Source organism: Ranitomeya variabilis, chromosome 8 (genome assembly GCF_051348905.1).
Source record: "Ranitomeya variabilis isolate aRanVar5 chromosome 8, aRanVar5.hap1, whole genome shotgun sequence".
Lineage (NCBI taxonomy): Eukaryota > Metazoa > Chordata > Amphibia > Anura > Dendrobatidae > Ranitomeya > Ranitomeya variabilis.
The window spans coordinates 191,650,242-191,722,330 of NC_135239.1; positions in this window are offsets into that span (position 1 = coordinate 191,650,242).

Genomic DNA, 72,089 nt, shown 5'->3' on the forward strand with positions numbered 1-72,089 from the left:
AGATAAATGTGAATATAAAAACAAGTTAAAATTGTACACACAGAATGGACAATGCTCCATATAAAACAGAGCGATGCTCAGAGAAACGGGGTGAAGCTAAGGTTCTCATTAAGTCCAGATGGATGGACTGTGCCCAATGTCCATATCCACCTGGACTCTACCTGAGCTAACTTCCTAAACATCCCACCACCACGAATATTAGTGTTGAGCATATCAATGCCCCTTACCCGAAATTGACTACTGTCACAATTATGGAACCTACGGAAGTGTCGGGGGATCGTTTTTAATAATGTCTCATCCTCTGCAGCAGCCGCTGCCTCGATCCCTAACACGTGCTCCCGAATTCTGATCTTTAGTTGTCGGGTAGTCATACCCACGTAGATCATATCACATGGGCAGACACCATAATAAATTACGTTTTTGCTGGTACACGTAATATTTGTTTTAATAATGAATTCCTTAGAGCCTTCCTGATTTTTAAATTTGTCCGTTCGATCCATATTAGGACAGGCCACGCAATGGCCACATGGGGTACTACCACAACGTCTCTTGAACTGATCCAAGAAAGTAGTTGTTGGCTCACCCGTATAGTGGCTATGGACCAATCTATCCCTCAGATTTCTAGATCTTCTAGCTGTAATCACAGCCCTATCTGGGATAAATCTAGAAATCACTGGGTCCGCCTTCAATACATGCCATGACCTATCAAGAATTTTCCTCATTTTCGGGAAGTGTGAGTGGAAATTGGTGATGAATCTCACATCACCATTTCTTTTGGGTTGTCGAATACCATACAATAACTCATTTCTGGAGGAACCCTTAGCACGGTTATATGCTTTCTTAATCATGCGGTTGCTGAAGCCCCGCTCCTTCAGGCGTTGTTTAAGATCTTCAGCCTGTTTATAAAAATCACCATCTGTGGAGCATAGCCTCCGCAACCGCAGAAATTGTCCGGTGGGGACCGACTGGATCATGTGTCCAGGATGGGAGGATGTTGCATGTAGCAACATATTAGTAGAGGTGGGCTTCCGGTAAATATCCGTCTGTATCTCACCCCTCCCATCTTTCTTAAGTGTAACATCAAGAAACTCCAGAGTTAAGGAGTCACACTTATAGGTAATAAAGATATTCTGGTCATTGTCATTTAGTGATCTCATAAAAGTATGTAGATCATCACATGACCCCTGCCAGATCAGGAAAATGTCGTCGATGTACCGGGTCCAAGATAGGACCCGGCACATCGGCGACGACCGATCCGGCAGGGAGAGGTCTCTCTCCCACAGCCCCAGGAACAGGTTGGCATATGCCGGGGCAAAGGAAGCCCCCATAGCTGTTCCCTGGAGCTGCAGGAAGAAAGACCCCTTAAACACAAAGAAATTATGTGTTAGTGTGAACTGTAATAACTCAATGACCAAATCTCTAATATCACCTGGTAAGTTAGACATTGAGAGGAAAAACTTCACTGCACGGACCCCATCAACATGTCTGATACTGGTGTAGAGGGACTATTTAAAGATCAATGTGAGGTATTACAGCCAGGCCCCTTGAAAAAGGATTAGGTCCGAAACGCGCGTTGGGGCAGACGCCACTGCCCGGATTACAGTCTCACCGTGATACCCCCGCTACAGAGGTAATGATTTTAGCTGATTTTTTCGGCATGTTTATGCCCTTTTGGTGGTAACTCTCTGGGGGGGCATGTGTTATATGGTAGTGCTAGCAGCTTGAATTTAGGTTAACCGGTGATCGGTATCAATATTATTGAAGTAAGAACGCTGGCTAAAGTCCACATTGTTGGACCATATACACAGCTGTATGTATCTAGTGGTGGGTTCTGAGTCCGGACATGGACGTCCGTCACCTATGTAACACACAGTATGTATAAGGTGCTCCAAATTCACCCTTTGTCCCAATTTGGTTTGATGTGATGTTGTGTTTTTAAATTATTATTAATAAAGATTATATTGAGTTTTTCTATACAAAAGTGACCAGTTGCATCATTGCTTTGTTTATAGTGGATGGTGAGAGACATAATGTACCAGATGTGTTCAATTGGATTCACGTCTGGGGAATGGATGGGCCAGTCCATAGCTTCAATGCCTTCAACTTGCAGGAATTGCTGAGACGCTCGAGCCATATGCGGTCTGGAATTGTCCTGCATTAGGAGGAACCCAGGGCCAACCGCACTAGCATATGGTCTCACAAGGGGTCTGAGGATCTTATCTTGGTACCTAATGGCAGTCAGGCTACCTCTGGCAAGCACATGGAGGGTTGTGCGGCCCTCCAGAGAAATGCCACCCCACACCATTACTGACCCAGTGCCAAACTGGTCATTCTGAAGGATGTTGCAGGCAACAGATCACACTCCATGGCATCTCCAAACTCTGTCACGTCTGTCACATGTGCTCAGTGTGAATCTGCTTTCATCTATGAAGAGCACAGGGCGCCAGTGGTGAATTTGCCAATCCTGGTGTTCTGTGGCAAATGCCAGCATCCTGCATGGTGTTGGGCTGTGAGCACAACCCCATCTGTGGATGTTGGGCACTCAGACCATCCTCATGGAGTCAGTTTCTAACCGTTTGTGCAGACACATGCACATTTGTGGCCTGCTGGAGGTCATTTTGCAGGGCTCTGGCAGTGCTTCCCTGTTCCTCCTTGCACAAAGGCTGAGGTAGCAGTCCTGCTGCTGGGTTGCTGCCCTCCTACGTCCCCTCCACCTCTCCTGGTGTACTGGCCGGTCTCCTCATAGTGCCTCCATCCTCTGGACACTACGCTGACTGACACAGCAAACCTTCCTGCCACAGCTCTTGATGTGCGCATTGATGTGCCATCCTGGATGAGCTGCACTACCTGAGCCACTTGTGTGGGTTGTAGAGTCTGTCTCATGCTACCACGAGTGTGAAAGCACAACCAACATTCAAAAGTGACCAAAACATCAGCCAGAAAGCATTGGTACTGAGATGTGGTCTGTGGTCCCCATCTGCAGAACCACTCCTTTATTGAGTGTGTCTTGATAATTGCCAATAATTTCCATCTGTTGTCTATTCCATTTGCACAGCAGCATGTGAAATTGATTGTCGTAAGTGGACAGTTTGATTTCACAGAAGTTTGATTTACTTGGAGTTATGTTCTGTTGTTTAAGTGTTCCCTTTATTTTTTTGAGTAGTGTACTTTAAAATTATGGTTGAAGCACATTTGTTAAATTAACGAAAAAGTGTCTAATCCCTTTCAGTAGGAGTTTCCTAGTATCTGGTATCCAAATTAAAACATTGAGCTAAATATTCCCTGTACCTTCAGACAAATGTATTTTGTTTAATTGATTATGTGCTAAATATGTTCAAAATAAAATTATGTTGCCCAAACATCAGGAGTTTTCCTTCTATTAAACTTTCTGTCCACTGCCTGTTGTCAAGTTCAATCCATCTCCAGCAGCAGAGATACTAAGGTGAATTTCAGGAAGTGCGGGCAGGTCTTTATCTCTCTGCACTTGCTCTTCTGTCAACTGCATGAAGACATAACAAAAATCAAGCTTCCAGGTCAGAGCAAGTCATTACACAACATCAGGGCTCAATGCATTCGGAGAATTTAGGCTAAGGAAGTTCCAGGACTTGCAGTGCTAACAGAAGAATGTCGATGCAGAGGAATTATCCAATAATAAGAAAAGAGCATTACGTTACAGAGCATAATGGATAGTTCTGAATCATTTAAACGGGTATCCATCAAAAGCAGTTTTAAATTCTATTGACAGGAAAAGCATGTTTTTCCACAGATTTTGTGTGGAAGAACAAGTATGTTTTGAATAAATCAATTGCTTTTGTCACCTTGTAAAAAAGAAGCTTTTGCTCTTATTTTATTCCCATGACTCTATTTAGTTTTCAGGTTGTTTTTTTTCTAAATCTGCCATATGGTTCCAAAGTTAGGGTCTTTTTTATTTAGTGTTAATTTCTTAGTGTTTTCCATGGCTGTGTGGCTTACAGGATCCTCTGGGGAGTGTGTTTAGGGTGTTTTGAATAATGATCATGTGAGCCACGCCCTCTTAGTAAAGACCATAAAAATTTGCACTAATTAAAACAGTCCATATCTCTGGAACCATATGATGGATTTAAATAAAACAAAAAACTGAATACTCAGGGAAACAGTGGGAGTAAAAATCAGAGCGAAAACTGGACACTTTTTTTCCTTTTTATAGGTCCTCTTTTAAAGGTTCTTTAATTTGGACAATACCTACATGTGTCCCTCTACTGGAAACTTCAGTGAAAAGCTATAACCAGGTAGAAAGTATTTTATTTCCCTGCAGCATCACCTTAGGAGAAAAGAGGCGTTTCGAAGTGCCCAGACATAGTACTGATTTGTCTGTGTACTGCAGGACAGGTTAGGTCCTCCACAGAGAGAGACATCTTTTAGAATTGCTCTGCACTCTGGAGATGGCGATCCTGGAGATAGAGAGTACTGTGAATCAGAGAATACAGTATAGTCGTAGGACCCTCTTTCACCCCATAAGTAAGGGTCCTGGAACCAAGCAATACCTCTTTTACCTAATGCAAAATATTTAGCTAGAACTGAAAGAACATTTGAGTTGAAAGTGGATTCTTTCGAGCTTGAAGTTATGCCCAAGTCACAGAAATGATTACCTTCGAAAAACTGTGTGAAATTTTATTACTTAAGAGACACGGTCAGGCTATTAACTTTCACTTTTAGTCTATAAGAGAAAACTGCTGAACATTCAATGTAATAACAGCACAGAGCACCTAAGACACAAACTTTCCAGCGACTCAGCTGCAAAAAATAGACGAAAAAGCTTCCAGACGGTCCAAACATTAAGCAATAATTTGACACAAATAGTAAAATAATTACGTATAAATGGATTAAATTATTATTATTATTTATTCTTTATAGTGCCATTTATTCCATTGCGCTTTACATGCATTTTTCATGCTGCTGAACACTTTAAAATGTTTGATTTATTAATTTATTTAATAACACCTAAAGTTTCAGGAAAATTCAACATAATTTCATGACATCTTTATGTTTTTTTTTTGTTAGTTTAAAGGGAACCTGTCACCCCGTTTTTTCCGTATGAGATAAAAATACTGTTAAATAGGGCCTGAGCTGTGCATTACAATAGTGTATTTTGTGGACCCCGATTCCCCACCTATGCTGCCGAAATACGTTACCAAAGTAGCCGTTTTCGCCTGTCAATCAGGCTGGTCTGATCAGATGGGCGTGGTGTCTTCCCCCAGATCTTGCTTAGTTTTCCGTTGGTGGCGTAGTGGTTTGCGCATGCCCAAGTCCAGAATCCACTGCACAGGGGAGGGAAAAGAGCGCGATCTGCGCTATTCCCCTGGTGATCGGTGGGGGCGGCCATCTTCCTGTGGCCGTGCGTGCGCAGATTGAGCGCTCTGCTGCCCGGGGCTTCAGGAAAATGGCCGCGGGATGCCGCGCGTGCACAGATGGAGATCGCGGCCGCCATTTTCCTGAAGCAGAGTTCGCATCTCTGCTTCAGGAAAATGGCCGCCGCGATCTCCATCTGCGCACACGCGGCATCCCGTGGCCATTTTCCTGAAGCCCCGGGCAGCAGAGCGCTCAATCTGCGCACACGCGGCCACAGGAAGATGGCCGCCCCCACCGATCACCAGGGGAATAGCGCAGATCGCGCTCTTTTCCCTCCCCCGTGCAGTGGATTCTGGACTTGGGCATGCGCAAACCACTACGCCACCAACGGAAAACTAAGCAAGATCTGGGGGAAGACACCACGCCCATCTGACCAGACCAGTCTGATTGACAGGCGAAAACGGCTACTTTGGTAACATATTTCGGCAGCATAGGTGGGGAATTGGGGTCCACAAAATACACTATTGTAATGCACAGCTCAGGCCCTATTTAACAGTATTTTTATCTCATATGGAAAAAACGGGGTGACAGGTTCCCTTTAATCATACTGTACTTTACAGTACTGGCGTAGAGAGATGATAAATTCACAGTGAACTTCACATTGTTATTTAAAGACACAATTATTTGTCTATACATCAAATTATCTTATTCCTAATGTATGTGCCATTTGTGCTATGTGGACAAGAAAATAAAATTACTAAAAGATGACATTTTAGTCTATTACTTACATGTACTACATATATATTGCTATAGCAAACCATGTGGCCGGGCATGGTACTGCAATTATACTACTGCCACTACCACCACTACATTTGATCCTACTCCAGCTATATAATATTAACCTCAGAAACAAGTGTGCCAACCACAGTATTTGGATTAGTTTTGATTTGTGTTGCTATGTTGTTTTTGCCTTCCACTCAACTAAATGTCTATGGCAAAATTCAGTTTGGGCTTTCAAATGAACTTTTTAATATATTGGCCCTTTTGTATTCATTTATATTTTCATATTTTCTGTGCCGATTAATTTCATCTTACAGGGATCAGAACTCTATTTTTCTGATACATAGCTTGGATCTGCTGCATAGACAAAACATAAAACTAACTTACAGTCACCAATAAGGGGAGTATAAGGGTCTAAAGAGAACCTGTAAGGTCCCCAAACATCATTAACCTGCAGATATAGGGTTAATCTACAGGCTGCAGATTGACCTTGCAAAGCTGACTGGCCGCTTAACTGAATGCAGAACTACCAGTGGAAAATCATCTTGATTCCTCCCTTGGCTTTCAGTCATAAGGGCGTGTCTAGAATGGCTACAGTCATCACTTGGTAACTTTGATTGACAGCTCTTTCTGAAGTACATTTGTGCAGAGCAATCTATCAATCAACGTGCCTGGGCATGCCTACAGTCAGTGCTGACAATCCTGGGGGCGATAACAGTAGACATTCCGGGCATGCCTCTATGACTGAAAGCCAGCGGCTCCTGGGAAGAATAAATATAATTTTCTCTGAGTATCTGACTAGCTGCACTTTCCGTAGCTTGGATGGTCAGAATTATGAATGGGCAAGTATTGTGTGGAGGCTTTACCAAATGTGCGGAGATCATTTTTTGGGTGAAGGGGAAGAGGTAAGCTCAGCTGTGAATGGTGGATCCAGTGCTTTTTTTCGGTGTTACCTTTCTTCCTGTGATGATGATGAGACTGTTGAAAAGTGATCTGTACAAAATAGGAACTTTTGGTCTATTATTAGGCTTGGAGGCAAGAATAGTAAAAAATGGATTTTTTCAATATTCGGTAAACAGTTTTAGGTAAGAAAGAACAGGAAAAGAAAGTTTAAAAAACTTAATTTAAACAATATTTTTTTTCCAATGACACATTCACTTTAAAGTCATTCTTGTTCTCCTCATTGTATGATTAGTAATAAGATCAACTCTGCCACATATTTTCTGGGAGGGGAACGTCTGAGCTCTTCAATGGTTTAGTCAGCATTTTAATAATGTTTGTCAAGGCAGTCTAATACAAAATTCTCCTCTTTTCTTCTAAAACCTATTCCCCAATTATATCAGGATTTCTTCATTTCTATTTTGTCCTTTACTTGCGGTCATTTAATACCCTATTATATTTAGGAATTCCAATCTAGACTTGTCGCAACTCAATTTATTTCTCACGCTGCTTTTGATTTCTGTCACTAAATCTGTTGTGGAGATAAAAAAAAATTATGTTTTTATTTCTTTAGAAAGTAAGAATGTGGATAGTTTTATTCTTAAGTAACCAAAATTACATTTCTCAAACTAACTCGCATTGCATTTCAACTTTTGTTTTTTGCAATCTCTTGTTTTAACTTTTAAGTAGTGTTGAGCAATACCTTCCGATATCGGAAAGTATCGGTATCGGAAAGTATCGGCCGATACCGTCAAAGTATCGGATCTAATCCGATACCGATACCCGATCCCAAAGCAAGTCAATGGGACGAAAATATCGGAATTAAAATAAACCCTTTCTTTCCTTGTAGGTTCATTCTACATGAAGGAAAACAACTAAGAATAATGTAGGATGTATTGGGGGACGTGGCGGAGACATTAAAGGCACAGAGGTTTAGCCCAATCAAATAGAATAGCAGGATGTTGTTTTGTTTTTTATGACGTTCGGCGTTAGAAAGATTTTGACTATGTTAATTTTTTTTTTATTTTGTCAGATATTGATGTTTCACTACTTCCACGCCCTTCACCTTCTTTTTTTTACTTCTCCCACACTTTCTTCTTCATTATCCTCATCATCAGCTTCTTTGACATCAACTTCTTCACCTTCTTCATCTTCTTCTTCATCTTCTACCTATTATTTTTTTTGTTACATTGTTCATATTCTTTTTATTTAACTATTATCTTCTTCATATTCAACTTCTTCATCATATTCTTATTTGTGACAGGCATTCCCGTAGTTGTTATCTATAAAAGTTTGAAGATTACACCTTCCGTTCTGCCTGTCACAAAAAAGTTACATTTGTCCGCGTTCAGTTTGGCCTGCAGCATCAGGCTTTATCCAGGGGCACCACGAGGAGGAACGGACTCACCCCCATACACTGCTTAGTCTTCTTCTGCTTATTATTTAGATAATATCTTTTGCTCTGATATTTAGTCTTATGCTTAATGTTCTTCTGCTCTTTATTCTGCAGCCTCTTGTTCTTCTGCTTCTCGGTCTTCCAGGTCGTCGTCGTCTCCAGGGTCGTCGTCTCCAGGGTCGTCGTCATCGGGGTGGTCTTCAGGGTCATCGTCTCCAGGGTCGTCGTCATCTCAGTGGTTGTCGTCTCTGGTGTCGTCGTCATCTTAGGGGTGGTCTTCCGGGTCGTCGTCTTTAGGGTCTTGAACTTGGAAATGTAGCAGAAGGTACAAGAAGGCTGAGAAAATGCTGAGAAACAGCTGATGGAACTGGAACTCGGATGGCTACCCGAAGGTCCAAGAGCCAATGGAACTACCGAGGACCAGCTGACGTTACTGGAACCCGGTTACTAAGCAGGAGGTACCCGTGCCTGAAAGCACTACCAAGGACCACCTGACGTTGGTGGAACTCGGATACCCAGAGGGAGGCACCTAAGCCAAAGGCTCTGCCCGGAACCAGCTGATGGTACTGGAACCAGGATGGGGAGCAGAAGGTACAAGAGCAAAAGACACTGCCGAGAACCAGCTGACGGGACTGGAACCCAGATGGGTAGCCGAATGTCCAAGAGCCAATGGAACTACCGAGGACCAGCTGACGTTACTGGAACCCGGTTTCTAAGCAGGAGGTACCCGTGCCTGAAAGCACTACCAAGGACCACCTGACGTTGGTGGAACTCGGATACCCAGAGGGAGGCACCTAAGCCAAAGGCTCTGCCCGGAACCAGCTGACGGTACTGGAACCAGGATGGGGAGCAGAAGGTACAAGAGCAAAAGACACTGCCGAGAACCAGCTGACGGTACTGGAACCCGGATGGGTAGCCGAAGGTCCAAGAGCCAATGGAACTACTGAGGACCAGCTGACGTTACTGGAACCCGGTTACTAAGCAGGAGGTACCCATGCCTGAAAGCACTACCAAGGACCACCTGACGTTGGTGGAACTCGGATACCCAGAAGGAGGCACCTAAGCCAAAGGCTCTGCCCGAAACCAGCTGACGGTGCTGGAACCAGGATGGGGACCTATTCAAGCTTGTCTTCCTAGAGCCCCAACTAGCAGTGTTGGATCAAAGGGTCAGCAGGGGGAGCAGAGTGTAGGCCGAAGCCTGCACTGGCGTCAGCTTTGGGTCTGTTGTGTCTGCGTGGCGTTTGCAGGACACGTTGCCGGCTACACAGCAGGGGAACAGCTGGCGGTGCTGAACCCCACTGACAGAGTGGCGGGTGTTTTGCTCTGTGCAGCCAGAACTTCCGGACAGCAACTAGCGGTGTTGGAGCCCGGGCTCTGCAGGTGGAGCAGAGTGTAGGCCAAAGCCTAATTGAACCGATTTTAAAGGTAACCTTTAACCCCCCCTCAGGGGTTACAAACTACAAGAGCCACAGCTTGGGCAGCAGTAATGCTGCACAAGTCAAAGGTTGCTCTTTTAATTTTGCTCCTTGCACACGCAGAAAGAAACACGTATAACATTTAGGCCCTTAAGCAGTCAAACTGTTTTGGAGGCGTGAGTTCCCTTTGTAATGAGACGCAGCACAGCTGTCAAAAATCCCACCTTGGTGCTGGGCGCGGCCTCCTGAGCGTCGTTATTTGCTGCACAGGAGTCTGCGCTGTCGTGTTATCCCTTGGCCTTGCGCTGTTAGCGCTGCCCATCTTCTGACATCATTTAATGTTGGCCAGTGTGGTTCGCGATGACCATGAATCCCAGCCCCGCAGTGTCTTTACATTGTTAAAACACTGCGGGGCTGGGATTCATGGCCTGGCGCAGTACATATGTTCGCCTCTCACACTCGGGTCCTTACACCTGCTTCAGACTGTGTGGCGTCAGCTGATCCCTTGTCGCATGCCACGGCCATGAAGCCGCACAGTCTGAAGAAGGCCGAAGGAGATGAGGGCCAGGCGAACATATGCACTGCTCATGCCCATCAATCACACCCTCGCAGTCAAAATAAATAAGACACCGAGGGGCGTTGTGTGGGCCAGGGCGGCCGCAGAGGCGCAGCCAGCCAAACAATGATGCCAGAAGACGGGCAGTGCTACCAAGGGGGTTGCAGCATGTCATTACAAAGGAAAGTCACACCTCAGGGATGGTGTAATGGTCACAGAGGACACATTTTAGACGTGTTCAGTTCCACGTGTGCAAGGGGAATAAGTTTCTGAGCCACCTTGCACACATGCAGCATTACTGCTCTACAAGGTGGCTGTGAAACATACAAACGCCTGGGGGAGAGGGGACAGGTTCCCTTCAATTTCAGTTCTTGTGTCTGCATGGCTGTTGCAGGACACGATGCTGGCTACACAGCAGGGGAACAGCTGGCGGTGCTGAACCCCACTGACACATTGGCGAGGTGTTTGGCTCTGTGCAGCCAGCACTTCTGGGCCCCAACTGGCGTTGTTAGAGCCCAGGGTCAGCAGGAGGAGGAGAGGGAGCGGAGTGTAGGCTGAAGCCTGCACTGGTGGCAACTTTGTGTCTGCGTGGCTGTTGCAGGACACGATGCCGGCTACACAGCAGGGGAACAGCTGGCAGTGCTGAACCCCACTGACAGAGTGGCGGGTGTTTTGCTCTGTGCAGCCAGCACTTCCGGACAGCAACTAGCGGTGTGGGAGCCCGGGCTCTGCAGCTGGAGCAGAGTGTAGGCCGAAGCCTAATTGAACCGATTTTAAAGGTAACCTTTAACCCCCCTCAGGGGTTACAAACTACAAGAGCCACAGCTTGGGCAGCAGTAATGCTGCACAAGTCAAAGGTTGCTCTTTTAATTTTGCTCCTTGCACATGCAGAAAGAAACACGTATAACATTTAGGCCCTTAAGCAGTCAAACTGTTTTGGAGGCGTGAGTTCCCTTTGTAATGAGACGCAGCACAGCTGTCAAAAATCCCACCTTGGTGCTGGGCGTGGCCTCCTGAGCGTCGTTATTTGCTGCACAGGAGTCTGCGCTGTCGTGTTATCCCTTGGCCTTGCGCTGTTAGCGCTGCCCATCTTCTGACATCATTTAATGTTGGCCGGTGCGGTTCGCGATGACCATGAATCCCAGCCCCGCAGTGTCTTTACATTGTTAAAACACTGCGGGGCTGGGATTCATGGCCTGGCGCAGTACATATGTTCGCCTCACACACTCGGGTCCTTACTAGTGTTGAGCATTCCGATGCTGCAAGTATCGGGTATCGGCCGATACTTGCTGTATCGGAATTCCGATACCGGGATTCCGATACTCTTGTGGTATCGGGTATCGGGTATCGGAACAACATTAATGTTAAAATGTGTAAAATAGAGAATTAAAATAAAAAATATCGCTATACTCACCTGTCCGACGCAGCCGGGACCTCAGCGCAGGAACCGGCAGCGTTGTTTGTTTAAAATTCCCGCTTTTACATGGTTACGCGAAGTCCCGGCTTGTGATTGGTCAGGGCGGCCATGTTGCCGGGCCGCGGACCAATCACAGCAAGCCGTGACGAAAATACGTCACGGCTTGCTGTGATTGGTCCGCGTCCCGGCAACATGGCCGCCATTAACCAATCACAAGCCGTGACGTCACGGGAGGCTGGAAACGCGCTCATTTTAAAAAGGGCGCGTGTCCAGCCTCCCGTGACGTCACGGCTTGTGATTGGTTGCGTCGCGGTCAACCAATCACAAGCCGGGAGGCTGGACACGCGCCCATTTCAAAATGAGCGCGTCCAGCCTCCCGGCTTGTGATTGGTTGATCGCGGCGCAACCAATCACAAGCCGTGACGTCACGGGAGGCTGGACACGCGCCCATTTCAAAATGAGCGCGTCCAGCCTCCCGGCTTGTGATTGGTTGATCGCGGCGCAACCAATCACAAGCCGTGACGTCACGGGAGGCTGGACACGCGCCCATTTTAAAATGAGCGCGTGTCCAGCCTCCCGTGACGTCCCGGCTTGTGATTGGTCAGGGCGGCCATATTGCCGGGACGCGGACCAATCACAGCAAGCCGTGACGTAATTTCGTCACGGCTTGCTGTGATTGGTCCGCGTCCCGGCAACATGGCCGACCTGACCAATCACAAGCCGGGAATTCACGTAACCAAGTAATAGCGCGATTTTTAAACAAACAACGCTGCCGGTTCCCTCGCTGAAGTCCCGGCTGCGTCGGACAGGTGAGTATAGCAATATTTTTTATTTTAATTCTTTCTTTTACACATTTATATGGTTCCCAGGGCCTGAAGGAGAGTTTCCTCTCCTTCAGACCCTGGGAACCATCAGGGATACCGTCCGATACTTGAGTCCCATTGACTTGTATTGGTATCGGGTATCGGTATCGGATTGGATCCGATATTTTGCCGGTATCGGCCGATACTTTCCGATACCGATACTTTCAAGTATCGGACGGTATCGCTCAACACTAGTCCTTACACCTGCTTCAGACTGTGCGGCGTCAGCTGATCCCTTGTCGCATGCCACGGCCATGAAGCCGCACAGTCTGAAGAAGGCCGAAGGAGATGAGGGCCAGGCGAACATATGCACTGCTCATGCCCATCAATCACACCCTCACAGTCAAAATAAATAAGACACCGAGGGGCGTTGTGTGGGCCAGGGCGGCCGCAGAGGCACAGCCAGCCAAACAATGATGCCAGTAGACGGGCAGCGCTACCAAGGGGGTTGCAGCATGTCATTACAAAGGAAAGTCACACCTCAGGGATCGTGTAATGGTCACAGAGGACACATTTTAGACGTGTTCAGTTCCACGTGTGCAAGGGGAATAAGTTTCTGAGCCACCTTGCACACATGCAGCATTACTGCTCTACAAGGTGGCTGTGAAACATACAAACGCCTGGGGGAGAGGGGACAGGTTCCCTTCAATTTTAGTTCTTATGTCTGCGTGGCTGTTGCAGGACACGATGCCGGCTACACAGCAGGGGAACAGCTGGCGGTGCTGAACCCCACTGACACATTGGCGAGGTGTTTGGCTCTGTGCAGCCAGCACTTCTGGGCCCCAACTGGCATTGTTAGAGCCCAGGGTCAGCAGGAGGAGGAGAGGGAGTGGAGTGTAGGCCGAAGCCTGCACTGGTGGCAGCTTTGTGTCTGCGTGGCTGTTGCAGGATACGATGCCGGCTACACAGCAGGGGAACAGCTGGCGGTGCTGAACCCCACTGACAGAGTGGCGGGTGTTTTGCTCTGTGCAGCCAGCACTTCCGGACAGCAACTAGCGGTGTTGGAGCCCGGGCTCTGCAGGGGGAGCAGAGTGTAGGCCGAATCCTGCACTGGAGCAAGTTGAAAGGGAACCTTTAACCCCCCCCAGGCGTTTGTAGCTGAAAGAGCCATCTTGTACAGCACTAATGCAGAAAAAGGTAAACTTAGCTCTTTTAATTATGGTCCTTGCAAACGCTGAACTTGACACTTCTGGAATGTGTCCCCTCACACCGTTAAACCGTCCGGTCGGAGGGACTTTCCTTTGTCATGTGACGCAGCACAGCCGTCATTCTTACCCCCTTGGCGATGTGCGCCGCCTCCTCAGCGTTGTTTGAATCTGTCCCGGAGCCTGCGCTGTTAGGTTAGCCCTTGGCCATGCACACATTTTGCGCTGCCCATCTTCTGACATCATTTGGTGTCAGGCTGGCTGCGCCTGTGCGGCCGCGCTGGCCAAGATCCCACCTCGCAGTGTCGTCCAATGTAATCCCACTGCGGGCCTGGGATCTATGGGCATGCGCAGTGCATATCTTCGCCTCTCACTCCCCTCCTTCCAGCTTCTTCAGTCTGTGCGGCGTCACGGCCGTGGCATGCTATTAGGGATCAGCTGACGGAGCACAGTCTGAAGAAGGCAGAGGGAGATGAGTGAGAGGCGGATGTTAAGATATACACTGCGCATGTCCATGGATCACAGGCCCGCAGTGGGATTAAATCAGAAGACACTATGAGGCGGGATCTCGTCCAGCGCAGCCGCACAGGCGCAGCCAGCCTGACACCAAATGATGTCAGAAGACGGGCAGCGCAAAATGCGTGCATGGCCAAGGGCTAACCTAACAGCGCAGGCTCTGGGACAGATTCAAACAACGCTGAGGAGGCGGCGCACATCGCCAAGGGGGTAAGAATGACGGCTGTGCTGCGTCACATGACAAAGGAAAGTCCCTCCGACCGGACGGTTTAACGGTGTGAGGGGACACATTTCAGAAGTGTTTGGTTCAGCGTATGCAAGGAGCACCATGAAAAGAGGCACTTTTCCCTTTTGCATCATTACTGCTGCACAAGGTGGCTCTTTCAGTAACAAATGCCTGGGGGGGGGGCAGGTTCCCTTACATTTAAGTTGTTGTGCCTGCGTGGCGGTCGCATGACACGTTGCCGTATACACAGCAGGGGAGCAGCAGGCATTACTGAACCCCACAAACACATTGGCGAGGTGTTTGGCTCTGTGCGGACAGCACTTCTGGACAACAACTAGTGGTGTTGGAGCCCAGGGACAGAAGGAGGAGGAGGAGGTGGAGGAGAGAGGAGGGATTGCCACACACACAGCTGGGGAACAGCTGACATTACTGAACCCCAATAACAGAGGAGCGACTGTTGACTGTGCGGACAGCACTTCCGGACAACAACTAGCGGTGTTGGAGCCCAGGGACAGAAGGAGGAGGAGGAGGTGGAGGAGAGAGGAGGGATTGCCACACACACAGCTGGGGAACAGCTGACATTACTGAACCCCAATAACAGAGGAGCGACTGTTGACTGTGCGGACAGCACTTCCGGACAACAACTAGCGGTGTTGGAGCCCAGGGACAGAAGGCGGAGGAGGAGGTGGAGGAGAGAGGAGGGATTGCCACACACACAGCTGGGGAACAGCTGACGTTACTGAACCCCAATAACAGAGGAGCGACTGTTGACTGTGCGGACAGCACTTCCGGACAACAACTAGCGGTGTTGGAGCCCAGGGACAGAAGGAGGAGGAGGAGGTGGAGGAGAGAGGAGGGATTGCCACACACACAGCTGGGGAACAGCTGACGTTACTGAACCCCAATAACAGAGGAGCGACTGTTGACTGTGCGGACAGCACTTCCGGACAACAACTAGCGGTGTTGGAGCCCAGGGACAGAAGGAGGAGGAGGAGGTGGAGGAGAGAGGAGGGATTGCCACACACACAGCTGGGGAACAGCTGATGTTACTGAACCCCAATAACAGAGGAGCGACTGTTGACTGTGCGGACAGCACTTCCGGACAACAACTAGCGGTGTTGGAGCCCAGGGACAGAAGGAGGAGGAGGAGGTGGAGGAGAGAGGAGGGATTGCCACACACACAGCTGGGGAACAGCTGACGTTACTGAACCCCAATAACAGAGGAGCGACTGTTGACTGTGCGGACAGCAATTCCGGACAACAACTAGCGGTGTTGGAGCCCAGGGACAGAAGTAGGAGGAGGAGGTGGAGGAGAGAGGAGGGATTGCCACACACACAGATGGGGAACAGCTGACGTTACTGAACCCCAATAACAGAGGAGCGACTGTTGACTGTGCGGACAGCACTTCCGGACAACAACTAGCGGTGTTGGAGCCCAGGGACAGAAGGAGGAGGAGGAGGTGGAGGAGAGAGGAGGGATTGCCACACACACAGCTGGGGAACAGCTGACGTTACTGAACCCCAATAACAGAGGAGCGACTGTTGACTGTGCGGACAGCACTTCCAGACAACAACTAGCGGTGTTGGAGCCCAGGGACAGAAGGAGGAGGAGAGGAACACAGTGTAGGCCGAAGCCTGATTGGAGAAAGTCGAAAGGGAACCTTTAAACCCCCCCCAAGGCGTTTGTAGCTGAAAGAGCCAGCTTGTGCAGCACGAAGGATGCAAAAGGAAAAGGTGGCTCTTTTCATCATGCTCCTTGCAAACACAGAACTAAACACTTATAAAATGTGTCCCCTGAAACCGTGAGACCGTCCCAGAGGTGGGACTTTCCTTCGTAATATGACGCAGCACAGCTGTCATTCCTACCCCCTTGGCGCCGTGCCCCGGCTCCTCAGCGTTGTTTAATTCCGTCCCGGAGCCTGCGCTGTTATGTTATCCCTTGGCCAGGCACACTTAGCGCTGCCCATCTTCTTACATCATTTGGTGTCAGGCTGGCTGCGCCTGTGCAGCCGCGCTGGCCGAGAGCCCGCCTCGCAGTGTCGTCTAATGTAATCCCACCGCGGGCCTGGGATCCGTGGCCATGCGCAGTGCATATCCTCGCCTCTCACTCCCCTCCCTTCGGCTTCTTCAGACTGTGAGGCATCACGGCCGTGGCATGCTATTAGGGATCAGCTGACGGAGCACAGTCTTAAGAAGGCGGAGGGAGATGAGTGATAGGCGAGGAAATGCACTGCGCATGTCCATGGATCTCAGGCCCCCAGTGGGATTAAATCAGAAGACACTGCGAGGCGGGATCTCGGCCAGCGCGGCCGCACAGGCGCAGTCAGCCTGACACCAAATGATGTCAGAAGAGGGGCAGCGCTAAGTGTGCCTGGCCAAGGGATAACATAACAGCGCAGGCTTCGAGACAGAATCAAACAACGCTGAGGAGCCGGCGTACCGAGCCGGGGGGGTAAAAATGACGGCTGTGCTGCGTCACATTACGAAGGAAAGTCCCACCTCCGGGACGGTTTTACGGTATCAGTGGACACATTTTATAAGTGTTAAGTTCTGCGTGTGCAAGGAGCTAAACAAAAATAGCTACCTTTTCCTTGTGCAGCATTACTGCTGCACAAGGTGGCTCTTTCAGTAACAAACGCCTTGGGGGGGGGGACAGGTTCCCTTACATTTCAGTTGTTGTGTCAGCGTGGCGGTCGCAGGACACATTGCCGGCTACACAGCTGGGGATCAGCTGACGTTACTGACACCCAATAACAGTGGGTCGTATGTTTTGACTGTGCAGACGGCACTTCTGAGCCTCAACTGGCGGTGTTGGAGCCCAGGAATTTCAGTTCAGGTGGTAGAAAGATGAACACAACAGGAGACCTGGATACTGTAGACAGTCACCTAATTATTTAATCAGGAAGAGGAGTGGCAAATTCCTGTGAGATCCAAGCCTTGTTCATTTTCAGGAAAGTAAGCCGGTCAACGTTATCGGAGGATAGTCGCATGCGACGGTCAGTTAGTACACCACCTGCAGCACTAAAGACGCGTTCCGATAATACACTAGCCGCAGGGCAAGCCAGCACCTCCAATGCATACTGGCTTAGCTCTGGCCATGTATCCAGCTTTGAGACCCAAAACTTGAAAGTGGAAGAGCCGTCTGGGAGTACAGCAAGAGGGCAAGACATGTAGTCTGTCACCATCTGACGGAACCGTTGCCTCCTGCTGCCTGGAGCCGTCTGTGATGGTGTAGACTTTTGTGGCGGGCACACAAAAGTGTGCCACAGTTGGGCCATACTGGTCTTGCCTTGGGCAGAGGCACTGCTTCTGCTCCCTCTTTGTGCAGAGCCTCCTCCACTGCCTGGACGCACTGAGCTGCTTTGTAATGCACTAGCAGCACTTCTCTCAGTTGGACTGGAGAAGATGATGGAATTCACCAGTGTGTCTTGGTACTCCCGCATTTTTCGCTCCCGGTTCAACGGTGTGATGAGGCTTTCTACGTTGTCCTGGTAGCGAGGATCGAGGAGGGTGAACACCCAATAATCAGACATGTTGAGAATGTGGGCGATGCGGCGGTCGTTTCTCAGGCACTGCAGCATGTAATCCACCATGTGCTGCAGACTGCCAACTGCCCAAGAAACGCTGTCCCCTGCTGGAGGCATGATCTCTGCCCGCTCGTCATCACCCCACCCTCGCTGTACACACTGAGTACTGGACAATTCGGTAACTCCCTCCTCTGGACGGATGTCTTCCTCCTCCATTGACTCCTCCTCATCCTCCTCACAAACTGTCCCCTGCCTACGCGTTTGTGAGGAACCACGTGGCGCTGACTGTCCAGAAGATGATGGAAATGGTGAATCCTCATCCTCCACCTCTTCCACAACATCATCCCTTAGCGCTTGCAGTGATTTTTCAAGCAGGCAGATAAGGGGGACAGTCATGCTGACTAGTGCATCATCTGCACTCGCCATCCGCGTGGAATAATCGAAGGGACGCAAAACCTGGCAGACGTCCTTCATAGTGACCCACTTTGTGGTTGTGAAGTCTGAACGGCGCGGAGTGCGACTTCTTTGCGCTTGATGCAGCTGGTACTCCATTACAGCTTGCTGCTGCTCACACAACTGCTCCAACATATGTAACGTGGAATTCCACCTGGTAGGTAGGTCACATATGATGCGATGTTCCGGCAGGCGGTGTCGGCGCTGCAGAGCCGCAATGCGCGATTTTGCTGTGCTGGAACGCCGCAAGTGAGCACATTCTAGGCGGACCTTGTGCAGCAGTGCATCAAGATCCAGATAGTCCCTCAAAAAACTGTGCCAGACATGGGATGTGAGTGAGGTTGCCGAGGCCCAGAGCTGCCACCAGATTTCGGCCATTATCACGCACTACCATGCCTGGCTGGAGATTCGCTGCCACAAACCACACATCGCTCTCCTGCTTGATGGCATTCCAGAGCTCCTGCACTGTGTGGCTTCGATTCCCCAAAGAAATTAATTTCAAGACGGCCTGTTGACGTTTGGCCACGGCTGTGCTCATGTCGGTCGTAACAGGTAAACGTTCATCACGGGTCCATGTGGAAGTGGACTGTGACGGCTCCTGCAGCGATGATTCTGAGGAACTGGTGTAAGAGGAGGAGTCAATGCGTACAGAATGGATTCCTGCAATCCTTGGAGTGGGCAGGACACGTCATGCGCCACTCGCACGATCTGTACCCAGCTCAACAACATTAACCCAATGGGCAGTGAGGGAAAGGTATCGCCCCTGTCCATGTTGACTGGTCCACGCATCGGTGGTGAGGTGGACCTTGCTACTGACGGCATTCAGTAGCGCGTGTTTTATGTGTCCCTCCACATGCTTGTGCAGGGCAGGGACAGCTTGCCTGCTGAAGTAAAAGCGGCTGGGCACATTGTACTGTGGGACTGCCAATGACATCAAGTCACGGAAGCTGTCAGTCTCCACCAGCCTGAATGACAGCATTTCCAGTGACAGAAGTTTGGCAATGCCTGCAGTCAGAGCCTGTGCTCGTGGGTGGTTTGACGAGAAAGGCCGCCTTTTCTCCCATGCCTGTACTACCGATGGCTGTAGACTGGGCTGGCTGGGAGTGTGTGGATGACTGGGAACGTGGTGCTGCGGGTGGAATTACAGTGGGTCTCTGGACAACAGGGCCAGAAGTTCTTCCACGGCGATCCTGGGAGGAAGCCAAACCAGCTGCATGTGAGCTGGAGGAAGAGGCAACACGAGCTGAAGAGGTGGTAGCTGCCGCTGTTGGTTGGCCTAGCTCTTCAGTGTGTTTTTCGAACTCCGCCGCGTGCCTGGCGCGCACATGTTTCCACATGTTGGAGGTATTGAGGTTGCTGACATTTCGACCTCTTTTAACTTTGTGATGACACACCTTGCATTTGACATAGCAAATGTCATCTGCAACTGTGTCAAAAAAGGACCAGGCACTGCAAGTCTTGGGAGCGCCCTTTTTGGCTTTTGGAAGAGACACGCTCCGAACGGGTGCCAAAGCAGAGGCTGCAGGATCCACAGTCTTCCCCCTCCCTCTGCTCTCTTTGGCCCGTTCGGGGAATCTCTTCCTCAAAGCTGCTCCCACCACCTTCCTGTCCCTCACGCCAAGATGGGTCAAGGACCTCATCATCTACACTACCCTCTGCCACCAACTGCTCCTCCTGGGTAGTCTCAGCAGCAGAGCACGCACCAGAAAGTGGCACCTGAGTGTCATCAGCGTATGCGTCCTGCGATGTGGTGACCGGAGGCACTGGCCCACCCGCCTCTTCAGAGGAAGAGAGAAAATGCAGTTGGGCATCACTGCACCCTGCCTCTTCTTCCATTTCTCCAATGCTGCTTGGCTGGCCCCCTGTTTCCAAGCCAAGAGATTCAGAGAACAGAAGTAGAGACGGCTCCTGTCCTGGGCTCTCTGTCTGCCTGGGCAATTTGGCAGGTGGTGAAGAGACAGATGGGTGCTCTCCAGTGCTCTGTGTCTGAGAGGATGTGGCACTAATTGAAGTCGATGCGATAGCTGCCATCCATCCAACAACGGCTTCAATTTGGTCTTCACGCAGCAGCGGTGTACGGCGCTCTGCGACAAAGCTGCGCATGAAGGACTGTTCCCTGGTGAAACTGGGTGCTGAGGAGTCACCGGTTCCCGCAGCAGGCACAGAATCCCCACGTCCTCTCCCTGCTCAGCGCCCACGCCCACGTGCCTTACTCCCTGCCTTCTTCATCTTGGTTGACTGATAAAGATAAGCAGAAAAGTACTAACGGCTTTGTGTGCTTATTCCTGAACAGCTCCTAACAGGTATAAGAAACACTAATTTTCTAAAGTGTGGACTAGACTTTAATATGAGATAATGTGGCCTACACAAATGTAAAGTGGTGTGTTTGGTGAACTTTATTATTTATTTTTTGGGGGCTGAACTGACAACAGAGAGAGCTGCAGTCACATGGAGACCGTGCAGACAGCCGTAAACGGCGCTGCAAGGCCCAAAAACCCTCCTCTACGTTATCCTATGTAGTGTTTTTCCACAAGTTAGCTGGATACTGGTGGAAAGACACTAATAGGAATTTTTTGAAAAAATGTGCAGCAACCTGCACTACTTAAAACAAAAGGAAAATTGATTTGATGGTATGACGCAGTGAAGAACCCTGAGCTGGATACAACCAGGCTATGGCTGCTCACAGACTACAGGGCGAGCTGCAGTCACACGGAGACCGTGCAGACAGCCGTAAACGGCGCTGCAAGGCCCAAAAAACCTCCTCTACTTTATGCTATGTAGTGTTTTTCCACAAGTTAGCTGGATACGGGTGGAAAGTCACTAATCAGAATCATTTATTAGAAAAAATGAGCAGCAGACTACACTACTTAAAACAAAAGGAAAATTGATTTGACGGTATGACGCAGTGAAGAACCCTGAGCTGGATACAACCAGGCTATGGCTGCTCACAGACTACAGGGCGAGCTGCAGTCACACGGAGACCGTGCAGACAGTCGTAAACGGCGCTGCAAGGCCCAAAAACCCTCCTCTACTTTATCCTATGTAGTGTTTTTCCACAAGTTAGCTGGATACGGGTGGAAAGTCACTAATAGGAATTATTTATTAGAAAAAATGAGCAGCAGACTACACTACTTAAAACAAAAGGAAAATTGATTTGACGGTATGACGCAGTGAAGAACCCTGAGCTGGATACAACCAGGCTATGGCTGCTCACAGACTACAGGGCGAGCTGCAGTCACACGGAGACCGTGCAGACAGCCGTAAACGGCGCTGCAAGGCCCAAAAACCCTCCTCTACGTTATCCTATGTAGTGTTTTTCCACAAGTTAGCTGGATACGGGTGGAAAGACACTAATAGGAATTTTTTGAAAAAATGTGCAGCAGCCTGCACTACTTAAAACAAAAGGAAAATTGATTTGACGGTATGACGCAGTGAAGAACCCTGAGCTGGATACAACCAGGCTATGGCTGCTCACAGACTACAGGGCGAGCTGCAGTCACATGGAGACCATGCAGACAGCCGTAAACGGCGCTGCAAGGCCCAAAAAACCTCCTCTACTTTATCCTATGTAGTGTTTTTCCACAAGTTAGCTGGATACGGGTGGAAAGTCACTAATAGGAATTATTTATTAGAAAAAATGAGCAGCAAACTACACTACTTAAAACAAAAGGAAAATTGATTTGATGGTATGACGCAGTGAAGAACCCTGAGCTGGATACAACCAGGCTATGGCTGCTCACAGACTACAGGGCGAGCTGCAGTCACACGGAGACCGTGCAGACAGCCGTAAACGGCGCTGCAAGGCCCAAAAAACCTCCTCTACTTTATCCTATGTAGTGTTTTTCCACAAGTTAGCTGGATACGGGTGGAAAGTCACTAATAGGAATTATTAGAAAAAATGAGCAGCAGACTACACTACTTGAAAAAAAAATAAAAAATAGAACAGTATGAGGCAATGAACCACCCTCCCTGAACTGAATACAACCAGCTATGGCATATTGGCTGCACTCAGACTAGAGAGTGGGCTGCACTCACACACACACACACACACAGACCTTGCAGATCGCTGTGAAAACAGCGCTGCAATGCAAAAGCAAGGTGATTAGTAGGTGAACACAGCGGTTGCTAAATTAGCCTTGGAAAAGAACAATGAAGCAAATCGCTATCTCTAAACTGGCCCTCAGTCAGCAAACAGCATCCTGTCACTAACTGAATTCACAGCAGAGTGAGCGCAAAATGGCGCCAGCGACTTTTAAACTGCAGCATGACATCATTTCAGCAGCCAATCACAGCCTTGCCAGTAGTTTCATGCCCTCCATGCTGAATAGGATGTGCCCACACTTGGAATCATTCTCATTGGCTGAATTCGTGCAAATTTGTGCAGTTTGAATCCTGGGAACTTCCGATTCCGGTATCCGATACGCGGCAAGTATCGGATCTCGGTATCGGAATTCCGATACCGCTAAGTATCGGCCGATACCCGATACTTGCGGTATCGGAATGCTCAACACTACTTTTAAGTTTAGATTAAAAAAAAAGAAAAACATGAACATTTTTTATTTTTATGAAAATAAAATAAATTGTTTGGACTTAAAGTTGCCTAAAATTTACAAAAAGACAGTGGAAAATCTATTTATTTTAAAAGGGTTTCACGATCTCAGCTGCAGTATATTCTATGCATGTCTGATAGTTTAGAAAGTCATCTGTGGGAATCCCAGTGGGAGAATAGCGAGTCCCGTGGCCATAGTTATACCAGGTGAGGCATTCATATCAAGCCACAGACTTGACAACTTGGACGTACCACTCTGCCTGGCAGATTGGCTGCAAAGCCAGATGTCCTAGAGATAAGAATTCTACCTAAGATACATTTATTATATATATTATGTTCCTCTAAATTGTAAAACCAATTCATTGCAGAAAATGTAAAACTCTGTAATCTGGAACTAATCATTTTACCCTTGAATAAAGATACTTTAGCACTTCCTAAATACTCTTATAACACTGAATATTTTTTAGAACCAAGTTACAAAAGCATTTAGTATGATGACGTAAAATATGTATTTTTAACCAAAAGGGAGGGTGACCTAAATCATGATGGTGCCTCTGATGTATCTCTATTTGATGGTCACACATTGCATTTCATGTCATTTGTCATCCCTGTGTACAGTGGAGAGTTAGTTGAGTAAGGTTTGGGCAAAGCAGTTCCCATACTCATGTATAATGTTTCTTCATATAAGCTTAAAAAATGTTCTAATTTGTGTTACTCATGTTGTAGGGAATGGCCATAATATAAATTCAATCAGTTTTGATCAGATATATTAAAGGCTCGTTCACATGGCCGTATTTTCGGTCCGAGTGCGATCCAATAATTTATTGGATCGCTCTAGGATCAGTATTATTCTATTGGACCGTGCACATGTCTGATTTTTTTCCTCGTACAGAGTTTGTCAGAGGAAAAAAATCGTAACATGCATGAGTTGCATCCAATATTTGGATCACACTTGGCCATGCGAATAGAAAGAAATCAGACTGCATTCGGATGAGTTCAGTCCAATTTTCAGGGACTGACAAAAATAGAGAAGATGGAGAATTTTTTTTCCATCTCTTCCATTTGAGAAAATTGGATCACACTCTAAGCAAACTTTCATCAAACTTTGAACAGCGTGTGTTTAGCAAAATCTGACGGATTTTCTCATAAGAGAGCAAATATGGTTGTGTGACCATAGCCTAAAGGAGTACAAGTTATTGTGTGTGATTCACATGCATTACTCCAAGTCAGGATTTATTGAGTGGGAAGAACTGTCTCTAAGAATGATAGTCTTCTTACGGGAAATTTTTTACTCTGCGGGGTAAGACTAGAGATAATCATATTAATCCACGACAAATGAAAAATTCCTGAAATTCACAGCTTCCTTTGAATTCGAACAGTTTGCACTTTGCTTCATACAGGTCAGCCAAAATATAAACCTGGCACCATTTCACTTACTGCTGAATAGGGTGGGCTAATGATGATAGGCATGGCCAGGTCGACTTCCCTATATTGCCCTGCAGCTCTCACATCACATGGCCTAGTGCAGTCAATCATGGGAAGACTGTCACAGCCAGTTAAAAACACGAGAGATAACTAAGCAGCACCATTTTGTGCTTTTAGAGCATAGGGAAATAGATCAGACCGCACTGCAAATCTAGAAACAAACTGAAAGTCTTAAAGGGGTCCTGGAAGCCATAAGCAGACAGGAGATGTCCTGAAAGCCACAGGTAGACACATAAAGGTAAACTGAAAGTCTTAAAAAGGACCTGGAAGCTGAAAACAAGCAAGTGAAGTCCTCCACTGAGAGGTAGCACGGTTACTGTGAACTGCAGATGAGCAGGAGAAGTCATCCACTAACAGGTACCAAGGTTTTTGTAAACCATAGACAAGCAGATGAAGTCCTCCACTGACAGGTAGCAAGGATACTGGAAGCCAAAGATAAGCAGGTGAAGTCATGAAGACCATGGGAAGGTAGCACAGTTACTGTAAGCTGCAGACAAGCAGGTAAAGTCCTCCACTGACAGATCGCAAGGTTACTGGAAACCGCAGACAAGCAGGTGAAGTCATAAAGACCACTAGCAGATAGGAGGGTTACAGGAAACCACAGAGAATCAGGTAAAGTCCTCCACTGACAGGTCGCAAGGTTACTGGAAACCGCAGACAAGCAGCTGAAGTCCCGAATATCACTGGCAGGTAGCAAGGTTACTGGAAACCGCAGACAAATATCTCAGGGAATGGAAAACACAGGCCACCAGGAGAAGCCCTGGAGCCTGTGGACAGGAACTATGCGCAGACAAACTAAAAGAGTTACTAGAAAGTCTTAATGCAATATCAAGACGCAGGTATGTGTCTCATGAGGTCTTTTAAATGCCTAAGAAATACAACACATGGGAGCATGCCGGACTACTTGCAAAGCCCGAATTGGAGCACAAGAAAATCTAACGGACCAGGGAAGGTGCATAACAGAGTTATGGTAGGTGGCAGTAGCAGTGTCAGCGTAATTGATTAATTAATTCAAGTTGCACAGATTTCTCATGCCTTTTGCAGCACAAAAGTTTGGAGTCTCTTGCTCTACTCCTTAGGATATATTATTAATAAAACAGAGTGGATATAGTATTGGGATATTGCAAAATGTTCTACAGATAGCTCTAACGCAATTGGACAACTTGAGATTTGCTGAATAGATTAGCTGCAAATCAAATTTTGTTAAAAAACCTACCAAAGCTGTTGAATTTCAAAGAGTTTGATCATCTCTTTGATAGTCAGTGTAAGGCAGGATGCTAGCATTCAAAGACATAAGTGGCATGGAGCAATAGATGAGAGAGTAAAGAAACGAAGAACCATGCAACAGTGGTTGCTTGAGAAAGGCCTCAAGAGGTCATGTATCAGGGCGGAGATACTAGCTAAGTTTTGGAATTTTTATATTATTCTTTGCAACTCTGTTTAAATTTTGTGCCTAACAGAGACATTAATAAAGAAATGCCTGCTCTTCTGAGTTTACTGCACGAGTAGAACATCTCTAGTACAACCTGTCCTAACCATCACTTTGGTCAAGATAAAGTTTAACAGTTGAGTAAATTTGACTGTTCTGTCTTTAGGAGTTAAAAAAAAAACAAAAACAAAAAAACAAACAGAGGAGATGAAATTACTGAACTTTCGGGCTTACAAGGTGGTTATGTAATAACCATAATCTAATCTCACCTAACTACTTCAGCATTCAAAAAAAGATATCCTAGTTCCAGCAAATAATATACTTTTTGTTTAAATTACGGTAATTGTGGTCTTTCTCCAAGTTCTCTGTTTGCAGAAACATTCATTGTTTACTTTCCATGGTTAAAAATTTGGCTTTTGAAATCCAAGATATATTATATCTGCCTAAGTAAGAGTTCAGGAACTTTCAATTTAGCATCTTATAAGATGTAAACTTTCCAAAAAATCAACTTGTCAAATTTCTAAACTGTTTTTTTATAGCGTTTAATTTTTTTGTACTGTATATATCACACTTTATCTTTTCTGGTAAATCTTTATTATACTGATGTGTGTATTATTTATTATTTTTATATTACTGTGTATTGTTATTATAGCTAATTATTTCAAATATCTACCAAATCTATCCTTATCTAGCCCTCCAAGAAATGAAGGCAATAACTGACCTAATAAAATCTACAGTTTTTTTAATTTTCATAAGGTCACCTTTTAAATCAAGTTATAGACGAGCCAATATCTTAAATGCAGTAATTATTTTCAATGGGGCATAGAAATTACTAGAGGAATAATGTATTTTATGGACTGTGGGACTAATGAGATGTATTTAAAGAATATCTTCTCTAATATATTAATGGACTATTAAGTAGAAAAGTTGTTCTCTTTACAATGAGCTGACACCTCGTTTTATCTTTCAAATACCCCTGTCTAACTATGTTAAAAACCTGTTCATGTTACTACTAGTCTATTTTAAATTTTTCATCTAGTTTGGATTCTAATTTCAAGGGGGTTTTCACTGATAAGTGTCATGCCATAAACGGCGATAAAGGGGCAGGACGGTGTACTGGGACCCGCACCTGTCCCTGCCACTATAAAGGGGCCCTGACTTTCCCTTATCTCAGGGGTACCTATAATGGTAAGGAGACCTGAGCCGCCAGCATATCCCTGTCTCCTGAGTAGACCCTATCGGTGGCCCCCTCTCCCCCCAGGAAGGAGAACTACACAAGAGTAGCAAAACGACAAATAGACAGGGAATACAGACAAGGTAACTTAAATAGCAAACACCCCAAAAATTCACACTACCACAGAGGAAACACTGAGTAGGAAAAAGGAGTAGCAACAACAAAGGAGAGAAAACAGGTTTAACATGCAACCAAATAAGCAGACAACAATCACAGTAGATAACCTCCACGCTCCTAACACCACGCTCCTTCACACTCCAAGCCAGGCAGCTGAACTGATCACTGACAACAGTTGTAGTCAAATCTGGGTCTATATAGAGGATGAGATTTACAAAATCCAATTCAGCTGAGAGACCAAGCTCTCAGCAACTTCAGCAACAAGGTTGACTCCTGCACTGCTGGCACAAGGCAGCCAGGTCAGAATTCAGGAGAAGAACTTCTGTTCACTGTGTGTGAACGAGGCCCAGAGCACTGCGGCTCTCTGAAACCTCTCAGTCGCGGAAGCCCTGTGACAATAAGTTAGCCAAACCCACAGATCTCAGTGGGAATGACCAACAAAACAATGTCACTAAGAGCCTGGTTAATCTTCACCGTTAGCAAATGTCGAAATAAAGAAGAATCAGGAAAGTTGCATTTTAAGAAGCCCTCCACACTAAAATTAACGAAACAATTCATGGGTTTTGGACAAAACAATTTTCAGTTGAGCAAAACAATTCTCAGGTACTCCGCAGTAGCTATCATCTTCAGCAGATCTTCTAATGAGTAACCCCAGTGATGTCATGACTATGCATGAGATGTATCAACATAAAATGGTAAAGTATGCACTCTTCTTAGTTCCAGTCAATATACAAAAGAACATAAGGAGGGAAAGCACACTTTTTTAAATCAGAAGAGTCACCAAGGATGCCGGCAAGTAGCAGGAAGTTTGCAGTGCTTTTGGTTAGGCTTCCATAGAGTCTCAATGTGGCCATTGGGCTGAGGTCTTATGAATACTTTTGCTCAAGTCTTCTTCATACGCAGTCACAAAAAGCTGTCCCAACTCTCGGATTTCAGCTGGATGGGCCAACCATCTAGTTAGAGCTTCTTTAGTCTTAACACGATATGCTCATTGTGGCTTCTATTTTTAATGGAACATGATATCACTAGGCCTATTACTCAAATGATTCACCGAGGATGACAGCAAGTAGTAGGACGTTGGCAGCATTTTAGTTTTGAGGCCATGAAGAATCAACTTGGCCATTGGGCAGGTTCCTGTTAATCCTTTTGCACAACTTTTCTTCATACACAGTAACAAAAAGTTGTCCTAACTCTCAGATTTCATCTAGACTGGCCCACTATCTAGTCAAGGCCTCTTTAGTATTTCATTGAAATTACCACTGTACAGTAGCTTATATTTTTAATGGAGCATGGGGCCTAATAAACAGAAGAGTTGTAGAGGATGCCCGCAAGTAGTAGTAGGTTTTTACTGCTTTGATAGGGCTGTCATCGAGTATCAACAAGGCACTTAAACTGCGGTCATGCAAATACCTTTTCTCAACTTTTCTCCATACAGATTAGCGAAAAAGCTGTCCTAACCCTGATATCAACTGGACTGGCCTCTTTAGTCTTTCTGTGACATAATCGTAGTTTATTTTTTAATGGAAGTATATGTGAAGAACCCAATAGAACAAAAAATGTTGGTGTGCTGTCCATAGAAATAACGAGAAGCAAACATATACCAAACATTGACATCTAAAAAGGGAGATAGACTCTAATGGGCATTTTATGTGGATGAAAAGAAGCAGAATGTATAGAGCTCATATGATGAAGTATCCTTGAATATAGACATGTGTCGTTCAAGTTAATTACCGCCCACACCATACAGTAGTCAATAACCATTCTGCGGAAAGCATAATATCAATACCATACAGTAATCACATCTATTCAAAGCATATGTTTCTGAGCAACCCTTTATACAGTCCTCCAGATATAACACATATCTAATTCCACAAGCCTACTTACAGTTTCATTTTTCCTGACCATTAAATACATTCCTCGACTCACATATTTGTAGCGATGACCTACATTCTTGCATTACTAGATATCCAGCGTATATTATCATAGCAAGCGAGGAATTCTTCCTCAGTTACCAATACAGACTATTTCTTATAGGCGTGTTTTACATTATACACTGAGAACTTTAACAGTGAAAGGGGTCACAATGACATCTCACCCAGAACTGCTTTTTTGTGTGTCTATTACAAACAAAAAAACTGTTAACAAGACCTCTTGTCACTTTAGACGTGGTACACATGTACATTCCCATTGTTTTTTGCTACCACAATTTCTATACTATAATATACTACACTACTTATTTTTTACTACAGTCATATCTACGTGAGGGCTTTTTTTGCGACAAAGTTTTAATTTTATTGGTATCAGATTGACGTGCTGTATGTAGAAAGTAAAATTTCATCACCACATTCCAATCAGATAATAACAAAAAAAAATATTTAGTCAATTTAAAAAGGTTAAAAAACATCTCAAAGGCTGACGTGTTTCTGGTGTTCAGCAACACCCTTACTCATAGGACACAAGAGGTAACAAAATCCTGATCAAATACTTAATTACCATCCCATTTAATTAATTAATACTGATCTCAAAATTTATTCCAAAGTCTTAGCTAACTGCCTTAACCTTATTTTGCCCAAATTAATTTTCCACGGACCAGATTGGATTTATCAAGCACCGGCAATCCATTGAAGGTACCAAGAGGCTGATAAATATTATTAAATTAATTACCAAAAAATTAACTCCACTTTAATTTCCCTTGATGCAGAAAAGCATTTGATCCCTTAAATTGGACTTTTCTCAAATGTTCTCTACAAAAATTTGGCTTTGATTTGGACTTTATAAATAAAATTATGGCTTTATATTCCGATCCTCAGGCAAAAATTTATATTAATAATCACTTTTCTTCCCCATTTCCAATCTCTAATGTTACCCGGCAAGGTTGCCCCCTTTCTGTATTGCTTTTTGCCCTTGCCATAGAACCATTAGCCCAGCTCATTAGAGAAAATCCCTCAATAGAGGGAGTTCGCACGGATCGTAAGGAATTTAAAATCAGTTTATTTGCTGATGATATTCTCCTGTCCCTTACCAATCCTTGTCATTCTATTCCACATTTGCAAACCCTTCTTAAAAAACTTTCATTTTTTTCATATTTTAAAATAAACAATTCCAAGTCGAAAATTTTTCAATTTAATCTCACTGATTCTCAAATCCGGAGTATAAAGGATATTTCGCCCTGGAGTTGGGCGGAGAGGGATATTGTTTATTTGGGTCTGAGGTTTTCTAGAAACCTTAGCTCCTTGATTCCCAGCAATTTGGATTATCTTATTGCTTCCATTTCTAAAGAGCTTAGATTTTATGATGATAAAGTATTATCGTGGTGTTGAAGGTGCCTTATTGTAAAATCAATAATTTTTGCCAAGATGCTCTATGTCTTCAGGTCCCTTCCTTTACTTGTTTCTACTTCCTATTTGACAGGTTTGCAGGCACACCTCAATCTGTTTGTTTGGGGCAACAAGAGAGCTCGTATAGCCTCTAGTCAACTGTGTAAACATAAATTGTGTGAGGGTATGGGTCTTCCTAATGTTTCGGCCTATTATTTCTCTAATTTAATTAAACAGAGTCTATATTGGTGGTCTGCAGATCATACACCTCCATGGGTGGAATTGGAATTATATTTTAATAGAAATTCACCCCCTTATAATATTATTATCAATTTATTCACCTCTAAGTCTCTGCTTCGGTCTGATCAACTGATTTTTGTAGCTGTTCTTGTGGCATGGCGGAAATTTCTAAAAATTAAAAGCGGTTTTGCCAAGATGGAGCTTATGCTGAAACTTCCCCTCTCTTTTTTGGCTACTGTTTTCTCGTTTGATCTGCATTCAAGATGGGCTGACTGGGGAATCTCTAAACTACATGACATCTTTGATGGTAACAAGTTTGTTTCGTTTACCCACCTTAAAGATAGGTTTGGTGTTCCCTCATCGGCTTTTATGCATTTTACTATTTTAAAGGATTTTTTTAGGCCACTGGTAATTGGTCGCTCTCCTTTATCGGAGCCGGCGATTAATACTTTATGCAACTGTGGTCATTACATATTTTGGTCTACTCAATATATCTACCAGTGGTTTAATAATGATTTCAAAATTATAAAAATCCCCATACATGAACTAAATTGGAATCTACTTTGAATCTTTCTGTAGCTCTAGATGATTGGTAACTGGCCATGTCCTTGACTTATTCTGCCACCATGTCCATGGCTCTTCATGAGTCTTATTTTAAACTTATCTCTAGGTGGTATTATTCACGGTCTCGCATAGCATTTATTAATCCTTCCAATTCCTCTCTCTGCTGGAGGGATTGTGGACATTATGGTAGCCTTTCCCATTTGTTTTGGTTTTGTCCACATATTAGACCTTTTTGGGATGAAATTTCTTCTCTTATTTCTATTATATTAAAACGTTCTGATTTTTCTCTGTCTCCTCAGTTGGCCCTGCTCTCGTTGAATGCAGATCAATTGACTCCACCTTTTAGGAAAATTGTTATACTTCTGCTTTTAGTTTATAGGAATGCTATTGCTTTTTTTTGGAAATCTTCTAAAGTACCCTCTTCACAAGATATTATTAACAAACTGGCTTTGCATAAATCCTATGAACAAAAATTGGCGTTACTGAATGGCTGCTTTCCTTCCATTTTGAAAAAAATGGTCTCACTGGCTGGAAATATTTCCATAAGAATTTACTGTATTTATTGTTTTGCTATTTTATTTTATTTTTACTTTTATGCTTCTGAATGTTTCATGTCATTGCATTTATGTTAACCTTGCTCTCTCTATGTCTTGTTTTGGTTGAAAATGTTAATAAAGTTGTTTGGAAAAACAAGAGGTAACAAAAACATGACTATATATAACAACATGGAAAAACAATTAGAGCAATTAGCATAATTGGAAACAGACAGCTGTAAACATATAGAAAAAGCAAGATTTTCACCATGAATTGAAAACACCAAAACTATACAAATTAAGTGCATAATAAACAAATAAAATTCCATGTATTTAAACCAAAATTAGTAAATGATAAATTAATGAACATGCATATGTTATACAGTGCCTTGTGAAAGTATTCGGCTCCCTGGAACTTTTCAACCTTTTCCCACATATCGTGCTTCAAACATAAAGATACCAAATGTAAATTTTTGGTAAAGAATCAACAACAAGTGGAACACAATTGTGAAGTTGAACGAAATTTATTGGTTATTTAAAATGTTTTGGAAAATTCAATAACTGAAGAGTGGGGTGTGCAATATTATTCGGCCCCTTTAACTTAATACTTTGTTGTGCCACCTTTTGCTGCGATTACAAGTCCCTTGGGGTATGTCTCTATCAGTTTTGTACATCGAGAGACTGAAATTCTTGCCCACTCTTCCTTGGCAAACAGCTCGAGCTCAGTGAGGTTTGATGGAGATCGTTTGTGAACAGCAGTTTTCAGCTCTTTCCACAGATTCTCGATTGGATTGAGGTCTGGACTTTGACTTGGCCATTCTAACACCTGGATATGTTTATTTGTGAACCATTCCATTGTAGATTTTGCTTTATGTTTGGGATCATTATCTTGTTGGAAGACAAATCTCCGTCCCAGTCTCAGGTCTTTTGCAGACTCCAACAGGTTTTCTTCAAGAATGGTCCTGTATTTGGCTCCATCCATCTTCCCATCAATTTTAACCATCTTCCCTGTCCCTGCTGAAGAAAAGCAGGCCCAAACCATGATGCTGCTACCACCATGTTTGACAGTGGGGATGATGTGTTCAGGGTGATGAGCTGTCTTGCCTTTACACCAAATATATCGTTTGACAGTGTTGCCAAAAAGTTTGATTTTGGTTTCATCTGACCAGAGCACCTTCTTCCACATGTTTGGTGTGTCTCCCAGGTGACTTGTTGCAAACTTTAAACAACACAACACTTTTTATGGATATCTTTGAGAAATGGCTTTCTTCTTGCCACTCTTCCATAAAGGCCAGATTTGTGCAGTCTATGACTGATTGTTTTCCTATGGACAGACTGTCTAACCTCAGCTGTACATCTCTGCAGTTCATCCAGTGATCATGGGCCTCTTGGCTGCATCTCTGATCAGTCCTCTCCTTGTTTGAGATGAAAGTTTAGAGGGACGGCCGGGTCTTGGTAGATATGCAGTGGTATGATACTCCTTCCATTTTAATATGATCGCTTGCACAGTGCTCCTTGGGATGTTTAAAGTTTTGGAAATCATTTTGTATCCAAATCTGGCTATAAACTTCTCCACAACAGTATCACGGACCTGCCTGTTGTGTTCCTTGGTATTCATGATGCTTTCTGTGCTTACAATAGCTTATCCATGTCTGATCGATGGGGGTGCAACACCTGGCACCTTCACAGATCAGCTGTTTCCATTGTCGGTGGAGGCCAGAACAGCTAAGTTACGAAGATGTACAGCTTCATCAATGGACTACCGGCTGCTTCAAAGTAACACATATTCGCCCCCTTTTGATTTTAATAGAGGTGATTGTGCAGTACCTGGCCTTAGCCACTATAAAGTTGACTGACCTGAGTTGTGTAGTTCAGTAACTAAACAGCTCCAGTTGCTGTTAACACCGAGAACACCTGATCTGTGAAGGTGCTGAGTGTTGCACCCCAACTGTTCAGAAATTGATGACCTTTCCTAATGATAGACCATCAATGTAAAAGTAATGGAAAACCTTTATAAGAAGTTTAAAAACTGTTAAATACAGTCCTAGGAGACAGATTGCTACACATGTCTTTTCGGGGCAATTGAATGCTTTGCTGTATTTGAGATTTACAGTGAATCAATTTTGAGAAAAAAAATGACTAAGCAAGTAAATTTGAATTTCACAAAATTTGCTCATTTCTAGGAATCAAGTATCCAAAAATTGCTCAAAATTTGGGAAATTATGTTTGAACAGTTTCTTCTAGAACAACAATTTTTTTTTATAAAGTATAGAAAATTAGGGTAATAAATGCCTGCTGAACAGGAAAACTGTATATAAGAGTTAAAAAATATAGAGTTGACATTTTTTCATAATGAGCGATTGCAACTGCAATAAATTAAATGATATGAAATGATTACAAGTCAAGGGACTAAGGTGCTCAAAGACAATTACCAACTAAACATTTCATTAATGAAATAATGATTAATTATAATTACTAATTAAAATTTAGGATTATGATGTTGGTTTTAAGCATTTACATTGCATGAAGAGTAGACATTACCATTTTTTAATCATAGTTTTTTATAAAGAAAAGCAAGACAGGAAAAAAGTGGGGGCTTTTCATCTCGGTAATTAGATGATATTGCTAAACCCATGGGTGTAGATTTTCCCCCCTTCTGTTGAACTTAGACTAAGTAAGTTTAATGCAGTGTAATTTAATTACTCATTAAGATTTTTTCTCACAGGATACTGAGAGTCAATTTAAATGTTACAAAAAGTTAAGCAAAGTTTTGGAATGGGTAGATTAGTAAAATGAGAAAAAAATATTGCTTCCAAGAAAAAAAAAGTGCTCTTGTAGAAGTCAAATCAAAACAATTAACCAATTACTTGCCAAATTAGCAATTTTCATTTTTTTTTAATGACAGATTTTTAATGATTTGGGTCCTAATGAATCAGAAACATAATTTGCAACATTTTTTCAAGTACAGATTTTTCAGAAAAGGGTGTCCCAATATTCAATTAAAAATGAAAAATTCCAAGAATTCCTGTGAAACACCTGAAGGATTAATAAACTTCTTGAATGTGGTTTTGAGCACCACATTTTCAAAATTTTTGCCAAATTTCTATTTTTTATCACCAATAAACGTAGGTAATATCAAAGAAATGTTACCACTACCATGAATTACAATATGTCACTAGAAAACAATGTCAAAATCATCAGGTTCTGTTGAAGCGTTCCAGAGTTATAACCTCATAAAGGAACAGTGGTCAGAATTGTAAAAATTGGCCCGGCATTAACGTGCAAACCACCCTTGGGGGTTAAGGGGTTAAAGGTATCAACCACTGAGGACTCTCAAACTGTAATATTTTACTAGAGATAAGTAAACCTTTTGAAATTCAAATTTGCCAAAATGTTCACCAGATACATTGTTCTCAATTCTCAATCTGCACAACCTCTGATTGCCCAGGAATTATGTGTATAACTATCCGAAGTCTCCTAGGACTGTATTGAAACAACCTATCAGGCTTTGGGAAAATGTATGGAAATTGGTGGTGACCAACAGCTGATTTAGCAGCATTCGTCAGTAGCAGACTTAAAATTTAAACTTGCAGCAGGCAGCTGTATTGTTGTGGTGTGTACTGGTCTAATATTGGACTATTACAACAAAGAACATGATTAGATAGTTGTATAGGTTGAACAAAGACACAGGTTCATCAAGTTCAACCTTTATCCACCCCTTATGCATTCTCTTTAGCTAGCTTTTTTATGACGCACTATGTATGTCAGCTAGAAGTCTCTTTCACAACGTAAGCCAATGGAGCCTCATACATCCAGGAGACATGAAGGGCACTGTGATACGAAGAGTCTGAATGGCTGTCACGTGACTTTGATAAAGAACGAAACAAAGCTGCTCTACAGTAACATTCACACAGGCGTAGGGAGGAAAAAAATGTACGTTAATGCTTCTTTAAAGTCCTGCCATCCTCAAGCACACTTGTAGAATAGCAGGAATGGGGGATGCAGTGACAAGCAGGAGGCAGAGCAAGAGTTAAAGGGTTTATTACAGGGGATACTCTATGCAGGGAGAGAAAGGGTTAAGAGGGGAGTAAAACTGGGTATCGTGTCATTGTTAGAACAAATGGTTATGAACCAGGTAAACTTATCAAACTGATGTTTTTCCGGGCTGTGGAAGCTTGAAATCCTACGGTGGTGCCGTAAGTGACACGTGAAATCTCTGGCCTGTTCCTGAAGGAAGCTGATGCACTGTCTCCAGACGGAAGCGGCATATCCTGGCTCTCTGAAGCGATGTCCTGGGTTGCTGGAATGATGTACGTAAAGTGAACCAGTCTCTGACACAGCCGGAAGATGCCTCAGTCCAGTGATGGTGACGGGGGGTGAAGCTACCTGACTCTGGATGATTAGCCTAGTCAGATTTAGGCCGCACACTCACGGCAGTCAGTGGAACGATGCGGGTCAGACTCTCAGTCACAGGGGTGAGCGGGTGTTATGACCCCAATGGCAGAGGGTCTCAGGAATCAATACCAAGTCTGCAAACACAAAAAAACAGCTCATAGGGCAGTGGTAACTGGGCTGACCATATATCTAATCCTAGCACCACAAATAGAAGTAGCCGGGGAACATGCCTACGTTGGTTCTAGACGTCTCGCGCCAGCCGGAGAACTAACTAACCCTAGAAGGGAAAAGAAAGACCTTTCTTGCCTCCAGAGAAAAGACCCCAAAAGTTGGATACAAGCCCCCAACAAATAATAACGGTGAGGTAAGAGGAAAAGACAAACATAAGAATGAGCTAGGTATTTAGCAAAGAGAGGCCCACTAGCTAATAGCAGAATATAGTAAGATGACTTATATGGTCAGCAAAAACCCTATTAAAATATCCACGCTGGATATTCAAGAACCCCCGAACCGTCTAACGGCCGGGGGGAGAACACCAGCCCCCTAGAGCTTCCAGCAAGGTCAGAAATCACATTTAGTACAAGCTGGACAAAAATAGTAGCAAAGCAAGTAACTCAAAAAACAAAGAAGAAAGACTTAGCTTAATTTTGCAAGAGCCAGGACCAGCAGACAGGAGCAACAGAAGGATCTGATTACAACGATGCCAGGCACTGGACTAAGGATCCAGGAAGTTAATATAGCGACACCCCTGGACTAACGACCCAGGTGAGTGCCAAACAGAAAAAAGACAATCCCAGAGTCATACCACTAGTGACCACAAGAGGGAGCCAAAAAGTCTAATTCACAACAGTACCCCCCCCTTAAGGAGGGGTCACCGAACCCTCACCAAGACCACCAGGGCGATCAGGATGAGCAGCGTGAAAGGCACGAACTAAATCGGCCGCATGCACATAAGAGGCAACCACCCAGGAATTATCCTCCTGACCATAGCCCTTCCACTTGACCAGATACTGAAGCCTCCGCCTGGAGAGACGAGAATCCAAGATCTTCTCCACCACGTACTCCAACTCGCCCTCAACCAACACCGGAGCAGGAGGCTCAGCAGAAGGAACCACAGGTACAACGTACCGCCGCATCAAAGACCTATGGAACACGTTGTGAATGGCAAACGACACAGGAAGATCCAAGCGAAAGGACACAGGATTAAGGATTTCCAATATCTTGTAAGGACCGATGAAGCAAGGCTTAAATTTAGGAGATATAAAAAAGAGAATATATAGCATCAGGAATGGTGAGTGCTGATCACTTTTTTCTCTTTTTTATATTATTACCTCTTTTTGGTTGAGCACCCCATACGCCCATGCACTGAGTAGGGGGTAAAGGAGCTGGTACAGCGTATTGTAGCACGCTAATAGGTGATCGCATGGGACAGCAGTGCGAGTATATTATCTTTTGTTTGGACTGTTTTAAATTTAGGAGAGGAGACCTTCATAGGAACAAATTGAGAAGACAGCCATACCAAATCCCCAACACGAAGTCGGGGACCCACACCGCGGCGGCGGTTGGCAAAACGCTGAGCCTTCTCTTGTGACAACTTCAAGTTGTCCACCACATGATTCCAGATCTGCTGCAACCTATCCACCACAGAATCTACCCCAGGACAGTCAGAAGGCTCCACATGTCCCGAGGAAAAACGAGGATGGAAACCAGAGTTGCAGAAAAATGGCGAAACCAATGTAGCGGAACTAGCCCGATTATTAAGGGCAAACTCAGCCAACGGCAAGAAGGTCACCCAATCATCCTGATCCGCAGAAACAAAACACCTCAAATAAGCCTCCAGAGTCTGATTAGTTCGCTCCGTTTGTCCATTAGTCTGAGGATGAAAGGCAGACGAAAACGACAACTCAATGCCCATCCTAGCACAAAAGGATCGCCAGAACCTGGAAACAAACTGGGATCCTCTGTCAGACACAATATTCTCAGGAATGCCGTGCAAACGAACCACATTCTGAAAGAACACAGGAACCAGATCGGAAGAGGAAGGCAGCTTAGGCAAAAGTACCAAATGGACCATCTTAGAAAAGCGATCACATACCACCTGTTATGACCCCAATGGCGAGGGTCTCAGAGGAACAAGTAAGTCTGCGAAGTACAAAAATCCAGCTCATAGGGCAGTGGTAACTGGGTTGACCATATATCTACTCCTAACGCCAACACTAGCAGTAGCCGGGGAACATGCCTACGTTGGTCGCTAGATGTCTCGCGCCAGCCGGAGGACTAACTACCCCTAGAAGAGGAAAACAAAGACCTCTCTTGCCTCCAGAGAATAGACCCCAAAAGTAGGATAGTAGCCCCCCACAAATAATAACGGTGAGGTAAGAGGAAATGACAAACACAGAGATGAACTAGATTTTAGCAAAGAGAGGCCCACTTACTAATAGCAGAATGTAGTAAGATAACTTATATGGTCAACAAAAACCCTATCAAAATCCACACTGGAGATTCAAGAACCCCCGAACCGTCTAACGGCCCGGGGGGAGAACATTAGCCACCCTAGAGCTTCCAGCAAGGTCAGGAAACAGATTATATACAAGCTGGACAAAAATGCAAACAAAAACAAATAGCAAAAAGCAAGAAAGCAGACTTAGCTTAATCAAACAGGAACCAGGATCAGTAGACAAGAGCACTACAGATTAGCTCTGATATCAACGTTGCCAGGCATTGAACTGAAGGTCCAGGGAGCTTAAATAGCAACACCCCTGACCTAACGACCCAGGTGAGCATACAAGGGATGAATGACATACCCAGAGTCAAATCCCTAGTAGCCACTAGAGGGAGCCAAAAGGTAAATTCACAACAGTACCCCCCCCTTAGTGAGGGGTCACCGAACCCTCACCAAGACCACCAGGGCGATCAGGATGAGCGGCGTGAAAGGCACGAACTAAATCGGCCGCATGCACATCAGAGGCGATCACCCAGGAATTATCCTCCTGACCTTAGCCCTTCCACTTGACCAGGTACTGAAGCCTCCGCCTGGAGAGACGAGAATCTAAGATCTTCTCCACCACGTACTCCAACTCGCCCTCAACCAACACCGGAGCAGGAGGCTCAGCAGAAGGAACCACAGGCACAACGTACCGCCGCAACAAAACGCTGAGCCTTCTCCTGTGACAACTTCAAGTTGTCCACCACATGCCCCCAGATCCGCTGCAACCTATCCATTACGGAATCCACCCCAGGACAGTCAGAAGGCTCCACATGTCCCGAGGAAAAACGAGGATGGAAACCAGAGTTGCAGAAAAATGGCGAAACCAAGGTGGCGGAACTAGCCCGATTATTAAGGGCAAATTCAGCCAACAGCAAGAATGTCACCCAATCATCCTGATCAGAAGAGACAAAACACCTCAAATAAGCCTCCAGAGTCTGATTAGTTCGCTCCGTTTGTCCGTTAGTCTGGGGATGGAAAGCGGATGAAAACGACAACTCAATGCCCATCCTACCACAAAAGGATCGCCAGAACCTGGAAACAAACTGGGATCCTCTGTCCAACACAATATTCTCAGGAATGCCGTGCAAACGAACCACGTTCTGGAAGAACACAGGAACCAGATCAGAAGAAGAGGGCAGCTTAGGCAAAGGAACCAAATGGACCATCTTGGAGAAACGATCACATATCACCCAGATGACAGACATGCCCTGAGACACCGGAAGATCAGAAATGAAATCCATAGAGATGTGTGTCCAAGGTCTCTTCGGGACAGGCAAGGGCAAGAGCAACCCGCTGGCACGAGAGCAGCAAGGCTTAGCTCGAGCACAAGTACCACAGGACTGTACAAATGACCGCACATCCCTTGACAAGGAAGGCCACCAAAAGGACCTGGCCACCAGATCTCTGGTGCCAAAAATTCCCGGGTGCCCTGCCAACACCGAGGAATGAACCTCGGAAATGACTCTGCTGGTCCATCTAGCAGGCACAAACAATCTGTCAGGTGGACAAGAGTCAGGCCTACCAGCCTGAAATCTCTGCAACACACGTCGCAGATCTGGAGAAATAGCAGACACGATAACTCCTTCCTTAAGAATACCCACAGGTTCAGCGACTCCAGGAGCATCAGGCACAAAGCTCCTAGACAGAGCGTCGGCCTTCACATTCTTAGACCCTGGTAAATACGAGACCACAAAGTCAAAACGGGAGAAAAACAATGACCAGCGGGCCTGTCTAGGATTCAGGCGTTTAGCAGACTCGAGAGATACATCAGATTTTTGTGATCAGTCAAGACCACCACACGATGCTTAGCACCCTCGAGCCAATGACGCCACTCCTCAAATGCCCACTTCATGGCCAACAACTCCCGATTGCCCACATCATAATTTCGCTCTGCCGGCGAAAACTTCCTAGAGAAAAAGGCACAAGGTCTCATAGTAGAGCAACCAGGGCCTCTCTGTGACAAAACGGCCCCTGCCCCAATCTCCGAAGCATCCACCTCAACCTGAAAAGGAAGTGAGATGTCAGGCTGGCACAAAACAGGCGCCGAAGTAAACCGGCGTTTTAACTCCTGGAAAGCCTCCACGGCAGCAGGAGCCCAGTTAGCTACATCAGAGCCTTTCTTGGTCATATCCGTCAGCGGTTTAACAACGCTAGAGAAATTTGCGATAAAACGACGGTAGAAGTTAGCAAAACCCAAGAACTTCTGAAGACTCTTAACTGACGAGGGTTGAGTCCAATCATGAATAGCTCGGACCTTGACTGGATCCATCTCCACAGCAGAAGGGGAAAAAATGAACCCCAAAAAGGGAACCTTCTGTACACTAAAGAGACACTTTGAGCCTTTTACAAACAAAGAATTTTCACGCAGAATCTCAAAAACCATCCTGACCTGCTCCACATGCGAGTCCCAATCATCAGAAAAAACCAGAATATCATCCAGATAAACAATCAAAAATTTATCCAGATACTTCCGGAAAATGTCATGCATGAAGGACTGAAAAACTGAAGGTGCATTAGAGAGACCGAATGGCATCACCAAGTACTCAAAATGACCTTCGGGCGTATTGAATGCGGTTTTCCATTCATCGCCCTGCCTAATGCGCACAAGGTTGTACGCACCACGAAGGTCTATCTTGGTGAACCACTTGGCACCTTTAATCCGGGCAAACAAATCTGACAGCAGCGGCAAAGGATACTGAAATTTGACAGTGATCTTATTTCAAAGCCGATAGTCAATACAAGGCCTCAAAGATCCGTCCTTTTTGGCCACAAAAAAGAATCCCGCACCAAGAGGGGAAGAAGAAGGACGGATATGCCCCTTCTCAAGAGACTCCTTGATATATGACCGCATCGCGGTATGTTCAGGTACCGACAGATTAAACAGTCTCCCCTTAGGAAACTTACTGCCAGGAATCAAATCTATTGCACAGTCACATTCCCTATGAGGAGGCAGTGCACTGGACTTAGACTCGCTGAAGACATCCTGATAATCAGACAAATACGCCGGAACTTCCGAAGGCGTAGAAGAAGCAAAAGACAAGGGCAGGGAATCTCCATGAATTCCATGGCAGCCCCAACTTGACACTGACATAGCCTTCCAGTCCAAGACTGGATTATGGGTCTGTAACCATGGCAAACCCAAAACAACCAAATCATGCATTTTATGCAGAACAAGAAAACGTATTACCTCCCGATGTTCGGGAGTCATGCACATGGTAACCTGTGTCCAAAACTGCGGTTTATTTTTTGCCAATGGCGTAGAATCAATACCCCTAAGAGGGATAGGATTTTCCAATGGCTCAAGAACAAATCCGCAGCGCTTGGCAAATGACAGATCCATAAGGCTCAGAGCAGCACCCGAGTCCACAAACGCCATGACAGGATACGATGACAGTGAGCAAATCAAAGTTACAGATAGAATAAATTTAGGTTGCAAATTACCAATGGCGACCGGACTAACAACCTTAGTAAGACGTTTAGAGCATGCTGAGATAACATGTGTAGAATCACCACAGTAGTAACACAAGCCATTCTGGCGTCTATGAATTTTCCGCTCATTTCTAGTCAGGATTCTATCACATTGCATTAAATCAGGTGTCTGTTCAGACAACACCATGAGGGAATTAGCGGTTTTGAGCTCCCGCAACCGCCGGTCGATTTGAATAGCCAGGGCCATAGAATCATTCAGACCTGTGGGAATGGGAAAACCCACCATCACATTCTTAATGGCTTCAGAAAGGCCATTTCTAAAATTAGCAGCCAATGCACACTCGTTCCACTGGGTCAGCACGGACCATTTCCGAAATTTTTGGCAATACACTTCAGCCTCGTCCTGGCCCTGAGACATAGCCAGCAAGGCCTTTTCTGCCTGAATCTCAAGATTGGGTTCCTCATAAAGCAAACCGAGCGCCAGAAAAAACGCATCAATGTCAACCAATGCCGGATCTCCTGGCGCCAGCGAGAAGGCCCAATCCTGAGGGTCGCCCCGTAAAAAAGAAATAACAATTTTTACTTGCTGAGCGGAGTCTCCAGATGAACAGGGTTTCAGGGACAAAAACAATTTACAATTATTCCTGAAATTTCTAAATTTAAATCGGTCTCCGGAAAACGGTTCAGGAATCGGTATCTTAGGTTCTGACATAGGACTTCTGAAAACATAATCTTGTATGCCCTGCACACGAGCAGCAAGCTGGTCCACACTTGTAATCAAGGTCTGGACATTCATGTCTGCAGCAAACACAAGCCACTCAGAGGTAAAGGGGAAAAGAAAAAAAAATGAGAGAGAGAAAAAAAAACTCAGAACTTTCTTTCTTATAATCCCGCTTCTGCAATGCATTTAACATTTAATACTGGCCTGGCAAACTGTTATGACCCCAATGGCGAGGGTCTCAGAGGAACAAGTAAGTCTGCGAAGTACAAAAATCCAGCTCATAGGGCAGTGGTAACTGGGTTGACCATATATCTACTCCTAACGCCAACACTAGCAGTAGCCGGGGAACATGCCTACGTTGGTCGCTAGATGTCTCGCGCCAGCCGGAGGACTAACTACCCCTAGAAGAGGAAAACAAAGACCTCTCTTGCCTCCAGAGAATAGACCCCAAAAGTAGGATAGTAGCCCCCCACAAATAATAACGGTGAGGTAAGAGGAAATGACAAACACAGAGATGAACTAGATTTTAGCAAAGAGAGGCCCACTTACTAATAGCAGAATGTAGTAAGATAACTTATATGGTCAACAAAAACCCTATCAAAATCCACACTGGAGATTCAAGAACCCCCGAACCGTCTAACGGCCCGGGGGGAGAACACCAGCCACCCTAGAGCTTCCAGCAAGGTCAGGAAACAGATTATATACAAGCTGGACAAAAATGCAAACAAAAACAAATAGCAAAAAGCAAGAAAGCAGACTTAGCTTAATCAAACAGGAACCAGGATCAGTAGACAAGAGCACTACAGATTAGCTCTGATATCAACGTTGCCAGGCATTGAACTGAAGGTCCAGGGAGCTTAAATAGCAACACCCCTGACCTAACGACCCAGGTGAGCATACAAGGGATGAATGACATACCCAGAGTCAAATCCCTAGTAGCCACTAGAGGGAGCCAAAAGGTAAATTCACAACAACCACCCAGATGACAGACATGCCCCGAGACACACCGGGAGATCTGAAATGAAATCCATGGAAATGTGTGTCCAAGGCCTCTTCGGGACAGGCAAGGGCAAGAGCAACCCGCTGGCACGCGAACAGCAAGGCTTAGCTCGAGCACAAGTCCCACAGGACTGCACAAACGACCACACATCCGTGACAAGGAAGGCCACCAAAAGGACCTAGCCACCAGATCTCTGGTGCCAAAAATTCCCGGATGCCCTGCCAACACCGAGGAATGAACCTCGGAAATGACTCTGCTGGTCCACTTATCAGGAACAAACAGTCTGTCAGGTGGACAAGAGTCAGGTCTACCAGCCTGAAATCTCAGCAACACACGTCGCAAATCCGGAGAAATGGCTGACAAGATAACTCCCTCTTTAAGAATACCAACTGGTTCTGCGACTCCCGGAGAGTCAGGCACAAAGCTCCTTGAAAGAGCATCAGCCTTCACATTCTTTGAACCTGGTAAATACGAGACCACAAAGTCAAAACGGGAGAAAAACAATGACCAGCGGGCCTGTCTAGGATTCAGGCATTTAGCAGACTCGAGATACATCAGATTTTTGTGATCAGTCAAGACCACCACACGATGCTTAGCACCCTCGAGCCAATAACGCCACTCCTCAAATGCCCACTTCACGGCCAACAACTCCCGATTGCCAACATCATAATTCCGCTCGGCAGGTGAAAACTTCCTCGAGAAAAAGGCACAAGGTCTCATCACAGAGCAACCAGGGCCTCTCTGCGACAAAACGGCCCCTGCCCCAATCTCAGAAGCATCCACTTCAACCTGAATGGGAAGTGAGACATCAGGCTGGCACAAAACAGGCGCCGAAGTAAACCGGCGCTTCAACTCCTGGAAAGCCTCCACGGCTGCAGGAGCCCAGTTAGCAACATCAGAACCTTTCTTGGTCATATCCGTCAAAGGTTTAGCAATGCTAGAAAAATTAGCAATAAAACGACGGTAGAAGTTAGCAAAACCCAAGAACTTCTGAAGACTCTTAACTGACGTGGGTTGAGTCCAATCATGAATAGCACGGACCTTGACTGGGTCCATCTCCACTGCAGAAGGGGAAAAAATAAACCCCAAAAAGGGAACCTTCTGTACTCCAAAGAGACACTTTGAGCCCTTAACAAATAAAGCATTCTCACGCAAAACCTGAAACACCATCCTGACCTGCTCTACATGCGAGTCCCAGTCATCAGAAAAAACCAGAATATCATCCAGATAAACAATCATAAATTTATCCAGATACTTCCGGAAAATATCATGCATAAAGGACTGAAACACTGAAGGAGCATTAGAGAGCCCAAAAGGCATCACCAAGTACTCAAAATGACCTTCGGGCATATTAAACGCGGTTTTCCATTCATCTCCTCGCTTAATGCGCACAAGGTTGTACGCACCACGAAGATCTATCTTGGTGAACCACTTGGCACCTTTAATTCGGGCAAACAAGTCTGACAACAGAGGCAAAGGATACTGAAATTTAACAGTGATTTTATTCAAAAGCCGATAGTCAATACAAGGTCTCAAAGATCCGTCCTTCTTGGCCACAAAAAAAAATCCCGCACCAAGAGGGGAAGAGGAAGGACGGATATGCCCCTTCTCCAGAGATTCCTTGATATACGAACGCATTGCGGTATGCTCAGGTACAGACAGATTAAATAGTCTTCCCTTAGGAAATTTGCTACCTGGAATCAAATCTATGGCACATTCACAGTCCCTATGAGGAGACAGAACACTGGACCTGGACTCGCTGAACACCTCCTGATAATCAGACAAATACTCAGGAACTTCCGAAGGAGTAGAGGAAGCAATAGACACCGGCGGGGAATCACCATGAATACCCTGACAGCCACAACTTGACACAGACATTGCCTTCCAATCCAAGACTGGATTATGAGTCTGTAACCATGGCAAACCCAAAACGACCAAATCATGCATTTTATGCAGAACAAGAAAACGAATCACCTCCCGATGTTCAGGAGTCATGCACATGGTTACCTGTGTCCAAAACTGCGGTTTATTTTCCGCCAATGGCGTAGCATCAATACCCCTCAGAGGGATAGGATTAACCAACGGCTCAAGAACAAAACCACAGCGCTTGGCAAATGACAGATCCATAAGACTCAGGGCAGCACCTGAATCCACAAACGCCATAACAGGGTAAGAGGACAATGAGCAAATTAAAGTCACAGACAAAATAAATTTAGGTTGCAAATTACCAATGGCGACAGGACTAACAACCCTTGTTAGGCGTTTAGAGCATGCTGATATAACATGTGTAGAATCACCACAGTAAAAACACAACCCATTCTGACGTCTATGATTTTTCCGCTCATTTCTGGTCTGAATTCTATCACATTGCATCAAATCAGGTGTTTGTTTAGACAACACCACCAGAGGATTAGCGGTTTTGCGCTCCCGCAAACGCCGGTCAATTTGAATAGCCAGCGCCATGGAATCATTCAGACTTGTAGGAATGGAGAAACCCACCATCACATTCTTAATGGCTTCAGAAAGGCCATTTCTGAAGTTTGCGGCCAGAGCACACTCATTCCACTGAGTAAGCACGGACCATTTCCGAAATTTTTGGCAATACACTTCAGCTTCATCCTGGCCCTGAGAAATAGCCAGCAAGGCTTTTTCTGCCTGAACCTCAAGATTGGGTTCCTCGTAAAGCAATCAGAGCGCCAGAAAAAACGCATCAATATTTGCCAATGCCGGATCTCCTGGCGCTAGCGAGAAAGCCCAATCCTGAGGGTCGCCCCGTAAAAAAGAGATAACAATTTTAACTTCGGTCTCCAGAAAACAGTTCAGGAATAGGTATTTTAGGTTCAGACATAGGACTACTGGTAACAAAATCTTGTATGCTTTGCACACGAGCAGCAAGCTGGTCCACACTTGTAATCAAGGTCTGGACATTCATGTCTGCAGCAAGCTCAAGCCACTCAGAGGTAAAGGGGAGGAAGAGAGGAAAAAAAAAAAATCAGAATTTCCTTTCTTATATCCCACTTCTGCAATGCATTAAACATTCAATGTTGGCCTGGCATACTGTTATGACCCCAATGGCAGAGGGTCTCAGGAATCAATACCAAGTCTGCAAACACAAAAAACCAGCTCATAGGGCAGTGGTAACTGGGCTGACCATATATCTAATCCTAGCACCACAAATAGAAGTAGCCGGGGAACGTGCCTACGTTGGTTCTAGACGTCTCGCGCCAGCCGGAGAACTAACTAATCCTAGAAGGGAAAAGAAAGACCTTTCTTGCCTCCAGAGAAAAGACCCCAAAAGTTGGATACAAGCCCCCAACAAATAATAACGGTGAGGTAAGAGGAAAAGACAAACATAAGAATGAGCTAGGTATTTAGCAAAGAGAGGCCCACTAGCTAATAGCAGAATATAGTAAGATGACTTATATGGTCAGCAAAAACACCAATAAAATATCCACGCTGGATATTCAAGAACCCCCGAACCGTCTAACGGCCGGGGGGAGAACACCAGCCCCCTAGAGCTTCCAGCAAGGTCAGAAATCACATTTAGTACAAGCTGGACAAAAATAGTAGCAAAGCAAGTAACTCAAAAAACAAAGAAGAAAGACTTAGCTTAATTTTGCAAGAGCCAGGACCAGCAGACAGGAGCAACAGAAGGATCTGATTACAACGATGCCAGGCACTGGACTAAGGATCCAGGAAGTTAATATAGCGACACCCCTGGACTAACGACCCAGGTGAGTGCCAAACAGAAAAAAGACAATCCCAGAGTCATACCACTAGTGACCACAAGAGGGAGCCAAAAAGTCTAATTCACAACAAGCGGGCACATGAATATAAGTCCCTCACAGTCAGTGTGCGCAGGGGCTGAGGAGCTGCAGGGCAGGCCTAAACTATTGCATAGTCCCGCTGAGAGTGAGTTAACCTTCTTCTGCTGCATGCTCTGTCTTCCCGCCAAGTGTCCCGCTTTCCTGTGAACCATCCCATTTATCCCTGACACGCCCCAACAGTTGAGTGCAAAGGTCTCTCTGAGTCAGAAAGCTTTCCCCCCAGCAACAATGGTGACAGCCCTATAGTTCCGGAACCGACACGAGAGAGGCATCACCGGCCCGGTCCAACCTCCTACACACTCCAGAAACTCCCATCTCTGACCAGTCTGCCATGGCTTTGTGTTAAAAAAAAGTCAAAGAAAAATATCACATCTGCTGTGCATGGGCAGAGACCACGGGCCGGCTCCTGGATGAAATTGATCAGTTAGAAGGCAGGAAGACATCCAGCAACTGCGATGGAATGGACTATAAAAACATTAGTTATTAGTAACTATTAAAATATCAAAGGGGAAAAGGATAAAAACACACACACAAGACCTACGCGTTTCGAGCACTAAGGCTCTTAGTGCTCGAAATGCGTAGACCTAATGTGTTTCTTTTTATTTTTTTCCCATTTAATATTTTAATAGTTACTAATAAATAATGTTTTGATAGTTATTCCATTGTGGATGCTGGATATTTTCCCATATAAAAAACCCCAATATAAATAGAAGAATACTGCACAACCCTCCACTCATCAAAGTTGCAGTAAAGATGAACTTTTCTGGTTAATTATTGAGCACATTAATGTTTATTATTCAAAAAGACAGAATGGGGATAATAAGCACACCATCACTGTGACTGCTATACTGCATACTATCTATTAGTCCACCACTAATCTGAATTGTGTAACATAAAGCTCTAAGAAAACCTTAGGCTTATTTAAAGCAGCTGCAAACACACTGTCAATCATATAGTCACAGTAATACAGTCACGCACTGGCAAAGGCGATTTGAAAATCTACTATCCATCTAAAAGAGCATAATCCAAATAAATGACCATAAATTGCACAATTTGAGCAATGGCGATAAGTTACACTCATGGCACTAGTATACAATTTTCTGCAATTTCAGACCTAAAGAAATTCTAGCTTTCAGGTCTATAGTAGATGGATGGAGATTGGTTCTTTGTTAAAGACCACAATTTTGGCACATGTTTGTAGGATCTATAAGTATGGGTTTCAAGGGAGCAGAGCTCATATTATATACAAGGACAAAATATGTGTTGGATATTAATACACAGCAGTCAAGGCCAAGTGATTTGCATGATTGGAAGTACAAAAAGAAGGAATATATCATCTGTAAGGGCACTAAACCTAAATTGTATCTAGCTCTGCTGTAGAATATTATCTTAAATAACATAACTTAAAGCTGCAGGACCCCAATTCAAAATACGTAACAGTACTCCCCAAAGTGTAATTTATAAGGGTGTCCTTGTACATAGCAGAGCTACTGCCTTTCCTCTGATAGAAACGAAAAAATGTGACTCAACCAGGTTTACATTCACAGAAAGTAAAGCTGAGTGAATCGATTTTATGCTAAATTAATTAGTGTCAAAGTTTAGGAAATGTGCTGGACCTGGTGAATTGATTTGCGCGAATCACCAGAAATGCCTGCCGCTATTTTTTTCAGAATACAAAAGATTGCATCAGTCAGAGAAGTTTATGTGACCTCGTGTGCAACTGGACTGGCTTGCAGCTATCGCATTGCATAGTTTAGCACAGACATCACTTAGTAGAGCACAGTTTATCAAAGCCTGTATAAGAGTCAAGGCAGGGAATTCAGCTGCCATTTTGGGGGAGACAGGATGTCACAGCTTAGCAATAGAAACGGAGAGAAAAAACAAAGAAACCCGCCTCTAAATATAATGTACAGATACTGTGTGTGACTATACAGCAGTGAAAAATAGTTACCATTCATTTATCCATGGTCATATATGTGGAGGTCACTTTGACATTACTAAGTCTGTGTTTGCATTAATGTGCTTGGAAGAGGTTTGATAAAGTTCTAGGAGACCTCTGAGTATTAAACGCCACTTTTCAGTGCAGTTGGAGTACCTGAGATTTGCATTAAATTAATTCTCCATGAAAGCTAGAATTTCTTTAGGTCTGAAATTGCAGAAAATTGTATACTAGTGCCATGAGTGTAACTTATCGCCATTGCTCAAATTGTGCAATTTATGGTCATTTATTTGGATTATGCTCTTTTAGATGGATAGTAGATTTTCAAATCGCCTTTGCCAGTGCGTGACTGTATTACTGTGACTATATGATTGACAGGGTGTTTGCAGCTGCTTTAAATAAGCCTAAACTTTTCTTAGAGCTTTATGTTGTACAATCCAGATTAGTGATGGACTAATAGATAGTATGCAGTATAGCAGTCACAGTGATGGTGCACGATTATCCCCATTCTGTCTTTTTGAATAATAAACATTGATGTGCTCAATAATTAACCAGAAAAGTTCATCTTTACTGCAACTTTGATGAGTGGAGGGTTGTGTAGTATTCTTCTATTTACAGTATATGGGGATTTTTTATATGGGAAAATATCCAGCATCCACAATGGAATGACTATAAAAACATTGTTTATTAGTAACTATTAAAATATCAAATGGGGAAAAAATAAAAAGAAACACACTAGGTCTACGCGTTTTGAGCACTAAGAGCCTTAGTGCTCGAAACGCGTAGGTCGTGTGTGTTTTTTATCCTTTTCCCCTTTGACATTTTAACACTAGAACTACCGCAGGTTTCATAATACCTATAACTACCATTAGGGGTCATTTTCCAAAGATATCAAAATCAAATTTCAAAAGATTGCATTTCGAGCATTGCCACACTCTTATTCATAGCACTATTGCATGGCAATGAATGGAATAAATACTGAAAAGCAAAGATGTCCATTGAGTTCAATCTAAAACCTGACGTTAATCCAGAAGAAAGCCAAAAAAAGGTACCATGAAGCAGATGTTAATTGTCCTATATTAAACCACCATTGTAGCATTTTTTACCCTGAAGCTAAGGTTCTTGCCCCCAGTGTCGTATCTACCTGTCGCCATCTTCACTTTATATCACCACCACTCCCGTAGGTCTCAAGCAATTTGTGATTTGCCGGATCAGTGTTAACTGGATCGATATAACCCAAAGAAAGTATTCAAAGAAATATGCAGGAAAAATAATCCTTTATTGATATATATATACTAGATTGTGGCCCGATTCTAACGCATCTGGTATTCTAGAATATGCATGTCCCCATAGCATATGGACAATGATGATTCCAGAATTCGCGGCAGACTGTGCCCGTCGCTGATTGGTCAAGGCAACCTTTATGACATCATCGTCGCCATGGCAACCATTATGACATCTACGTCGATACTGTGCCCGTCGCTGATTGGTCGAGGCCCAGGCGGCCTCGACCAATCAGAGGCGCGGGATTTCCAGGACAGACAGAAAAACCCTTAGACAATTATCTATATAGATATAAAACATGATTACACAACAATTTATAATTAAAACATGATATCACAAAACAAGGGTGGGGGGTATAAAACGAAATATAAAATCGCAAAGTATGCAGGAGGCAGGATATGTCAACTGAATTGGCAAATGGTAGATAAAGCAATAAGTTAGATATTCAAAATAAAGGACAAAATTAATTGAGAATGCTGAACCGACTTATTCACTAATGGAAAATTAAAAATGAACAAAGTGTGTAGTGAAAAATATATACACTCACTGGCCACTTTATTAGGTACATCTGTCCAACTTCTTGTTAACACTTAATTTCTAATCAGCCAATCACATGGCGGCAACTCAGTGCATTTAGGCATGTAGACATGGTCAAGACAATCTCCTGCAGTTCAAACCGAGCATCAGTATGGGGAAGAAAGGTGATTTGAGTGCCTTTGAACGTGACATGGTTGTTGGTGCCAGAAGGGCTGGTCTGAGTATTTCAGAAACTGCTGATCTACTGAGATTTTCACGCACAACCATCTCTAGGGTTTACAGAGAATGGTCCGAAAAAGAAAAAAAATCCAGTGAGCGGCAGTTCTGTGGGCGGAAATGCCTTGTTGATGCCAGAGGTCAGAGGAGAATGGGCAGACTGGTTCGAGCTGATAGAAAGGCAACAGTGACTCAAATCGCCACCCGTTACAACCAAGGTAGGCCTAAGAGCATCTCTGAACGCACAGTGCGTCGAACTTTGAGGCAGATGGGCTACAGCAGCAGAAGACCACACCGGGTACCACTCCTTTCAGCTAAGAACAGGAAACTGAGGCTACAATTTGCACAAGCTCATCGAAATTGGACAGTAGAAGATTGGAAAAACGTTGCTTGGTCTGATGAGTCTCGATTTCTGCTGCGACATTCGGATGGTAGGGTCAGAATTTGGCGTAAACAACATGAAAGCATGGATCCATCCTGCCTTGTATCAACGGTTCAGGGATGTGCAGCCGACAAATCTGCGGCAACTGTGTGATGCCATCATGTCAATATGGACCAAAATCTCTGAGGAATGCTTCCAGCACCTTGTTGAATCTATGCCACGAAGAATTGAGGCAGTTCTGAAGGCAAAAGGGGGTCCAACCCGTTACTAGCATGGTGTACCTAATAAAGTGGCCAGTGAGTGTATATTATGTAAATAGTAAATACCAATGTGGCTAATATAGTATATAAAGGATATGAATAAATATGAGGCAGATATATGGTTTAGATATTAGATGATCAGAAAGGAAAATCTTTAATAGAAATTTGTATTAATCACCAAAAAAGTGCATAGTGCAGAATTATCCTTGCAGCCTATATAACCAGCAGTACAACATGATGATTTATAAAAGAAAATAGCCATCATAAGCCATGCATTGTAAAAGCTCAAGACCAACCAAGATGACACACCCAATGCAATGTGTGTTTCACTTTCGCTTCGTCAGGGAGTCTGGATCGAGCCTGAGGTCCCTTTTCAATGCAAGTCTATGAGAGCTTCCTTCTGGCTATTATAGGCTTGCATTGAGAGCTTATGAGCGCTACCACTGACTTCTGGCCAGTCAGAAGTCAAGATGGTGCCGTTGGACCGGATCGGTGCGGACAAAAAGTGAAGACTAGTGATGAGAGAGTATACTCGTTGCTCGGGTGACCTCCGAGTATTTCTTAGTGTTCGGAGATTTAGTTTTCATTGCCACAGCTGAATGATTTACAGCTATTAGACAGCCTGAGTACATGTGGGGATTCCCTAGCAACCAGGCAACCCCCACATGTACTCAGGCTGGCTAGTGGCTGTAAATCATTCAACTGCGGCGATGAAAACTAAATACTAAATACTCGGAGACCACCCGAGCAACGAGTATACTCGCTCATCACTAGTGAAGACGCCGGTGGCAAGGTATGAGAGTAGGACCTTAGATTAGAAGCTATTCAAATTCCCTGGATCGTTGCAGAATCAAGTGCTCTTTAACTACAATATTTTTCAATTTCAATTAATTATTTTATCCCACATGAAATATTTTACATTTTAATGGAACCATTACTTTTTTGGCTACTTTATACCTGACCGTCGTGCAGCTCGGAGGTATTTAAATGGAGGTTTATCGTCTATTGGCAATCTTTGTTTTAAGTTACAGCTCTTTGTTACATAACACAGCAAATCCCGTAGATGGGAAGTAATGGAGTGATCCTAATACTATTTCATTTTCATGATTCAAATATTTCCCATTGCTCTTGAAATGATTATATTTACAGTTCTCTCCTGGTGTACATGGCGGCTGCTTGATACCGCTATTTATCTGATTTTTCATTTGGTAAATTGCTGAAGCATAGCACAAATAAATAGGAAAGCTTAAAAGTCCTGGCCGCTAAAAGCCTTTTTTTTCCAGTTAGATGGAGGAAAATGCATTGCCTGGCTATCTGGACTAAAGCAAAGGAAAACGCTTTAACTCTATCAGAAGAACAAAAACTTTTGTTTTATGACATGGTCACATGACCGCGACCTGCCAAGATGGAGGAGGAGATGATCCTTCAAATTCATTGTTCGGTGCTGCAATTTCTATTACAAAATTAAACGCTGTTATAGAAGAAAAAAAAAATTTGGTGTCTTGACCTCTTCCACGTATTGATTCATCAGGAGGTGGTAGACCGGCGTAGTAATGGTACAGGAGCTTGATTACAGGGCAGTTCTAGAAATTCATTTATAGCTCAGAAATAGGTTCCACTGTTTTCAGAAAAAGCTATTAAATAATAGCGCTGGAAATGATTGTAATATTTTATAGACTTGGAAAAAAATGAAAAAAAGAAACCCATACAAAATCCTTCCACACTCATCATTCACAACAACAATCTGCTGTGGGTTCCCTGGTTCCATCAACGTGGTTCTGACCCATCAAGATATTGATCCCTCTAAAATTGCTCTTTGGAATTTCAAAGGAAATCAGTCACCCCATTTTTGGCCTATAAGCTGCGACCACCGTCATCAGGGGCTTATCTACAATGCAGTGGCGCCGAGAAAGGTCAGAGAGGCCCAGCGCCTGCGCACTGCAGTACTTTGCTCTGCCCTCAACAGGTCAGATAAAGTACGCCTGCGCAGGAGCCGCGACAGGAAGCAAAGAAGAGGACGTCATCGTATGAAGATGGGAGGCGCTGGATCCGGACCACAACGCCCATTGGACCGGACTGCACCGGGACCGCCCCTGGGTGAGTATAATATAACCTGTTTTTCTTATCTTTCAGATTACATCGGGGGCTTATTTACAGCATTACAGAATGCTGTAGATAAGACCCTGATGGCGGTGGCGGTGGTGTTCTTTAAACAATTCTTATACAAATCTTGCAGTGCAGCAATCCTGAAAAAACAGGCAATTGCCAACTGCAAAAATGCCAGAACATCACACTATCTTTGCCAACTTATCTGTTACCCATTGAGCATCCTTAAAAAAACAAGAACAAAAATAGAAAAGTGAGAAAAATACTTTTGCAAAATATAAAAATATAAAAAAAAAATGTACATTTGGATTTAAGTTTCAAATTCAAAAACAACTCATGAGTACCTCAGAGACAGAAAACACATTGGTTGGAAAACACATGGGAATGAGCAAAATTCAGCCAAGGAAGAATCATAGTTGCATGTATCCTGTTGTGAAATTGGATTCTGGGCTCCCCCGGTGGCCACTTGTGGAATTTAACTTGTGTGCATCATCCCCTCTGTTCACCTGCTCCTATCAGGATGTGGGAGTCGCTATATAACCTTGCTCCTCTGTCAGTTTCATGCCGGTCAACAATGTAATCAGTAGCCTTTCTGTGCATGTTCCTGCTACTAGACAACTCCCAGCTAAGTTGGACTTTTGTCCTTGTGTGTTTTTGCATTTTGTTCCTGTTCACAGCTGCTGTTTCGTTACTGTGTCTGGAAAGCTCTTGTGAGCGGAAATTGCCACTCTGGTGTTATGAGTTAATGCTAGAGTCTTAAAGTAATTTCTGGATGGTGTTTTGATAGGGTTTTCTGCTGACCATGAAAGTGCCCTTTCTGTCTTCATGCTATCTAGTAAGCGGACCTCGATTTTGCTAAACCTATTTTCATACTACGTTTGTCATTTCATCTAAAATCACCGCCAATATATGTGGGGGCCTCTGTCTGCCTTTTGGGAAAATTTCTCTAGAGGTGAGCCAGGACTGTCTTTTCCTCTGCTAGGATTAGGTAGTTCTCCGGCTGGCGCTGGGCATCTAGGGATAAAAAAACGTAGGCATGCTACCCGGCCACTTCTAGTTGTGCGGCAGGTTTAGTTCATGGTCAGTATAGTTTCCATCTTCCAAGAGCTAGTTCTCATATATGCTGGGCTATGTTCTCTCGCCATTGAGAATCATGACAGTTTGACCGGCCCAAAAAAGGGTTAAATTACTGGCTGAGAAAGGAGAGAAAAAAGAAGTCTGCTACAATTTTTTTTTTTTTTTCCTCTAGTTCTGAGTGTGCTCTTAATTGAATCACTTGCTAGTCTGCCTATACTGCAGCCTTCCTCTCTTCCTCTCCTTCTAATCCTTGAATGGCTCTGTGTTCACCTGTTTCAAATGGATCTTCAGAGTGTAGCTACAGGTTTGAATAATCTCGCCACAAAGGTACAAAATTTGCAAGATTTTGTTGTTCATGCACCTATGTCTGAGCCTAGAATTCCTTTGCCTGAGTTCTTCTCGGGGAATAGATCTCACTTTCAAAATTTTAAAAATAATTGCAAATTGTTTTTGTCCCTGAAGTCTCGCTCTGCCGGAGACCCTGCACAGCAGGTCAGGATTGTAATTTCCTTGCTCCGGGGCGACCCTCAAGACTGGGCTTTTGCATTGGCACCAGGGGATCCTGCGTTGCTCAATGTGGATGCGTTTTTTCTGGCCTTGGGGTTGCTTTATGAGGAACCTCATTTAGAGCTTCAGGCGGAAAAGGCCTTGTTGTCCTTGTCTCAGGGGCAAGATGAAGCTGAAATATACTGCCAAAAATTCCGCAAATGGTCTGTGCTTACTCAGTGGAATGAGTGCGCCCTGGCGGCGATTTTCAGAGAAGGTCTCTCTGATGCCATTAAGGATGTTATGGTGGGATTCCCTGTGCCTGCGAGTCTGAATGAGTCCATGACAATGGCTATTCAGATCGATAGGCGTCTGCGGGAGCGCAAACCTGTGCACCATTTGGCGGTGTCTACTGAGAAAACGCCAGAAAATATGCAATGTGATAGAATTCTGTCCAGAAGCGAGCGGCAGAATTTTAGACGAAAAAATGGGTTGTGCTTCTATTGTGGTGATTCAACTCATGTTATATCAGCATGCTTTAAGCGTACTAAGAAGCCTGACAAGTCTGTTTCAATTAGCACTTTACAGTCTAAGTTTATTCTATCTGTGACCCTGATTTGTTCTTTGTCATCTATTACCGCGGACGCCTATGTCGACTCTGGCGCTGCTTTGAGTCTTATGGATTGGTCCTTTGCCAAACGCTGTGGGTATGATTTGGAGCCATTGGAGGCTCCGATACCTCTGAAAGGGATTGACTCCACCCCATTGGCTAGTAATAAACCACAATACTGGACACAAGTGACTATGCGTGTTAATCCGGATCACCAGGAGGTTATTCGCTTTCTGGTGCTGTATAATCTACATGATGTTTTGGTGCTGGGATTGCCATGGCTGCAATCTCATAACCCAGTCCTCGACTGGAGAGCTATGTCTGTGTTAAGCTGGGGATGTAAAGGAACTCATGGGGACGTACCTTTGGTTTCCATTTCATCATCTATTCCCTCTGAGATTCCTGAATTCTTGTCTGACTTTCGTGACGTTTTTGAAGAACCCAAGGTTGGTTCACTACCTCCGCACCGGGAGTGCGATTGTGCCATAGACTTGATCCCGGGTAGTAAATACCCTAAGGGTCGTTTATTTAATCTGTCTGTGCCTGAACACGCTGCTATGCGAGAATATATAAAGGAGTCCTTGGAAAAGGGACATATTCGTCCTTCGTCATCTCCCTTAGGAGCCGGTTTTTTCTTTGTGTCTAAGAAAGACGGCTCTTTGAGGCCGTGTATTGATTATCGACTTTTGAATAAAATCACGGTTAAATATCAATATCCGTTACCACTGCTTACTGATTTGTTTGCTCGTATAAAGGGGGCCAAGTGGTTCTCTAAGATTGATCTCCGTGGGGCGTATAATTTGGTGCGAATCAAGCAGGGGGATGAGTGGAAAACCGCATTTAATATGCCCGAGGGCCATTTTGAGTATTTGGTGATGCCTTTTGGTCTTTCAAATGCCCCTTCAGTCTTCCAGTCCTTTATGCATGACATTTTCCGCGATTATTTGGATAAATTTATGATTGCGTATCTGGATGATATTCTGATTTTTTCGGATGACTGGGACTCTCATGTCCAGCAGGTCAGGAGGGTTTTTCAGGTTTTGCGGTCTAATTCCTTGTGTGTGAAGGGTTCTAAGTGTGTTTTTGGGGTTCAGAAGATTTCCTTCTTGGGATACATTTTTTCCCCCTCTTCCATCGAGATGGATCCTGTCAAGGTTCAGGCTATTGGTGATTGGACGCAACCCTCTTCTCTTAAGAGTCTTCAGAAATTTTTGGGCTTTGCTAACTTTTATCGTCGATTTATTGCTGGTTTTTCTGATGTTGTAAAACCATTGACTGATTTGACTAAGAAGGGTGCTGATGTTGCTGATTGGTCCCCTGATGCTGTGGAGGCCTTTCGGGAGCTCAAGCGCCGCTTTTCTTCCGCCCCAGTGTTGCGTCAGCCTGATGTTGCTCTTCCTTTTCAGGTTGAGGTCGACGCTTCTGAAATCGGAGCTGGGGCGGTGTTGTCGCAGAGAAGTTCCGACTGCTCCGTGATGAGACCTTGTGCTTTTTTTTCCCGTAAATTTTCGCCCGCCGAGCGGAATTATGATATTGGGAATCGGGAGCTTTTGGCCATGAAGTGGGCTTTTGAGGAGTGGCGTCACTGGCTTGAGGGGGCCAGACATCAGGTGGTGGTATTGACTGACCACAAAAATTTAATTTACCTTGAGTCTGCCAGGCGCCTGAATCCTAGACAAGCGCGCTGGTCGTTGTTTTTCTCTCGGTTTAATTTTGTGGTGTCTTACCTACCGGGTTCTAAGAATGTTAAGGCGGATGCCCTTTCTAGGAGTTTTGAGCCTGACTCCCCTGGTAATTCTGAGCCCACAGGTATCCTTAAAGATGGAGTGATATTGTCTGCCGTTTCTCCAGACCTGCGGCGGGCCTTGCAGGAGTTTCAGGCGGATAGACCTGATCGTTGCCCACCTGGTAGACTGTTTGTTCCTGATGATTGGACCAGTAGAGTCATCTCTGAGGTTCATTCTTCTGCGTTGGCAGGTCATCCTGGAATCTTTGGTACCAGGGATTTGGTGGCAAGGTCCTTCTGGTGGCCTTCCCTGTCACGAGATGTGCGAGGCTTTGTGCAGTCTTGTGACGTTTGTGCTCGGGCCAAGCCTTGTTGTTCTCGGGCTAGTGGATTGTTGTTACCCTTGCCTATCCCGAAGAGGCCTTGGACGCACATCTCGATGGATTTTATTTTGGATCTGCCTGTTTCTCAGAAGATGTCTGTCATCTGGGTGGTGTGTGACCGTTTCTCTAAGATGGTCCATCTGGTTCCCTTGCCTAAGTTGCCTTCTTCTTCCGAGTTGGTTCCTCTGTTTTTTCAAAATGTTGTTCGTTTGCATGGTATTCCGGAGAATATCGTTTCTGACAGAGGGACCCAATTCGTGTCTAGATTTTGGCGGGCATTCTGTGCTAGGATGGGCATAGATTTGTCTTTTTCGTCTGCTTTCCATCCTCAGACTAATGGCCAGACCGAGCGGACTAATCAGACCTTGGAGACATATTTGAGGTGTTTTGTGTCTGCGGATCAGGATGATTGGGTTGCTTTTTTGCCTTTGGCGGAGTTCGCCCTCAATAATCGGGCCAGCTCTGCCACCTTGGTGTCCCCGTTTTTCTGTAATTCGGGGTTTCATCCTCGATTTTCCTCCGGTCAAGTGGAATCTTCGGATTGTCCTGGAGTGGATGCTGTGGTGGAGAGGTTGCATCAGATTTGGGGGCAGGTGGTGGACAATTTGAAGTTGTCCCAGGAGAAGACTCAGCTTTTTGCCAACCGCCGTCGTCGTGTTGGTCCTCGGCTTTGTGTTGGGGACTTGGTGTGGTTGTCTTCTCGTTTTGTCCCTATGAGGGTTTCTTCTCCTAAGTTTAAGCCTCGGTTCATCGGCCCGTACAAGATATTGGAGATTCTTAACCCTGTGTCCTTCCGTTTGGACCTCCCTGCATCCTTTTCGATTCATAATGTTTTTCATCGGTCATTGTTGCGCAGGTATGAGGTACCAGCTGTGCCTTCCGTTGAGCCTCCTGCTCCGGTGTTGGTTGAGGGTGAGTTGGAGTACGTTGTGGAAAAGATCTTGGACTCTCGTGTTTCCAGACGGAAACTCCAGTATCTGGTCAAATGGAAGGGATACGGTCAGGAGGATAATTCTTGGGTCACTGCCTCTGATGTTCATGCCTCCGATCTTGTCCGTGCCTTTCATAGGGCTCATCCTGATCGCCCTGGTGGTTCTGGTGAGGGTTCGGTGCCCCCTCCTTGAGGGGGGGGTACTGTTGTGAAATTGGATTCTGGGCTCCCCCGGTGGCCACTTGTGGAATTTAACTTGTGTGCATCATCCCCTCTGTTCACCTGCTCCTATCAGGATGTGGGAGTCGCTATATAACCTTGCTCCTCTGTCAGTTTCATGCCGGTCAACAATGTAATCAGTAGCCTTTCTGTGCATGTTCCTGCTACTAGACAACTCCCAGCTAAGTTGGACTTTTGTCCTTGTGTGTTTTTGCATTTTGTTCCTGTTCACAGCTGCTGTTTCGTTACTGTGTCTGGAAAGCTCTTGTGAGCGGAAATTGCCACTCTGGTGTTATGAGTTAATGCTAGAGTCTTAAAGTAATTTCTGGATGGTGTTTTGATAGGGTTTTCTGCTGACCATGAAAGTGCCCTTTCTGTCTTCATGCTATCTAGTAAGCGGACCTCGATTTTGCTAAACCTATTTTCATACTACGTTTGTCATTTCATCTAAAATCACCGCCAATATATGTGGGGGCCTCTGTCTGCCTTTTGGGAAAATTTCTCTAGAGGTGAGCCAGGACTGTCTTTTCCTCTGCTAGGATTAGGTAGTTCTCCGGCTGGCGCTGGGCATCTAGGGATAAAAAAACGTAGGCATGCTACCCGGCCACTTCTAGTTGTGCGGCAGGTTTAGTTCATGGTCAGTATAGTTTCCATCTTCCAAGAGCTAGTTCTCATATATGCTGGGCTATGTTCTCTCGCCATTGAGAATCATGACAGTATCCCCCATGTGCTTTTTTGTGCATTAATTCTCTACATGAGTTTCTACTTATTGTGGTTCAAAAAATAATTTTTTAATGCAAATTAATGGGAGAAGTGTTCTGGACATCTTCTTGAATCTCCAGGCGGGAAGGGGTGGCAACCAAAAATTCTGCTATGTTCATATTTATTTATTTTTTCCTCTCTGGTTTCCTTCCTATTTATATTTTACTCCTTTGCCGAACTTTATTCATATTTTGCATATATCTCACCCAACAATGTGTTTCTGTGTCTGATGTACTTATGGATTCCTTTTCGAATTTTTTACGTAAATCTAAATAAAATTTGTTATTAATTTTTGGATTCATATTTCTATTTTTGGGGGTTTTGGTGTTTGATGATGTCATGGGACAAGTCACCTAGTTGGCAGTTGAATGATAGAATTTATCCATTGTTCCTCTTCTATAGGGAAGAGACACAAGGAGATGTCCACTTGATGTAAAAGAAAATGGGAATCATCTGATTAGGTTATCTTCTTCCATTGCTTTATACTCAAGTTCTGATGCTCTTGTGCCCATTGTAAGAATTTTTGGCAATGGACGGGTCTCACCACAGCCGATAATTTGTGCAACAGTATCTCCTCTTTGCAGGCTTGGACTGGCCCACAGGAGAACTGGAAAATCCTCTGGTAGGCCACTGTGAAGGAGTGCTGATGATTAGTGCTATTACACTTTATTCATAATTTGCAGAAAAATTTATAATCTAGTCATTAATTAAACAAGCTATTCAAGTGATTATTACACAGAAGCTAAAGTGAAATTGTGTACTAGGATCAGGTTATTTTTGCTTGTAGCTGAACACTGGGCCCGAAGAATCAATGTTTCTGGTGGGCTTTTGCCCACCCAGTCCGGCATTGCCTTTATGGATCAGATAGATTCATAGTTTTCATAGTTTTTAAGGTTGAAGGTAGACCATGCTGTAACCTAACATGTTGATCCAGAGAAAGTCAAAAACTCCATGAGGCAGAGACTAATAACTCCATGTTAGGGGAAAAATTTATTCTTGACTCCACATGTGGCAGTGAGACTAGTTTCCTGTATGAATGCCCCTTGTGATGATTTACCCTTCGGTCCCAATCAATGAGCCTTAGAAGTTCAACGTAACTGTTCTCAATTTACCGCTACTGTTATGTGCAAAATATCAGGAACACTTGACATTTTGGTGCTTTGGCCCAGTCGTCTAGCCATCACAATTTGGTCCTCGTAAAAATCAAATTCTTACATTTTCCCATTTTGTAAGAACTGAGTATTTACTTGTGATCTAGTTTATCCCACCTCCAATCAAAGTTACTCTACTGTAAGTGGTTTTAATGTTATAGCTGATGACAGTCTACCACTTAGCTTAGTTTTTGACATTTTCTAGCGACCATTTAAAGATCTCCTGTCAGCTCTCCTAACAATTGTTTTAGTAAATGCTTGTCTTCTTCATTCCTTCAGAACTCCATGTTGTGACAATTTTTTGTTATTCCTCCTGGAACTGTACAATTAAATTGATAACTTGGTGCTACCATTCCCCCGGTCACTCAGAGATGCTCCTTCCTACGCACTGACACTGTCCAAAAAGAATGAACTGCTTCAAATCGTTATCAAAAATAGAAAAGATGCTTCAGAATTAGTATTTTAGGGAGGATGTAAGTTTATAAGGGTATGTCCACATGCCAGGGATCTGTTTTGGAGCTTTACATAGTGAAAAATTCAAAGAAAAATCAGTATCGGCAAAAACACAGCTGCAGATTTTGTTGCCGATTTGCAACAACTATCAATAACTTTGCTTTTGCAAAGAGTTAGAGCCCAAGTTCACATGTTGCATTTTTGCCACTTATGATGTTGCACAACGTTTTGCAATTGTCCCATTTATCTAAAAAAAAAGCCCTGAAAACATTTAGATGTATAGTACAAATTTTCAATTTCTGCAACAAAATCTGCAGCTTGGGATTTCTCCGTAGTTAACTACAGAGTAAATTGATACGTTAAGCAGTTTTTAAGGCTACATTTCAGACCTCCTGTGTTGATGCCACAGCTGTAAATTGTAAATGCAGATGTAAAGCACGTTTTAGATTTTGCACTGCAAAGGGTAAATCTCACACCCACATCCGCTGCTGAAATTGCCACTCTGCGGATACCAAACCTGCAAATTTTATTTTCAATTTATTCTGCTGATATATTTTACAGTATGTTGCATGAGAGTCAGCTGTGTATTCATCATATATCAATATACTGTAAATCTGCACCGCATGAAGTTTGTGATAACGCGTGGATGAAATTTTGGAAAATCTCATCCCCAATGCTGCTACTGATACACACTGCAGATAGTCCAGCATCATATTTTCTGAAAAAGAAACTGACCTTATAGTTATGTTTTATTTTTTTTTCTACAAACTGGAATATCTTTGAAATATATTCATTATATATTTTGTTTTTCCAGTGGTTTAGTCTAAAATTTCTTACTTTATGTTATGAAGAAATAAAATCAATGCTGCCTAGAGCCACATACTAAAGGTAAAATAAAAAGCCCTCCAAATTTGTTGCTGTATTTTGCCATCGAGGACTGACGGACCTAGTATTTGCATCTCTCACTGCACCATTTCTATGAGCCATAGGTCAGTTCCCGGAAAGAGAAGAGTCCTGCAATATTAGCTGACCAACAAGAAAGTAGACGAGACTAACCAGGGTAGAACATTCTTTTTTCCATGGAACCTGGATTACATTGGTGCAGAATTTTTTTTAGTATTGTATTGCAAAAAAAAAAACAGGGTGGGATGGGTCTCCTTCTGCATTCAGTTGCCTAAGGACACGTTCACAGATTCAGAATTTGGTCAGTATTTTACATCAGTATTTGTAAGCCAAAACCAGGAGTGGAACAAATAGAGGAAAAGTATAATAGAAACACGTCACCACTTCTGTATTTATCACCCACTCCTAGTTTTGGCTTACAGATACTAATATAAAATACTGACCAAATACTGAACGTGTAAACGTGGCCTCAGTCTACATTTCTCACTACTACCTCTTTTTTTCCTCGGCCAGCACTCTGACTCATAGAATTTGATTGAGCCATATACAATTCAGTTTTCAAAACAGATCCGTGTCACCGACCCGTGAGACTCAGAGTGGGTCCTGTTTTCAGCCATATTACGGATCAGACTCAGCCATGAAAATCTATGGGGATCTGTAATAAAATGGTTGAAACAGAGAAGACTGACTTTGTTCTTCAGAGTTCCATGTGAGTTGCATCCACATGATCCATTGCTAAAAGTCAAAGGATAAAAAACATTCAGTCAGTCTGCCTGAGTCAGTGAAAAAAATGGCTGAGACAAAAAACCGGAAGCAACTATTGTGGCTAGTGTTGAGCATTCCGATACTGCAAATATCGGGTATCGGCTGATATTTGCTGTATCGGAATTCCGATACCGAGTTCCAATATTTTTGTGATATCAGAAATCAGAATCGGAAGTTCCTATAACTTCCCAGGCGTGTGTGGTGCGTATGGTTCCCAGGGTCTGGAGGAGAGGAGACTCTCCTTCAGGCCCTGGGATCCATATTCATGTAAAAAATAAAGAATAAAAATAAAAAATATGGATATAATCACCCCTCCAACTGACCCTGGACCTCAGCGGTGCAACCGGCAGCCTCCGTTCCTAAGAATGCAGTGAGTGTAGGACCTACGATGACGTCGCGGTCTTGTGATTGGTAGCGTGACCGCTCATGTGACCGCTCACGTGACCGCGACGTCATTGAAGGTCCTTCACTCTTTGCATTCTTAGGAATGGAGGCAGACGCTTGCAGCGGTGACAGCCAGGGCTCGTCCGAGGGTGAGTATATCCATATTTTTTATTTTTATTCTTTATTTTTTACATGAATATGGATCCCAGGGCCTGAAGGAGAGTTTCCTCTCCTTCAGACCCTGGGAACCATCCAGGATCACTTCTGATATTTGTGTCCTATTGACTTGTATTGGTATCGGGTATCAGTATCGGCGATATCTGATATTTTTTGGATATCGGCCTATCCAATCCGATACCGATACTTTCAAATATCGGAAGGTATTGCTCAACACTAATTGTGGCTCATCTGATGAAGTGGACCCACAAAGCCTCAGGTCACTGTGGGAACATGGGTACTGAGTGACAATGCAGCTGATAGGATCACACATGGAGAGACAGTACGACGAGACACCCTCAGGAATTTTGGGAACAGCAGGATGGATGCAACAAAGTTGGAAGGCAACAGGGATAAAAAACAGGAACACAGCGTGAAAAGGAGTAAGAGAGTAACAAACTAAAGTCTTGAATAAAATCTGAAGACATAGGTGTGTGTCCTAATGAACCTTAAAATGCCTAGGGAGATGATGTCACAGGCCGGGTAATCTGTGAAGGCCAACGTGGAGAACAACAGAGAGCAGCGGACCAAGGTGAAGGGAGGGGAGTCTACACCTGCTACACAATGAGGATGATAACTGTAAATTTTTTTCTTTCTCTAGGACGATAACACTCACATATATGTGTAAATGTTGCCTATCAGCCAGAGGAAGGTTCGTGAGAAAGAACATGACTGGACATTAGAGTTGGGCAAATTTATTCGAGTGCAATGGCATTCATGTAGAGTTTTATAAAAAATAATACTTTTCATCATGGCTTTTCAAGATGAGAGCTGGCTTGCATGAAATTTTGCTGAGCTATGGCAAAAGGTTAAAAAAGCTAAAAAAATGAATACCTCGCTGCTCACCTCTTGGCCACCACCACTGCACATTTTGCCCCACACTGTCCTTGACCATTTTTATAGCACCACTGTGACCTGAAACCCGAGGCCTCTTTCTGCTAACTCTGAACATGTAAGACATACACTCACTGGCCACTTTATTAGGTACACCTGTCCAACTTCTTGTTAACACTTAATTTCTAATCAGCCAATCACATGGCGGCAACTCAGTGCATTTAGGCATGTAGACATGGTCAAGACAATCTCCTGCAGTTCAAACCGAGCATCAGTATGGGGAAGAAAGGTGATTTGAGTGCCTTTGAACGTGGCATGGTTGTTGGTGCCAGAAGGGCTGGTCTGAGTATTTCAGAAACTGCTGATCTACTGGGATTTTCACGCACAACCATCTCTAGGGTTTACAGAGAATGGTCCGAAAAAGAAAAAAAATCCAGTGAGCGGCAGTTCTGTGGGCGGAAATGCCTTGTTGATGCCAGAGGTCAGAGGAGAATGGGCAGACTGGTTCGAGCTGATAGAAAGGCAACAGTGACTCAAATCGCCACCCGTTACAACCAAGGTAGGCCTAAGAGCATCTCTGAACGCACAGTGCGTCGAACTTTGAGGCAGATGGGCTACAGCAGCAGAAGACCACACCGGGTACCACTCCTTTCAGCTAAGAACAGGAAACTGAGGCTACAATTTGCACAAGCTCATCGAAATTGGACAGTAGAAGATTGGAAAAACGTTGCTTGGTCTGATGAGTCTCGATTTCTGCTGCGACATTCGGATGGTAGGGTCAGAATTTGGCGTAAACAACATGAAAGCATGGATCCATCCTGCCTTGTATGGAGCATCTTTGGGATGTGCAGCCGACAAATCTGCGGCAACTGTGTGATGCCATCATGTCAATATGGACCAAAATCTCTGAGGAATGCTTCCAGCACCTTGTTGAATCTATGCCACGAAGAATTGAGGCAGTTCTGAAGGCAAAAGGGGGTCCAACCCATTACTAGCATGGTGTACCTAATAAAGTGGCCGGTGAGTGTATATAGAAAATATGTGTAGAAAAGTCAACCAACAGCACACAGATGGAGGGTGCACGCTCCAAAGTCCAAGGATCCAACTGGACCAATACTCACAAAAGAAAAAGAAGGAGCAGCATCCATTCCAGGTGAAGAGTATTCACAAAGATCTTTATTCTGCCATCACAGGAATACAACATTTCGGCCAAATGCCAACATCACTGGAAAAGCCACGGCACCAGAGGTGAGTGTGTTATTATTTACTGGGGGCATATTTAGGAGAACTTTTGGGGTAAACATACTGATTGAGAAGGGATTGTCTGAGTAATAGAGTAATGGTTAAAAATAGCCTGACACATTCGAAGACGGAGAGAGGAAAGCCAATGCTAATTGGGCTCAGGGCTCACATGACATAATGTGACGCAAGCCCCGGGAAGACCAAGTGCCAACATCACTGGAACGGCGCCAGCATCGGAGGTCAGTGTAAGTGTTATTATTTTACTTGGGGGCATATTTAGGAGAACTTTGGGGTAAACATACTGATTGAGAAGAGATTGTCTGAGTAGTAGAGTAATAGTTAAAAATAGTCTGAGTAGTAGAGTAATAGTTAAAAATAGTCTTATACATTTGAAAATGGAGAGAGGAAAGCCAACAATGATTGGGCTCACATAACATAACAATGTGATGCACGCCCCGGGGAGACCAAGTGCCAACATCGCTGGAACAGCAAAGGCACCGGAGGTAAGTGTTAGGCTGGGGTCACACATGGCGTAAGAAAATACGCCACGTATTATACGTCCGTACTACGGCCGTAATACGGAGAAATGTCCCCAAAATAGTGATCCGTAGTCAGGGTGTGTCAGCGTATTTTGCGCATGGCATCCTCCGTATGTAATCCGTATGGCATCCGTACTGCGAGATTTTCGCGCAGGCTTGCAAAACCGACATCTAATGGATTTATGTGCTCAAATGTTAGGGAAAACATATATACAGTATATATATATATATATGTGTCATTGAGACACATATATATATATATTCTGTATTTAGATTTCATTCAGCGCGATATCTGTGAACAGCCGCTAATTCAATTGCCGGCTTTTCATTTCTCCTGCACAAACCCGACAGGATATGAGACATGGTTTACATACAGTAAACCATCTCATATCCCCTTTTTTTTTGCATATTCCACATTACTAATGTTAGTAGTGTGTATGTGCAAAATTTCAGCGCTGTAGCTGCTGAAATAAAGGGTTAAATGGCGGAAAAAATTGGCGTGGGCTCCCGCGCAATTTTCTCCGCCAGAGTGGTAAAGCCAGTGACTGAGGGCAGATATTAATAGCCAGGAGAGGGTCCATGGTTATTGGCCCCCCCGTGGCTAAAAACATCTGCCCCCAGCCACCCCAGAAAAGGCACATCTGGAAGATGCGCCAATTCTGGCACTTGGCCACTCTCTTCCCACTTCCTGTAGCGGTGGGATATGGGGTAATGAAGGGTTAATGCCACCTTGCTATTGTAAGGTGACATTAAGCCAGATTAATAATGGAGAGGCGTCAATTATGACACCTATCCATTATTAATCCAATTGTAGGAAAGGGTTAAAAAACACACACACACATGATTACAAAGTATTTTAATGAAATAAACACAGCGGTTGTTGTAATAATTTATTGTTCTCCCATTCCATTTCCAGGACCTCGCTTGGCAACATAATAAACGCACAAGATACATACCTTCTGCTGTCAGATCTCGTCCCACGAAGTAATCCATCTGAAGGGGTTAACTAATATTACAGGCAGGAGCCCTGCAAATGCAGCTGTGCTCCGTGCTTGTAATCCCCGGGGAATGAATGAAATGTAGGTCATTGACCTACATTTCCTTCAGTCGCGGTGATGCGCCCCCTGGTGGATGTCCTCATATGACCTGGAGCGTGGGAAAAAGTTCCCAGGCTGCAGTTCATGAGAACATCCAGCAGGGGCGCATCACCGCGACTGAAGGAAATGTAGGTCAATGACCTACATTTCATTCATTCCCCGGGGATTACAAGCACGGAGCACAGCTGCATTTGCAGGGCTCCTGCCTGTAATATTAGTTAACCCCTTCAGATGGATTACTTCGTGGGACGAGATCTGACAGCAGAAGGTATGTATCTTGTGCGTTTATTATGTTGCCAAGCGAGGTCCTGGAAATGGAATGGGAGAACAATAAATTATTACAACAACCGCTGTGTTTATTTCATTAAACTACTTTGTAATCATGTGTGTGTGTGTTTTTTAACCCTTTCCTACAATTGGATTAATAATGGATAGGTGTCATAATTGATGCCTCTCCATTATTAATCTGGCTTAATGTCACCTTACAATAGCAAGGTGGCATTAACCCTTCATTACCCCATATCCCACCGCTACAGGGAGTGGGAAGAGAGTGGCCAAGTGCCAGAATTGGCGCATCTTCCAGATGTGCCTTTTCTGGGGTGGCTGGGGGCAGATGTTTTTAGCCACGGGGGGGCCAATAACCATGGACCCTCTCCTGGCTATTAATATCTGCCCTCAGTCACTGGCTTTACCACTCTGGCGGAGAAAATTGCGCGGGAGCCCACGCCAATTTTTTCCGCCATTTAACCCTTTATTTCAGCAGCTACAGCGCTGAAATTTTGCACATACACACTACTAACATTAGTAGTGTGGAATATGCAACAAAAAAGGGGATATGAGATGGTTTACTGTATGAAAACCATGTCTCATATCCTGTCGGGTTTGTGCAGGAGAAATGAAAAGCCGGCAATTGAATTACCGACTTTTCACTAACAGCGCTGCGTATTTCTCGCAAGTCACACTGCAGGTCCGTGTGGAATCCGTATTTTTCGCGCCCCCATAGACTTTCATTGGCGTATTATTTGCGCAGTACGCTGACAAACGCAGCATGCTGCGATTTTGTACGGCCGTAGAAAGCCGTATAATACTGAACCGTAATATACGGCTAATAGGAGCAGCCCCATTGAGAATAATTGTGCCGTATGTAATGCGAGTTTTACGGACGTAGTTTCTGCGCTCTTACGTCCGTAAAACTCGCATGTGTGACCCCAGCCTTAGTGTTATTATTTTACTTGGGGGCATATTTAGGAGAACTTTGGGGTAAACATACTGATTGAGAAGGGATTGTCTGAGTAGTAGAGTAATAGTTAAAAATAGTTTCTGTGATTAAAAACTAAGGGGAGCCATTTATTACATTTTTGCCAAAGTTTATGTCAAATTCTGGTGTAAATGATAGAAAAATGTGTTGGGAATTGGGAAGCCTGTCCCTACAACTAAGCCCTGTCCGCTTTAAAAAAAAAAAATCAGAGAGTTTTGAACAGACTCAGAATACACCAAAATGTGCAATTTCTTTAGCTAGCTCACAGCCTTGCAGAAACCCCCAAGACACTGAAAGCTACCGCACAATACACAACTCCAACTTTTTTTTTTTTGCTTTTTGATCTACCGAGCTTGTATTATGAGACTTATAAATGTTACACGGTCAGACGCAGCATCTCAGAGGGCATCAGACGTCAATGTGTGACACAATGTATATTTCTTTGCAGCTCGGCTATAAGTCTCTAACAGTTTTTCTGCACTATGATGTACAAATCCTGCTTCAGGGAAACTAGGATTCGTCTTGAAGTTAGAACGATCCTGTTATCTCACAATGTTTCCCAAATCACACAGAGTCGTATTTTTTTCGACAGGTGGCAGGTGAAATATGTCAAGAAACGTATTGTAAACTGATAGCACAACATCAACAGACGGAAACAGATGGCCGATCTTATTGAACCTCTGGCACATTTCCAGATTGTATCTCAAAAGAGATTTTACATTTAGTTTTGAGTCGTCATAGCAACAAAAACTTACAACAGAGTTTGCAGAATTGCTAATAGCATCCAACACAGTGTAAAAAAACCCAGTTACATATAGACCGTAACGCAATACTGCACGCTAACAGGAGCATTGTCACACAGGAGCTCAACCTTATTTACTACCACTGGTTTAAGGTTATTTTCAGCTTTATAACTGTTTTTATGCTTACAATTATGATAAAAGTTCAAGTAACTTAGAAAATAGTTTTAACAGGAAATGTGCTACCAGTTTGTGGTGACAGCTCCAATGCAGACTTCTGCATCTTCATGGTAACAGACTACACACAAACTGTCTGTAGTCTGATCCTGGAAAGCTACAGCCTGCCGAATAAGGAGGGAGCCGATGATATTCGCTCATCACTTGTTAGGGTTGACGGAACGCACCGAGTATATATATATATATATATGTGTTATAATAGGTGCGTTTGCAACTCGGGGTCCACCGTGCAGGAGAGAACCTGCTGCTAGCAATTGGCGGCACTATATGGCAGTATAAGTGAACTCTGTTACTTCACAGAATCACTTAGATAGGAAAACGCTGTGCCTTGTTATCCTCACAGAGGATCACAGCTACCTAACAGAGCAGAAAGCAAACAGTAGTCATGCAGTCAGCCTAGCACATGAACAACTCCTCAAAGCTCACGACATAGGTTGATACTAGAGCATGGCAGTGCAGCCATGCAAACTTTTTATAGCTGTAGCAGACAAGGTGTAATGTGCTGCTGCAGTGCAGTACAGTGCAACCTCCACCAGGGGGTGCTGATTAAGGAAAAGAGGCTGTACACACAGTGCAGCAATACTGAACAACAACACAGGTGTCACAGGTAATGAAAGAGAAGTCAGGCAAGCCAAGGTCATACACAGAGAGATAATCTCAGTACACAGGGGAAGTCAGAAGAATGGTCGGGAACAAACAAGAAGTCAGAGCCTACCGAGAATGTGGTAACCAAAATGTGAGACATAAGACGAAGTTGAGATACAAGCCAGAGGTCAGAACAAGTCATAAACGGGCACAGGCAGTCACAGGCAAAAAGGAACACTAGTACAAGTGAACAGGTCATGAACTATAGCAGACACTGGCCCACAGGCTGCAGAGGACTTAAATAGCTCAGCCAGCTTCAAAGTGAGGCAGAGGGGATTAACTCCCACATGACCTGTCCAGAGACAAGACAGCTGAACATAAACTCAGAACTGGATCATGACACAAGGGCCTTTCCAGTGGTCCAATAAGAGCTGCTACAGGACCTGAGCGTGTGACCCCAGACCTCCAATGGAAGGTCGACCCTTGGGCATACTCAGTAGAGGAAAAGCAGGACTTAGTCCCAGGAGCACCTGCCCACCAAAGAATAGTGCTAGTTACAATGGCTGAGTATGGAAGATCAGTAGTAACCAAGCCCACATTATCTGCCTGAGCCAGACACTGAGACCGACATCTCCACTGAGCAGGTTCCACTGCGGCTGGAGGAGAATGGGAGACCGCAGCGGACATGGTTCGAGATTCCCCCTGTGCAGCGGCGGGAACTCAACACCTAACATCTCTATTCATGACTCTATCTTAAGAAAGTGACTGGGCAAAATGGCCTGCATGGCAAAGTTCCAAGGCAAAAACCACTGCTTAGCAATAAGAACGTAAAGGTTCTTCTCAGTTTTGACAGAAAACATCTTTTGGGTGAATACTCT